Genomic DNA, 72,089 nt, shown 5'->3' with positions numbered 1-72,089 from the left:
GACTCTTAAATCCATAACTCTGGTCTTGATCTATGATTATGATCTATAATCAATTCTAAATTAGAAATATAAAGATGTTATTCATGTTGATGTCCAAATACAATTTTGTAATGATTAGATGGTAAAATAGTTTTGGAGTATAAAAAAGAATAATCTGTTCTTGATATCTACACATTGTCCTACAGTATAAACAGGTGGGGAAGCACAGAGGTAAGTGATAGACACCAAATAGCAGGAGAGAGAGTCCAAGGAGAACTGAATAGAGCTTGAGAGGCACAGTCTAGGTGTTTCTCTATATTCTGTGGAGCAGATGGGAGGATATCTGTCACTATGGCTCATTCTTGGCCCTCAGCCCATGTATTAGATAGAAAAACATATTACCCTCTCGTCCCTCACACTTCCACAAATGAAATCAATCATTTACTAATTGCTTCAGCTGCTAATAACATGAATCTGACTGCAGTGACTTAAACTCATGAGGATTTATTTTTCTTTAATATAAAAGGCATCTAGAAGTAGGCAGTCCAAGGCTGATAACGGCAGTGTGAGTCAGCAAAGACTCAGATCCTCTCTCTTTCCTCTCTCCTGTCTCAGTAGTGACTTCACTCTTGCAGATGCTTCATGGGTTCCATATGGATGCTAGTGCTCCATGTCCACATTCTAAGCATCAAGAAGACACAAGGACAAAGAAAGGCAGATGATGGTTTACCTATTGAATGAGTGACCTCCTCTGACATCTTTTTAGCCAGCCCTACCTACAAGGGAGACTAGGCAACTTAGCATTTAACTTCAGGACATTGCCATCCTGGGAAGAAAGAATTAGGATTTTGTTACTCATTAAGAAAGAAGAAATGGCTATTGGGTAGGCAATTAGCAATCTCTATCAAAGAATAGGTTTGGTTCCACTTGCCAGGAGGAAACAGTTAAGAACTGAGCACTTTCCACTCCTATTTTTGCTTTCTTACTTACTGTATTATACTAGAGGAAGATAGATTAATCTGACAGATAAGATGGGAAAAGAGACAAGTTGGTCATGATGGAACTGTACCCATGTCTCTCCCTTACTGACCTGTTGGTACTGAATTAAGGCAAAGTCTTGACAGGGACAAGCAAGATTTGTTCTATTTCATTTCCAAGTCCTCCTCCTATCCCTTATTGGGTGAAGTTAGAGTCCAGGTTCTGGGAGGGGGCTCTGAGTCCTGGCATATTTTCCTAATCAGCTTTGCTATTAATAAAGCCTGTAATGATATTTTGATCCTCTACTGGCTCCTTGTACTTTCTCACTAGTTAGATTTCACTGGGGAGGAAGAATGAATGATCACTACTGCTAAATCTCCCACATGATGGTTATCTTTGCACTTTTAGCATAAGGGACTTCTGGGAACCAAAGCTCTCATTTTTTTTTTTATACATTTAGATCCTCTCCCCTTGATCTGTGGATTACTGGAAACTTTAGAGGAGGAACAAAATTCCCTCTTTCTATCTTAGATTCCTTCACTGAGGCCCTAAAAATAAGAAGGACAAAAGACAGACTAAAAAGAGAAAACATAAGTGTGCATGTTAACATGTGTATCTTGCATACAGGAGTACTCAGTGATGAGTAACTCCAAGGGCCAGTTAGAACTTGGGCTTAAGTAGTATCTTAACAAAAGAATAAGAAATTTGTAGGAAAATGGAAAGACAGAAGAAAAGGACTTTGAGCCTCGGGGGGTGATGTGTGTGGCAAATTGTGGAAAGGTAAAAATATGGGGGGAAACTAATGGATGGTAAGGGCTAATTAGTAGGGTTTATTATGTAATTCTGCTAGTGAGGTCTCTGGGCTGAGAAGTATCTAGAATTGTTTCCAGTGATTAACTTCTGTCTTCCTCACAGGGAGAGAAGGGGACACACCTTTACAAATTTATATCTTGCTTTTGGGTAAATAGGGGGAAGGAAGAAAGTTTTTCTTGTATCTACTTTTTCTTAAATTGCCTTCAGCTCAAAATAATCCTTATGCCAAGAGTGGCACGTTTTGGAATGGCATATTCTGCTACCCTTCAAAATATACCAAGAACAAAGTTCCTAAGAATATACAAAATATAACCCAAATAGAGCCATGGACTGAGGTGTTCACTGAAAGCTAATAGGGTCTTTTGACAAGAAAAATTAGGCAAAAGAATCCATAATATCACAGAGAAGAAAGAAGACTTGCTTATCTTATAAAATTTGCCCAACCATTTACAGGTTCAACAGATATTCACTAAATTCTCACTAAGCTACAGGTAAAAAGTTCAAGATTTCACTTTATGGGATCATTAGGACCTGAAGCTCTCTTATGTTTCCATTAACATGTACAACCGGGTGCCTTAATTGGTAAACTGAAGTGATATTAACTGATACAGCTTTCTGAAATTGAGAATACTAAATTAGAACATTTGCCTAATTAGAACAATTTGACATCTCCTTGGAGGTAAGACAAGAGTATCTACAAGCTGACAAACAAAATGAAAAAGTATATTTAACAGTGCAAACACTATGAAATGATTTATTATTGACTAAAACTGGATGGTAGAGAAGAATGAGAGGGAAATTAATAGAGTAAGAGTTTTATATAAAGTTTTAATTATAAAAGCATGCATCAGTATCAGAATTTCACACAATAGGGGATCCCTGGGTGGTGCAGTGGTTTAGCGCCTGCCTTTGGCCCAGGGTGTGATCCTGGAGACCCGGGATCGAATCCCACGTCGGGCTCCCGGTGCATGGAGCCTGCTTCTCCCTCTGCCTGTGTCTCTGCCTCTCTCTCTCTCTCTCTCTCTCTCTGTGACTATCATAAATAAATAAAAATTAAAAAAAAAGAATTTCACACAATAAAGAAGAAGGAAAGAAAACCATATAGTAAATGCCTCAAATAATATAAATATAAAATATGAAGCCATGACATATTATGTTAGAATTAAAGCAAATACATACTATAGAGATAAATGTAAATGTCCTAACATCTCTATTAATAGAAAAATACTTGGGCTGAATCAATAAGCAAAATACAAGAAATACAACTCCATGCTGCATGCAAGAAACACATACAAACCAAGTGACTCAAAAAAGGTTGAAAATAAAATGGTGGTCAAGTGAACAAAATGATGTCCTAAGTGAATGCTAGCAAATAAACAAATAAACAATATGGATATCAGCTAGAATGGTCAAAACTGCTAAATAGGAATTCTTTCTAATGTTGTAGAGTACAATTAACAATGTATTTGTAATAGTTGTGACTTTCCATGCACCAAATAGTAAAACATCAGGAGCTGTAAAAGGAAAAATTATACTGGTGGAAGAAAACTTTAAATTACCTTTCTCAGTCTATGACAAAACAAGTTTACAGAAATACAGGAGAAAAGATAGAAAATTCTATGTCTAAATAAAATAATCAGTTACATAAATCTCATTTACATGCCATTTCCATGATATAGACAAATTTAATATATGTATATATGTTTGTGTGTTGTACGTGCAGTTATGTGTCCTAGAAATTAGAAATACAACTTATTGTGAGGAGGAAAAGACAGCCACATAAACTAAATGGATATTAGGTCACAAAAGCAAACCTCAATACATTTCCTATATTGGTACAGATAATGTTTTCTGATCATTGTGCAATAAAACTAAAACTTAATTACCTGACTATTACAAAGTCTCTTGTAGGTGAACAGAAATACACAAAATTGCAAACTGTTTAAGGGTGCCTGCATGGCTCAGATGGTTAAACCTATGATCCTGGTTTCAGCTCAGGTCATGACCTCTCAGTTGTGGGATCAAGCCCCATGTCTGGCTCTGTGCTCAGTGCGGAGTCTGCTTCAGATTCTATCTCCCTGTCCCTCTCCCTCTCATTCTCTTTCTCTCTCAAATAAAGAAATAAAATCTTTCAAAAAATTGCAAACTATCTAGAAGAGGAATATGAAAATGCAACATTTTATAATTTATGGGATATATGTATAGCTAAAGCAGAAAAATAACTCACAGCCTTAAATACTGTATCAATAAACAAAACAATGAAAATATATGTATTAAGCACTTAATATGTCAGGAAAATAAGCATAATAAATTAAATAAGAATAGAGGGTAGAGATTAATAAAGTTAAAATTAAAAATTATTGAACTATTGAACACAATAGCAGAATGAATACTGAAACTCCATAATGCATTCTTTGCAAAACTGATACAATAATCAACTCCTATCTATTCTGATTAAGAAAAAAAGGGAGGGCAAACAAACACAAAAATTAAGAAAGAAAGGGGAAATAGAAATAGAGGAAATAAAAAACCTGCAAAATAAACTACTTTGTTTCAGCTCTATTGAAATGAATTAAGAAGCCTGAATGAAATAGACCATTTTTGAGGAAAATACAATTTAATAAAACAAATGCTGAAACATCTACAAAATACAGTCCAATTCCATAGGACAAATAGAGAAAGTTGTCAGAGTTACAAAAATTCCCAGACCCAAATGGTTTCACAGAAGAATTTGTCCTAAGAACAAATAGTTCTTATACTATTTAAACTGATCCAAAGCCTAGAAAAAGAAGAAAGACTCCAAAATTATTTTTATGAGATGAGCATAACATTGATGCCAAAATCTGGCAGGATTGCATACAAAATAGGAAACTACAGACCAACCTTATTATGAAAGTCAATAAAAAAAAAATCCTAAATTAAATTTTAGATATTTCAGTAGCAGAAAAAAACAGTGACTCATCATTAACTCATTTATCTAAGGAGGATTTAGTTCATGGCTGCATGGATGGTTCAACATTAGGAAATCTAACATAATTTATTTATTAACAGAGTGAGGAGAAAAATCATTTGATCATCTCCACAATGGATATTTGTTAAAATTTATAATATAATCTTGATTAAACTCACCTTATAAAATAGGACTTGATAGAGCCAATACTAAGTTTGGATTTCTTTCTCTCTCTCTCAAGCTAGAACTAAAGCCTTGTTGGTTCTATTTCATTTACTTCTATTTCTAGCAATGTATGATGCTCATCAAACTGCCTGCCCTCTTTGGACAAAATTCAGAGACATTACATTTGTCAAATTTCTTTCCTGGCCCTTAGTAACTCATGCTTTATTAGGGAAATGTAACATTTTTGCCATCTTGTTCATTTTTATTTATTTATTTAAATATTTTTATTTATTTATTTGATGGAGAGAGAGCACAAGCAGGGGGAGGGGCAGAGAGAGAGGGAAAAGCAAGCCCCCACCCCCCAGCAGGGAGCCCAATCAATGTAGGGCAGTATCCCAGGGCCTGAGCTGAAGGCCAATGCTTGACAGACTCAGCCATCGAGGCACCTCTTGTTCATTTTTATTTATATTCTTTTTATTTTCTAACTATCTAAGTTTTGAACAAAAATTCTGGTCCTCCTAATTGTAAGAGCAAAAAATAAAGCATATTTTCCCTAGCTGAGGACCAAAGGGCTGTCTGTAACATTAAATTTCCTTGTTTTCTTAACTGTGCAAATATAGTTCCCTAGCACATATAAAGATCTTTTATTCCTCTTTGAAAAAGGAAAGAGATATGGCAGAGAAACTTCCTAGGAGTGAACTGCACACCTTTCCATGAGACTCCCATTTGTCTTCAGCCTCTTAGAAGGTAGAAATAGGGAGTATTCTCTTGACTATCATCTTTTACAGAGGAATAAAGTATTTCAGAGTTAAAGAATCTGCCGAAAGTTACCAGAATGTGGCAGATCCTATTTTTTTAAATTGAGGTTTAACAGACGTATAACATTATATTATTTTCAGATATACAACATGATTCAATATTTGTATATATTGTGAAATGACCACCACAGTGTCTCATTAACATCTGTCACCAAATGTAGTTAGAAATTTTATTCTCATAATGAGAACTTTTTATTTAAAGATTTCACTTATTTATTTGAGAGATAGATATATACAGAGAGAGCACACACAGAGGGAGAGGGGAAAGTAGACTCCCTGCTGAGCAGAGAGCCTGACTTGGGGGCTCAGTTCCAGGATCCTGGGATCATGACCTGAACCAAAGGCGGATGTCTTAACTGACTGAGCCACCCAGGCACCCTTCTTATAATGAAAACTTTTAGGATGAACTCTTTCAGTAACTTTCAAATATGCAATACAATATTATTATTATTTTTTAAGATTTTATTTATTTATTTATGAGAGAGAGAGAGAGAGAGAGAGAGGTTGAGAGAGAGAGGGAGAGGCAGAGAGAGACACAGTCAGAGGGAGAAACAGCCTCCATTCCATGCAGGGACCCGACGTGGGACTCCAGGATCATGCCCTGGGCTGAAGGCAGTGCTAAACTGCTGAGCCACCCGGGCTGCCCTGCAATACAATATTATTAATTACAATCATGATGTTGTACATTACATCTTCATGGCTTATTTATTTTGTAAATGGAAGTTTGTACCTTTTGGCTCCCTTTACCCATTTCACCCACCTCCCACCCTTGCCTCTGGCAACCACTAATATGTTCTATCTATGAGCTTGTTTTCATTTTTGCTACATACAGACATATAAGTATGGTCATACACTATTTGTCTCTGTCTCACTTATTTAACATAATGCCCTCAGGATCTATCCATGTTGTCAGAAATGGCAAGATATCATTCTTCCTTTTGGCTGAATAATATTCCATTTTATAAATATTTTACATCTTATATATACATATATATATATACATATAATTTGTTTTTGTGTGTATATACATATACTACATCATCTGTTGATGGACACTTTAGATTGCTTCCATATCTTGGCTATTGTAAATAATGCTGCAATGAACATTGGGGTGCATATATATTTTTAAATAAGTGTTTTTTTTTCTTTTCTTTTTTTTTTTTTGTGTGTGTGTGTGTGTTTTGTTTTCTTTGGATGAATAACCATAAGTGAAATTGCTGGATCATATGATAGTTCTATTTTTAATTTTTTGAGGAACCTCAATACTGTTTTCTACAGTGGCTGCATCAATTTACATTCCCACCAACAGCGCACAAGTGTTCTGTCTTCTCCATATCCTTGCCAGCATTTGTTAGCTCATCTTTTTGATAGTAGCTGTTCTAACAGGCGTGAGGTGATGTTTCACCATGGTTTTGATTTGTATTTCCCTCATGATTAGTGATGTTGAGTATTTTTCATGTATCTGTTGGCTTTCTATATGTCTTCTTTGGAAAATGTCTATCAGAACCTCTGCCCTCTTGTCAGTCTGATAGTTTTTTGTTGTTGTTGTTGTTACTGAGTTGTAGGAGTTCTTTATATATTTTAGATATCGACCCTTTATCAGATATATAATTTGCTAATATTTTCTGCCATTCAGCAGGCCTTCCTTTCGTTTTGTTGACCATTTACTTTGCCGTGCAGAAGCTTTTAAGTTTGATGTAACCCCACTTGTTCATTTTTGCTTTTGTTGCCCTTGCTTTTAAAGTTGCCTTCCAAAAATCATCACCAAGACTGATGTCAAGGAGCGTACTGCCTATGTTTTCTTCTAGGAGTTTATGGTTTCAAGCCAATCATATATTTTTGAGTTAATTTTTATATATGAGGTAAGACATGGTCTAGTTGAATTCTTTTGCATGTTGCTGTCCAGTTTCCCCCAACATCATTTGTTGAAGATAGTGTCCTTTCTCCATTGCATATTATTGGCTTCTTTGTTGTGAATTAGTTGAACATATATGCGTGGGCTTATCTGGGTTCTCTATTCTCTTCCACTGATCTCTGTGTCTGCTTTTATTTTATTTTTTAATTTATGTTTATTTTTTTAAAGATTTTATTTATTTATTCATGAGAGACATGCAGAGAGAGGCAGAGACACAGGCAGAGGGAGAAGCAGGCTCCATGCAGGGAGCCCAGTGGGGGACTCCATCCCAGGACTACAGGATCACGCCCTGAGCCAAAGGCTGATGCTCAACCTGCCTGCTGAGCCACCCAGGCATCCCATGTGTCTGCTTTTAATCTAATACCATACTGTTTTGATTAATATAGGTTTGTAATATCATTTAAATTCACAGAGCATGAGGCCTCTGGCTTATTTATCTTTCTCAAGATTGCTTTGGCTATTTGGGATCTTTTGTGGTGACATACAACTTTTATAATTGTTTGTCCTCGTTCTGTGAAAAATACCATTTGAATTTCAGCAGGGAATGAATTAAACCTTTAGATAGATTTGGGAGTGAAGTGAATATTTTAACTATATTAATTCTTCTAATCCATAAGCATGGAATATCTATTTACTTGTGTCTTCTTCAATTTCTTTCGTCATTGCCTCATAGTTTTCAGTGTACAGGTCTTTAACCTCCTCGATGAGTTTATTTCTAGGTCTTTTATTCTTTAATTCCATTGTAAATGGCATTGATTTCTTAATTTCTCTTTCTGATAGTTTGTTATTAGTGAATACAAAGGTGCTCGCTTCGGCAGCATATATACGAAAAAAAGGGAATAGAAAGGCAATGAATTCTGTATATTATGTATCCTACACATTTAAAGAATTCATTTATTGATTTTTATAGTTTTTTTGTGGAGGGTTTTCCATATATAGTATTTTAAAAAATGTTTTATTTATTCTTTTTAGAGGGACTGAGAGAGAAAGAAAGAGCCTGTGTGAGTGGGGGGTGAGGGGCCGAGGGAGAGGAAGAGAGAGAATCATAAGCAGGCTCCATGCAGTGCAAAGCTAAAGTCAGGGCTTGATCTCATGACCCTGAGGTCATGATCTGAGCTAAAATCAAGAGTTGATCTGAGCTAAAATCAAGAGTTGAACGTTGAACTGCCTGAGCGACCAAGGCACCCCCATATAGTATTATGTCACCTGCAAATAGTGACAGTTTCACTTCTTCCTTTCCAATCTGAATGCCTTTCATTTCTTTTTCTTGCCTGATTGATCTGGCTAGGACTTCCAATTCTATGTTGAATAAAACTGGTGAGTGCGGGCATCCTTTTCCTCTTCCGGATCTTAGAGGAAGAGCTTCCAGCTTTTCACCATTGAGTATGGTGTTAGTTGCGGGTTTGTCATATATGTTCCTTATTATGTTGAGATACATTCCCTCTATACCTACTGAAAGTTTTAATCATAAATGCATGTTGTATTTTGTCAAATGCTTTTCTGCATCCAAGGAGATAATCATGGTTTTTGGCAGATCCTATTTTTAAACCCCACTTTATTTGGCTCTAACTCCACTGTTTTTTTGGTACTAATATGCATTGCTTTCTAGGAAGGAATGGAAAGAAATAGGAATATGAAATATAGAAATAAGAGAGGAGAAGAGAAAGTGACAATCTGGAGAAACGACTGCAAATTAACATGGAAGACAGGGTAGACACAGCAGTGGTATCCTATCCTATAAGTGAGATATAGTCTGCATTGGTTTAGATTCCAAAATGGTCACTTGCATATACCCTTTGAAAGTTTGTGTCCAGAACCAGATGAAGAAAGCAGCTACAATGGAATATTTAACTTTGGTTTGTTTTCAACAACTCTCACAAGATTGGGGGTACAGACTAACCTCATTCTAGGAATAGGTCAGAATCTTCAGGGACATTATGTTTGGTTAAAAAAAGATTTATTGTCATATAATTGTATATTGAGAGTAAAACAAGTACAAATGATTTTGTAATGCAATGTAGTGATATAAAATATTCTGGTGTGACTACACAAAAGATAGAATTTATCTTGACACCATTTATTTCAGAGAAGAGCAAATATGGGTATTCCTTCAAGGTGCATCCTTACGATTTGTAAAATTTAAACTTTCATCAAATGGTTTTAAGATAATTTAAATGCTGTTTTAGAGGAATGAATTTAGATCATATATTGGTAAGCATTTAAAACTAGAGAATAACACTAATTTTTATATCTATAGCACTTTCTAAAAACATCAGTTATATAACTGTTAATTCATCAAATCTTTCATTTACTCAACGACTATTTTTTGTACTTCTATTTATAGTCTATGTATTGGGGATGAGCAATAAACAAAATAACAACAAAAAGTACTTGGAGGTAACACTCTACTAGAATATTTTGTTTATATTTGTGTGTATTATTTATAGTGTGACTGCTGTCTTATCCATTCTTTCCTCATCACACAATATAGTAAGTGCCCAGTTAAGTTTTGCAAATTAAATATACTCAACCTGTTTGAATTTTTCCCTAAAGAACATCTTTTTAAGAAGTTTATGTGTTTTAATAATGAGTTGATATTTTTACATAGGGAGTTATGTAAAATCCATGACTATATGTTTAGGGGCCTAAAAATATGTAAAATATAAATTTTAGGCAAAATTCTTTTTTATCTTGTTTAAACAACATCACTGAGTCACCAGCACAACCTGGTGGCTGTTTGGCTGAACTGCCTGGTTTAATGTTTACAATTTCTCTTGTGAGTTATGTCTCCATTCTTGTATTGATGTGGGCTTTTCTTTCTTTTTTTTTATTTACTTATTTTTATACTTAAAAATGACATAAGAATTTTATAACTACCGTTATTCAAATTACACAACTTTTTGTTAAACAAATGTAGGTATTTCAAAATACCACATGTACTGGTCCTCTCGTAACAATGTGGCTGGAAGATTTGTCCCTCCTCAAAGTTAATTAATTTTTAGAGGTTAAGAAGAATGTCATGCACTGTTTAATTATAATCCTATTCCCCACAGGAACTTAACATTTTGTGAATTAAAAGCAATATTTGTTTTACTTACTGGTAACATTTAAAAAAGTTTGTGGGCTTTCTAGGTGATTGAGGCCCATTTAACAGTTTGGGGAAAATATTTTTGTCAGATCCATGATGCCTATAATCTGACATGCTGGAGGTGGTCATTCCCTCAAGTGACCACAGCTAGAACTTTCTGGGGAGAAGCTGAATGATTACCAGAAGTGTCTTCAAAGCTATTTCATAGATAGGGGTGGTTGCACTAGAATACCTCTAATTCTAAGATTTAAAAACCATTAATGGTACATTAGAATACATAATTTTCAACTGCTTGCACTTACCCTAACTAATGTAGGAATTCAACTCTTACGAAATTTGCTCAAGAATTTCTGGGAGTCTCCTGAAGGATCTTGCTGTGCTCAGGAACCACATCTCGCTGGCAGCACACTACTCTCTCCTGCCACCACCTTCTCCACTAATCAGAGGATATATTGCTCTTTTTGTTCCTCTCTGAGGAAAAGAACAGCTCCTTGGGCTCCTGAGTTTCTGTCACATTTGTCTGTTGCCCCTCACGCCAGAGCTCAGAGAACAGTCCATGGGAGTAAGACACATTCCCTGAGGCTCTGTTACCAGCTCCTGACACAGAATTCTACTTCCTTCGTCCCTCATTTCCCACTTCCCACACACATCTGCTGCTCTGGATGGTGGCCATTTCCATTGCCTTTTTTCTTTTTCACATATCAATGTAAAAAACATTTAAATGAGCATCTATGATGTACTGGGGATACAGCATTGAACTCTACAGATATGGTCCTAGTTCTCTTTGAGCACCCATCCCAACAAATAAATATGGATACAAAACAGGCCAACTCACCATTAATTAGTGAAGGCTACCACTTCATCAAACATTATGAATCTCCATTAGGCTTATCTGGAATCCTGTTTTTTTTTTTTTTTTTTTTAAGATTTTATTTATTTATCCATGAGGGACACAGAGAGAGAGGCAGAGAGAGGCAGAGACACAGGCAGAGGGAGAAGCAGGCTCCATGCAGAGAGCCCCATGTGGGACTCGATCCCCGGTCTCCAGGATCAGGCCCTGGGCTGAAGGTGGCGCTAAACCGCCGAGCCACCCGGGCTGCCCTGGAATCCTGTTTAACAAGTATTGACTTTTGGGACCCCAGGGTGGCTCAGTGGTTGAGCGTCTGCCTTTGCCTCAGGTCATGATCCCAGGGTCCTGGGATCAAGTCCTGCATCGGGCTCCTTGCAGGGAGCCTGCTTCTCCCTCTGCCTGTGTCTGGGCCTCTCTCTGTGTGTCTCTCATGAATAAATACATAAAATCCTAAAAAAGTATTGATTTCACTACCTAGAATAAATAACACAATCTTTACTGAGTTCCTAAATGTTTAGTGAATTCAGAAACTGAACATTTTGCAGCCTTGGCCTTCCTTTTTTCCTTTATGCCCAAGATTGTACGAAGCTTTGGTTGCTATAAAGCTGGTATAAGTTTCAATCAAATGAATGCTTCCTGGAATGGAACAATGTGGATGCTTTTGGGAATGGAGAGAATTGGAGAAATGCTCAGATGCAGAATAAGTAAAAATGGTATCTGAATACAGAAATTGTATTAAGGGGGTTGGGAAGAAGGGTGGATTTTGGCTGTGTTGGGCATGGATGGCCCATACATCCAAAGAGAATGGACACATAGAGATTAGGGATATTTGATCAATTTTTTAGTTCTAAATATTGAACCTAAGTTGCTTGAGTGTAACTTTATTTTTATCCATCTAAATTGATGTGGGACAAAATAAGCTTTTAACACATTTCTACTGGACTCATTTGAATCTTGGGAATCTCTGTTACATTGGGTGGCTCTATTGGTGGGGGGAATTCATTCAGATAGGAACATAACAGACAGGATGCTCCATAAAAAAAGGTATTAAGGATACATCAACACTTAAGAGAGCTGTTCTAGTATGTAGAACATTAATAGCACTGAAAATGCTCATCTCAAATTAAATTCAAGATAATAATAGAATCAACCTAAACAGGTGATATCTTAAGATTTCAGTTTTAAGAAGAATATAATTTTGGGACGCCTGGGTGGCTCGGCAGTTGAGCGTCTCTGCTTTTGGCTCAGAGCATGATCCTGGGATCCTGGATGAGTTCCGCCCCAGGGTCCCTATGGGGAGCCTGCTTCTCCCTCTACCTATGTCTCTGCCTCTCTCTCTCTTTCTCTCTCTCTGTCTTTCATGAATAAATAAATAAATCTTTAAAAAAGTATATAATTTAAAAAATTCCTTTAAATGTTTTTATGTTTCAGAGATAAAAGCCTATATTCTTCAACTTTTTTAAAAAATTAAGCTTTCAATTTCTATTGTAGAAATTAGTTATAAAATTTTTAAAAACAATGCAGAGAAATCCCTTGTATCTTTTATTCAGTGTCCCCCAAAGGTAACATTTTAAGACTAGTATAGTATCAGAACCAGGATATTGATAGTGACATAATCCATTGGTTTTGTTCAGATTTTCCCAGTTTCACTTTTACTCGTGTGTGTGTGTGTGTGTGTGTGTGTGTTTAGTTCTATACAGTTTCATCACATGTGTAGGCTAGTGCATTCACTTACCACACTCAAGATACAGAACCACTAATCTGCTATCACTAAAATTCTTTCATTTTATATAAATGGAATAATACAGTCCATAAAATTTTGAGATTGGCTTTTCACTCAGTAAAATATCCTTGAAGTTAATCTAGGTTGCTGCATGTATCTATAGTTTATTCCTTTTTGCTGATGCATAGTATCCCATGATATGTACAGATAAACACAGTTTAATTGTTCACCTATTGGAAGACACCTGGGTTGTTTCCAATTTTGGGCTATTACAAATAGGGCTGCTATGAACATTTGTGTACAGTTTTTGTCTGAGAATAAATCTTCCTTGCTCTAAGATACATGCTCAAGAATTTAACTGCGGAGTAACTGCAAACGGTAACAAACTTTTTCTAGAGTGATTGTAACATTTCATATTCCCACCAGCAACTTATGAGTGATTCAGTTTTTCTTATTTTTTAAAAAATATTTTATTTGTTTATTCATGAGAGACAGAGAGAGAGAGAGAGAGAGAGAGGCAGAGACACAGGCAGAGGGAGAAGCAGACTCCATGCAGGGAGCCTGATGTGGGACTTGATCAGAGTCTGGGCTCCAGGACCCCGGGTCTCTAGGATCAGGGCCTGGGCTGAAGGCGGCATTAAACTGCTGAGCCACCCGGGCTGCTCAGTTTTTCTATATCATTGCCAGCATGTGGTGGTGTCGGTATTTTTTATTTTAGCCGTTCTGAGAGATTTGTAGTGTTGTTTCATTGTGGGTTTAATTGTGTTTCCCTAATGACATCGAATACCTTTTCATGTGATTATTTGTCACCTGCAGGCCCTTTTTAGTAAAATGTTTAAGTCTTTTTCTAACTTTCTTTTTTTATTTTAGCTGTTGAGTCCTGAGAGTTCTTTATATGTTCTTGATACTACTTCTCTGTCAGATAAATGCTTGCAAATATTTTCCCCTCTGTGGCTTCTCTTTTTATCCTCTTAATATGGTCTTTGACAAAAATAAAACATTTAATTTTGGTGAGGTTAAATTTACAAGTTTTTCCTTTTATGGATCATCTCTTTGGTGTTAAGTCTCAAACATCTATGTCTAGCCCTAGATTCTGAAAATTTTCTCAAAAATCTGTGTTCTTTCAACCAACTATACAAGCTTAACATTAAAAAAAAAGATTTTATTTATTCATGAGAGACACAGAGAGAGGCAGAGACACAGGCAGAGGGAGAAGCAGGCTCCCCGCAGGGAACCCAATGGGAGACTTCATCCCCGAACTCTGCGATCACACCCTGAGCTGAAGGCAGACGCTCAACTGGCGAGCCACTCAGGCATCCCACAAGCTTAACATTATTAGATTTTTGTCTTGACCTCCAACTTTGTCTATCCTACTTAGGAGAGAAAGTTTTAGAAACTGGGGCTAGAAGATCAAAATTTTCTTCCAGGAAGATATTCTTGGTGACCTTAGCTAAGAGTTTTACTCTACTTCTTCAATGGTTGTGAGGAGACTCTAGGAGGCAGGGTAAATCCCAACACAAATTCCATAATGCAAGCATTCATTATCACTGCTTTCATAGTGAAATCATTCATCTGGTGGTTTTCTTTGCTGGAAGAAGAAGAATAATCTTTGCAGGATTAATTGTAATCCTGATGATACTTAGCAAAGATCTGGTAAACAAATTTTCTCTCCATTAAAAAGGAACAGTATTAAATCAAAACTACAATGAGGTATCACCTCACACCAGTCAGAATGACTAAAATTAACAACACAGGAAACAACAGATGCTGGCAAGGATGCAGAGAAAAGGGAACTCTCCTTGGGTATTTATCCAAAGGATACAAAAATAGTGATCTGAAGAGGCACATGCATCCCAACATTTATAGCAGCATTATCAACAATAACCAAATTATGTAAACAGCCCAAATGTCTACCAACTGATCAATGGATAAAGAAGAGGTAGTATATATAGTCAAGGGAATATTACTCAGCCACAGAAAAGAATAAAATCTTGCCATTTGCAACAATGTGGATGGAGCTAGAGAGTATTATGCTAAATGAAAAAAGTCAGAGAAAGACAAATACCATATGATTTTACTCATATGTGGAATTTAAGAAACAAAACAGATAAACAGAGGGGGAAAAGAGAGGCAAACCAGGAAATAGATTCTTAACTATAGGAAACAAACAGTGTTGCTGGAGGGGAGGTGGGTGTGGGTTGGGCTAAATGGGCAATAGGGATTAAGGAAAGCACTTGTGATGAGCACTGTGCCTTCAAAAGGTGTTGTGCAGAAGTGATGAGTCACTAAATTCTATACCCGAAAATGATATTACAGTGTATGTTAATTAATTGGAATTTATTTTTTTTTTAAATTTTTTTTATTTTTTTATTTATGATAGTCACACACACACACACAGAGAGAGAGAGAGAGAGAGAGAGAGAGAGAGAGAGAGAGAGAGAGAGGCAGAGACACAGGCAGAGGGAGAAGCAGGCTCCATGCACCAGGAGCCCGACGTGGGATTCGATCCCGGGTCTCCAGGATCGCGCCCTGGGCCAAAGGCAGGCGCCAAACCGCTGCGCCACCCAGGGATCCCAATTAATTGGAATTTAAATAAAAAATTGGAGAAAGAAAGAAAAGGAACAGTATCAGTCACAAATGAAAAAGGGTCATTTTCCTCTGAGTGAATCCAAATGCAGAGCTGCACACATTACTTCCTTCATGGGTTGGTTTTTCTTATCCACCTTTTTTTTTTCTTTACATATTGTTCTGTTTGATGTTTTATCACAAAGCTCAGGGAAATAGGACATATTCTTACCAGGTCACAGCCACCATTCTATATCACAGTATGAGTGAGTTCCATGAATGTAGGGAACTCAGTTTTGTTCTCTGTTTTATCCCAAGTGCAGCAAATACTATGATAGGCGTTCAAAAAGAATCTGTGGAATGACTGAATGAATGAATCAAAAGGATAACCATGAACTATTTCTTTAGGCAACTTAGGAAAGTCTTCACTTACAATAAAGATCAGAGCAGTGAATTCACTTAACTCTATTTCTGAATAATAGAGTGAGGGAGAGCACAAGAGTTTCTCAGGCTGGTTACCTTAGAGGGGAAGGAGTCTGTCTATGTTTTCCCAGTTATATACAGTCTCAAGTCCTGAGGTTTGTGTTCTACTGGTTTATCCATATTTGTTTCTGAGCTGAAAATAACTGAGATGGACAATATGGATACCTATGCCCATCCCTTGGGGGCATTAGCCTGAAGTCTTAAGCTCAGTATTTTGTGGGCATATGCATCCTATTCGACCTGCTACAATGTCCCCCAAACTCCTCTACTGGTGTCCAGCCTTAGTCATGGATATCTGATTGCATTCCAGCCTCTGCCAGGACTGACTAAATCCTCACTCTGAATCCTAGGCCACACCGTAGACATCTCCCAGAATTCATTGCTATTAATGTTTTGCTGTATTTCTTTACAATCGTAATTTGTAATTGCCATATTCTCTTCACTGCATGCTTGTGCTTCTCCTGGAATGCATCATGCTCTGTCCCCTTTGGCCCTTTCCTCAAATTGTTCTTCTAAAATACACTCCCCCTGCCATGCTTCCACCTGACTTCTCATCAGACAATGCAAACTTCTCCCTTTGTTTAATTAACTCATTTCCTTCCTGTGTTTTCTTTTTAACATTACTTTCTCTGTTAAGCCTCACAATCTCTTAAACCAATCTTATATTCCTGGGCACCATTGTACCTATTATCCTCACTGACTTGTCAGACTCTACTCTAGACTTTTAGCTCTTACAAGACAATAGACAAATTATTCATCACTGTATCAAGATTTCAAGAGTGTTCCGGATATGTAGGCAGCAGTTTCTAGCCTTGGATATACATAGGAGAGGAGTACAGGCCTGAGAGGCAATGAACATTATCTGACACATGCTATCTTATGGATTAATTCCTTTTTGTTCTACTTTTAATCTTAAAGAAATGTTGTAGGTTCCAGAGTTCATAGTGAGTGAAATTAATATTATGTTGAATTTAGCCAGGCACCTAAGTGCTATTATATGATCACCAAATATCCTGAAAATTTGTTTTGAATATAGCTTAAACTAGACAATCTGGGTACACTAAGTTCTTTTGATCCCGTCTTCCCCATAGTTTTTAATAGAAGCAGAATTTGTAACTTACCTCTAATAGCTTTTGGTGGTAAAAAGTCAAATTTGTAGCAAATGATGTTCATGTTATATGAAAGAGGACTCATTATTGGCAAAGCCGATAATGACAGTGCTTTCCTGTTGTGGTATCTGATACCCAGCATTCTAGTAGCCTAAGATTTAGGGCAAGGCAACTGCCAATCCTAATGAGGAAACTGAAATGTAATCAGTTTTTACCAGGGTTCAAGCCAAGCCTGAGGATTATGCAAAATAGCAGAGATGTCTGTGCCGTTTCTGCAGCTACCCTGAGACAAAATTTTATTTACCATGATGAATTTTCATGTTATAAAAATTCCACAGCCACTTTGCATACACAGCTAATTTATTTACTTGATTTTATTATCTTCTACTGACAAAGGCATAGGTTGCATTTTGGAGATAGGTTTTTAATTGCACATATATAATACATAGTACAATACAACTCTATTTCATTTTAGTTTCTGAAGTAAAATTTTATGTTTTTCCTCATTTATATTGTAACCTAACCAAACAGTTCCTTTTTTTGTTTCAAAGGAAATCCAAGTTCTTCAGGAGAAACAAGGTATTTTGTAAATGGAGAGCGCTGGTTACCTAGAACATTAGCCAATTTGAAAGACATGTATTATAACAGAAAGAATCACATTTCTGTCTGTTGTATCCAACTAGACTCTTTTTTCAGTCTTGAAGAGTTATAGTCATGTGTTTAAAGACAGCTAATTTTCATGGGGGAAAATTACTGTTTTTATTAACATAGTTTTTAATTTGGCTAAGAGAAAAATTCATATCTAATAAGTTCACAAATTTAATTTCATAAATATTTATTTTTCCAGATTCTATGCTAACTATGCATAGGAGAAAAAAGAAAGACTAGGTGGTCAAATTCTATTTGATTAGACAGAGATGTCAACAAAAAAATGACAGTCTGATATATATACGTACATCTGTATATAATACAGATTTTTTTTTATCTCCAATGCTTTTATAACAGAAGTCAGATTAAATTGATTTTTTCTAAATATTTTATTTATTTACTCATGAGAGACACATAGAGAGAAGCAGAGATATAGACAGAGGGAGAGGCAGGCTCCTCACAGGGAGCCCAATGTAAGACTCTATCCTTGGGCCTGGGATCATGTGCTGAGCTGAAGCCAGATGCTCAACCACTGAGTCACCCAGGAGTCCCCAGATTAATTTGATTTAAATTAATTATGTTCATTTCTCTCAGTTCCTAACTCGTATTAACATATGCCATACTTTTAAGCTAATGCTTGTGATCCCTTTGACTAAGCATAAATATCTCACAGATACTACTGAGGCTTTGTTGAGCTTACCACAGTCCCTGATACAGCATGTAAGGGAGTGTCTTTCTTTGGCCCCACTGAGAATCACTGAGGAAAGTAAATTAGTGTTGTATCTCTGTAATCACACAAAACAAGAAATTTGGTAGAGCACAATTTTCGATATTTTGTATTATGAAAAGACTACATTTTTTCTTTTTCCAAATGTAAAATAAAATTAGTTGTCTCCTTTTGAAAATATTCATAGAGATTCAGTCATGCCTCATCAGTATTATACTACATAATTATAAAAATTCATATCAAACATTTCTAGAAGCATAAGTTAAAGCCTTTATGGACCATTCTTCCACTTACAGGGACTTCAGGCTAAAGGTGTCATTTGTACCCTCACTTCCAGGTGAATTCTAAAATAATTCTCCAGATTTTTTTATTTCCCTTCTATTTCCTATTTTTTTCCCTTTCCACCCTGAGAAGCAACATGATAACATGGAAAGAATACAGGGTTTGTTGTTAGATGAATCAGGTACATATCTGGGCTTTTTGCTCTGAGCTAATTGTGTGATCTTGAGCTGAATTTCTGAATCCTGGATTCTCTGTCTCTAAAACGGGGTATTCAGAAGTGCATTATGATAACATTTGAAAAGACACAACTCCCATTAAGAACCCCACAAATGTTAATTCTGTCTCCTCCAAAGTGAACATTACAAATGGAAAGCATGAAGCCCTCCATGACAAGGGTCTTCTCATTCTTGTTTGTATGTCTTGAACAGAACAAGAAAGGCTATCAACCTTTGCAAAGGGGGAATGCTTTCTGTGCATGTGGACAGAGAAGCCTCATGTTGAACCTGACGCTTTATTTTATGGCCAACAACACTCACTAAAGCTGTGAAATTTGTTTGGTTCCTAATATGTCTCAAATATTTTTTGAGAATTCTGAAAATATTGGGAGAAAAAAGGTGATCAGAAGACAGGACAGTAGCAATCTTCTTTCTAGTATATCAGACAATTTGCTCAATACTACGAAACCTAGCCATGATTCTCAAGAAAGGCCTGTGATTTTCACCGTGGGTGGTTTTGAAGGCGGGCAGGTTGGTGAACCCCACTCATTCTTTGCCATCCGCAGAAATAAAAATTTTTAGAAAGCAAAGGCTCAATCTTCCTCATTTGTGGGTTAGGAAATCTCGGTATAGAAACAAAGACTAAAAGGACTCTGAAATTCTGGAAAATTTATAACTTATACAGTAAAAATTCCCCAAAAGCTGAAAACCAGAAGGGCCATATGTGATTGTTTTTAGGGAAAACAAAGAGGGATGACCTCATCAGACAGCTTTCTAGTGTAATGTTTGTTTATGTATGAAAAGTCCATGGAAAGAGGCAAAATGGGAGGTGGTCTAAAAAGAAGTAGGAATTAGGCTGCGTATCTGGAGCACACTGTTAAGAATAAAGCTCAGTTCAGTATGGGACTGAGAATAACTACGAGGTTCAATAATGATTGCAGGTTTAATTGACATGTTTACAGAGAAGTAAGTACTTAAAGCAAAAATCTCATTCTAAAGAAAATTATGGGGACACGCGCACACACACACACACATCATACACACATTCCCTAACAACCCAGCAACACTCATTTTGCTTAATTTGCAATTCTCTTCAGAATTTTTTTCAGAGGACATTTGACATCCTTGTTCCTTAGACTATAGATAAAGGGGTTCAACATGGGTACTATATTTGTGTAAAATACTGAGAAGAATTTCCCCTGGCCCATAGAACCAGAAGGAGAGGTCTTGAGATGTGTGAACAGCCCAGATCCATAGAATAGACCAACAGTTACTATGTGGGAGCCACAGGTGCTGAAGGTTTTGGACCAACCCAGAGCTGATGAGATGTGGAGGATACTGGACAGGATCAAAACATAAGAAATGAAAATAATGGAGCTGGATATTATGACAACTGTGATCACAATAATGGAATCCACCAGCTCACTGGCATAGGTGCTGCTGCAGGAGAGCTGGTAGAGGGGGAAGATGTCACACATGTAATGGTTGATGATGTTGGAATCACAGAAGGACAATCTGACCATGTCCCCTGTGTGGACCGTGGCACCAGCAAACCCCATCACATAAGAACCAAACATCAGCAAAGAACAGACCTGAGGGGAAATGGTGACCGTGTACACCAGGGGCTGACAGATGGCCACATAGTGATCATAGGCCATGGCTGTCAACACATAGCACTCAGAATGGACAAAGAAACAGAAAAAAAACAGCTGAGTCATGCATTCTGTAAAGGAGATGATATTCTTCTCTGACACAAAGTTCATCAGCATTTTAGGTGTAATGACCAAAGACTGGCAGAGATCGATGAAGGATAAGTTGAAGGTGAAAAAGTACAAGGGAGTGTGCAAGTGAGAATTCAGGCAAATTAGATTAATGAAGCTCAAATTCCCTACCACAGTGACCACATAGTTTAGTAAAAAGAGGAAGAAAAGGGGTAACTGGAGCTGAGATTGATCTGTAAATCCTACCAGGATGAATTCAGTCACTGAAGAGTCATTTTCCATAGCCATATTCTGCAGGGGTGTGATCTGTGAGGAAATGAGAGAAGTGTCACATCAGGAAGGGACTCAGATGCTTTGCTTCTCGAATAAGGCCTTGTTCTGTGGGGGCTGTGGGGATAGCATCCTGAAAGAAGAGCCAGGGCAAAGACTCTCCATCTTTAACTTTCTTTTCTTGTTTATCCTTTTCTTCTGTTTTCAGATCTCAACTGTAACTCCTCACCTCCCCTGGACTAACACAATCCGGGATGAAGTCTTTTAGAATGGATACCAAAAGTGATGATCACATGTGAGAGATAAGGAAGCAGTATTTTGAAGAGATGAATAGGCTGGTCAAGGTCATGCAGGTAGCAAATAGAGGAGCCAACAGTTGTACTTGGGACCACTTCCTATGAAAATACCTGAAGTTCCAAGACAGCAAAGTCACTGTGATAACCACAACACCCACTACTCAACCCACTCTCTCCCTCTTATCTTTTAGAAAATTAGTACCTGGTTTAGTGAAAGTGCTAAGAGGTAAAAAGGCTCAAAGAGATTATGTAACTTGTCCAAGATCACACATATAATAACTGGAGGAATTTGAATTCCACTATTGTTGTGAACTTCTCCTATTCAATCCCTTTATCCAATCTTTTTTATTTTTTTTATCCAATCTTTTTTAAAAATATTTTTTATTTATTCATGAGAGACACAGAATGAGAGAGAGAGAGAGAGAGAGAGAGGCAGAGGGAGAAGCAGACCCCACACAGGGAGCCTGACGTGGGACTCGATCCCAGGACTCCAGAATCATGCCCCGGGGCTGAAGGCAGGCGCTCAACCCCTGAGCCACCCAGGGATCCCCCCTTTATCCAATCTTACCTCAAAATCACAATGAACTGTTTAAGGATGACAAATGACTTCCCCACACTTCTCCACTGCTGTAGCCGTGGGAATGAAAACATCAGAACAGGACTCAGCTGCCCAACTTCCGTCCGCCTGGAGACCTCACTACTGCCAGACTTCTAAGCGTTCTTTTCCTTTCACTTCCCTTCAGACAAAGGCTCTGAAAATGGAGAAGCCAATATTCCTTCTGTTTGTGGATTTGCATAAAATGTCTTCAGGGCAAAGCAAATGTATCAACTCGTATCTCCAAACCATCAGCAGGCTAATATTGTGGATTTATCTTATTCTCTCTGGATCACAGCAACTTAATCAGAAGCTTGGAAAACAAGGCTCATTTAGCATCAAAGTTTGATCAGGGTCCTGAGGGAAGAAATTACTGAGCCTGTGTTTACAATCCTTTGCCAGTAAGTTAATATACGTTCCTTTGGGATTCAATGTTCTCCAAGCATCAGTTTATATTAAAAACTTTGGATCCTCTGTGCAGGGGGGAAGTAACCTCCTTTATGTTCCCAGTTATCCTAGAGCTCATGCTCAATTATAAAAGAGGAGTGAGTGTTCAGGGGCAGAGCCATTGCCATTCCCAACACTTTTTTTCCATTGTTCTGTGATTGGTATAGAATTATGTCATAACTTTATATTATCCATCTTTTGGTGTCTTTTGTACCTATATAGAAATATTAAAAGAATGAGCTGTGTGTGTGGGTGTCTGGGTGGCTCAGTTGGTTGAGCATGTAACTCTTGGTTTCAGCATGTAACTCTTGGTTTCAGATCTCAGGGTTGTGAAGTTGAGCCCCATGTCGGGCTCCATGCTCAGTACAGAGTCTGCTTGAGAGATTCTCTCTCCTTCTTCCCACCCCCACTCTTCCCTCAGCTTGTTCTCTCTCTCTCTCTCTCAAATAAATAAATAACATATATTTTTAAAAGAATGAGCTCTGGAGTCAATCAAGCTTGAATTCAAATTCCTCCACTTACTATGTGTGTGATCTTGGACTAATTAATCACTCTGAGCTTATTTTACCTCATCTACATTGTAAGTTTAGTAAAAGTTTCTACTTATATTGCTTTGAGGATTAAATGCCTCATAATCTCTAGCACATTTAGCACACTGCTTGGCATATGGTTAAGTGCTAAGTATTAGTTTTCCTTCTTCTTTATCCTCATCTATATCTATACATGGACCTCTTGCCCGATTCCCAATTCTGTACCCATGTGTTTACTAGACATCTCCACTAAATTGAATTCAGCAAATTCAGCATCTCCTTGTGGTCCCATAACCGTTTCTCTTCTTGCTATCCTTTTCTAAGTTAATGGCACTATCCTTAACCTAGTTAGGTAATCTAGAAATGGGTTGTCATTCTGGACTCCTCCTTCCCGCTACATTGGCATCTGATCTTCAAAGGTTACATATTTCCATTTCCTTAAAATCCCTGGTTTCTAACTTCCTCTTCACTGGACTGCCTTTGAGCCTCAAAGTCTGGAACACTCTAAGTTTCCTTAACCTGGGGTCCTACCATCACCCATTATATTAGCTTTTTCTTGTGTCGTAAATTACCATAAACTTAGTGACTTAAAAGAACACCCATTTATTAGTCATAGTTCTGTAGGTTAGAAGTTTGGTACAGAATGTGATGCTGGTTTCTCTGCCCAGGTTGAAATCAGGTGTAGGCAGGACTACAGGACTACATTCCCTTCTGGAGGCTCTGGGGAAGAATGTTTCCAAGTTCATTCAGGCTATTGGCAGAATTCAGCTCCCTGAGGTCTCTATCTCCTTGCTGGCTCTATGCTAGGGGTCACTCTCAGCTTCTAGACACTGCCTGCATTCCTTCTGTAGCCCCCTTGTCTTCAGTCGAGCAATAAACAATATGTGAATCCTTTTTGTGCTTTAACTCTTTGACTTCCCTTTCTGCCACTAGCTTGAGAAAAAACTCTCTGCCTTTAAAATGCGTTATTAGGTTAGGCCTACCCTAATAATCTCCCTATTTTAAGGTCAGCTGTACATATAGCATAGCACTAGAGTGCTATCTCATTATATTTACAGGTTCCCCTCACACTCAAAGGAGAGAGGATCATACAAGGGAAAAATCATTGGGGAGTCATGTTTTAGAATTCTACCGACCACAACCATCTTCTTTGGAAATCTATTCACACATTTTAATATAGAATTACGTGTAGAGAATGCAATGTTCCCTTGCTTAAAACCCTTCCACTTCTTTCCCAACACAAGTGAAACCTCTCATCCTGTCATTGAAAGCTCTTTAGAGTTTCCTTCCTAATTGCATCCATAGCTTTATCTCCCATGTCTCCACTTCTTGAATTGTACTCTCCAGTAATACTGAGGAGTTTGATGTTCCTTTCTTACATTTTGATGATTTTTTGGCTTCTGTTGTTTCATCTGCCTGAAGTGCCTCCTCCCTTCTTCCTCACTTGTATACAACTTATTCATTCTCTAAGACTCGGTCCTGTCCTCATTTCTGATAGAATATCTCTTCTGATCTCTTCCCCTGTCACTACTCTCAGCAGCTGAAGTGCTTTCTCTGTATGTTGCTGAGGCATCTCGTGCATGCTCCCACTTATACACAACAAGCTTACCCATGTATCTTCATTACACTTAGACTGTACCCTCCTAGAGGGTGAGGATTCAATCCCACTCATTTTCATCCAAGCTACTATGAAAAGACTTTTTCCTTCCTTCTCCCTCTCTTCCTCCCATCTTTAATTCCATATTTCTTTTATTTTATTTTTTATTTTTATTTTTATTTTTTTAATTCCATATTTCTAAATAACACGCAGTTGCTTCTCAACTTGTTAGTATTAGGCTTTTGTCAACTGACTTTAAGTTTGGGAAATGAGATTTAGTCAGTTTTCACTTTCCATCATCACAAATACACTTCTCAGTGTTTTCATTTTCCCAAGAGTAATTTTTTTTAGTTAGATCAATATTCAGTATTTACATGACTTATAAGGATGTACATGCTCCGCATATCTTTTTTAAAAAATATTTTATTTATTTATTTGATAGAGAAAGGGAGCATGAACACAAATGGGGGGAGGGGCAAAGAGAGAAGGAGGAGCAGGTTCCCTGCTCAGTTCAGTTCCAGGACCTCAAGATCATTACCAGCAGATGCTCAATGGACTGAGCCACCCAGAAGCCCCTATGCTCTGCATGTCTAAGTAAAATATGCTGATTACCTTTCCATCACAAACCTCTTTTATTGGTTCAATTTTCTATGTACTTATAATTAACCTCAACACTTTCCCTCAGTTGTTTAAATCATCTTCCAATACTTTAAAAAACTTTAAGCATTCGAAATCAAATATACATAATTAAAATACAGTAAGTTTCCATCTCACTCATGGAAAACCCAAGATATGGTTTCTAAATCATAGCCAGCTTCCTAAAAACAATAAACTTGGACCTAAGATCCTTCCTTTTTATAGCTTCCTTCAACACATACTCTTTTACACTGAGTTGGCCAAAGAGGAAACATTATGAGAGATTCTCAAAGTGAAGTTTTGTGGGTTCGGAACTGGCACACGTAACTTGCTCATATTCCATTCCTTAGAACTCAGTCACCAGGTTGTACTTAACTGAAATTCCCTTTCAGACTACATTTCCCAGGGAAATGTCTGGTGACCAAGAAGAAGATAAAAAATGTTTTTGGATAGCGGGCCTATCCATATCTTGCTTGTCTTAACCCCATCCTGATGTCTGAAAGTATCTTTGTTTCATACTCATATTTAAAGGATCACACTCAATATGTGAACTTCCAACTATTCCTCTTGTTTTTAGTGTAGTATGACCATATTCACTTGCCCTTCTTCCACAGAACCTCCATTCTATACTTTCTACAGAACAACCCCCAGTCTTCTGTTTCAGGAGAAACATTCACCAGGGGATTTTTTTTTTTAAAGACTTACATGGAGCTCTCCTCTTTTTATCTTTTCCTTCACCTCTACGTTCAGAGGTGATTTGTGCCACCAAATTACTGAGCATACAGGAAATGATGAAATGTGTCATATCTACTTCTACCACATAGCTTAGAATTGAGCTTCCTGGGGACTACTGAGTCAATTACTGACCATTTTTCTGCTTTCTAGTGTTCCAAATTTCTTCCCACTCTTCTTCCCCCTATTGTTTCCTTTGTCCCAGTGGGTTAACATAACATACTTGTGCTCCTGACTTCTAATGCCTTTATTTTTTTCTAAAACAAAAATACGTTTATTTATTTATTTTTTTAATTTAAATTAAATTTGTCAACATACAGGATAACACCCAGTGCTCATCAAATCACGTGTGCTCCTTAATGCCCATCACCCAATTACCCCATCCCCCCCACTGACCTCCCCTCCAACAACCCTCAGTTTGTTTCCCAGACTTAAAAGTCTCTCATGGTTTGTCTTCCTCTCTATTTTTTCCCCAGTTTCCTCTCCTTCCCTTATGGTCCCTTTCACTATTTCTTATTTTCCACATATGAGTGAAACAATATGATGATTGTCCTTCCAATGCCTTTATAATCATTCTAATGAGCTTTCAGAAAGTAAGAGTAGTTAAATATATGGACTCAATCTGCTATGTCTAATCAGAAGTCCTATTGCTGAATTTTTAGGGTGATGTCTGGGAGCATAAAAAATCATAATTTCACTGGCAAAAAGCACCTTGTCCCTGCTTAGAGAAGGATACTGTCCCTAAGGTTTAAAATCCTTCACAAACAAATTATCTGATTATTTTAGAAGTTTTACTGATTCATTTTATTCAAGAAACATCTCTTAGAGGACTTCAGTTGCAAGGCACTCTGAACACAAAAAAGAAAAAGACACAGATGATGCCCCTTGGTTTTCTCAGTTTGATTAGAGAAACAACAAAAGAAACCAACTATTGTACAATTTATAGATAACTGGTGCTAGTCACAATACTCAATTCTTATTATTAACTTGTCCTTTACAATCTTCACAACTATCTGAGGCAGGCATCTCTGTTTCACATATAAAGAAACCAAAGGTAGGGTTAAATGCCAAAGGTAGGGTTTGCCAAAGTCACAGCAACTAATGGCGGAGCCACAGTCCAAACACAGATCTTTCTTTTTTTTCTTCTTTCAAGGTACCCAGAGGTGCCACTTCAAACTGCATATCCTTCTCATTCCCTTCCTGTATATCTTGCTCTGATCTATCAAGGCAAAACATTTTTTTTCTCACAGTTATTGTGCACCTACTTTTTCTGACTGTGTTGTAGATCCAATTAGATCCATCACAACTGTGTTCCTCTTTCTGTTTTTTTTTCCCCACTTGCCCTTGCTTGCTGCAAAAGCTTGAAGCAGAGCAGGACTCAGAGATTGCTCCTTAGGACTTGGAGTTTCTTCTTTTCATATTAAAGTTATTTTGAAGCTTGAGTATTTTCTGTCTTTGGATTATGCTGTGATTATATTGTTTTTATTGAGTTTTATTTGTTCTTCTTATTGTTTTGTGTTACTTTTACCAGAGGTATGGCAGGTGCACATCTAAGCAGGTGACATTTTCTTTGGCTTCTAAACCCACACAAAAATTATTCTAATCCTACAGATGTGGATATCAAGGCTGAAAGAGGTTATGTAAATTGTTTAAAATCTCACAGGAAGTGCAGAGGCCCTCTGGAGTCACTCCCTTCACCCCTTTGCTACAACAAACCACAACCTCAGACTAGTGGAGGCACTGGCTTTCTCTGCTTTCTTCACACTAATGTCATGCCCACAACTATGCTACATGATGTGGGTACTGATGTTACCTACTGTTCATTGAGTTAGCATCCTTTGTCAGTGGCAGTGGAGCTTCTAGCCCTCGTGGCGTGGTCCACCCTTGCAGAACCCCTGCATCTACAAAGCTGGGAGTAGGGGATGTTGATGGAAGGAGCTCTAAGCAAAACATCACAGAATCCCATTGTCTTACATAAAGTTCAACATTTCTTGAAGCATCACCAGTTCTCAGGTTTGGTTGGTTTTCAGAGTGTCGGAATTGTCATTTTGCCAATTCTGTCCAACTTTATATTTGCTGATCTTCTCACTCAGCTGTAGCTGGACGTTCCACTGAGGTTCTTTTCGGTTTGAACTACCCATCTTTTTCAAAAAATGTAAATTGTGTGACTTATTTCTAATAATTTTTGGTGGAAAAATAAAAAATTGTAGCAAATGAGTTGATATGATATGAAACTTGTTTCTTTTTTTTTAAATTTATTTATTTATGATAGTCACAGAGAGAGAGAGAGAGAGAGAGGCAGAGACATAGGCAGAGGGAGAAGCAGGATCCATGCACCGGGAACCGGACGTGGGATTCGATCCCGAGTCTCCAGGATCACACCCTGGGCCAAAGGCAGGCGCTAAACCGCTGCACCACCCAGGGATCCCTGAAACTTGTTTCTTAAGTCCTGACTTATTACTGAGAAAGTCAATAGTGATATTGCTTGCCAAGGAGGAAGCTAGATTCTTGTCTTTTGGGAAGTACAAAGATTACACAAGTTTCAGTAATTGTTAATTTAAACACCCTACTATCTTACATTTTAAAGTTTAGTCATATTTATAATTTATCATTTTACCCATTTAACAGATACATGTTTTGTCAGGTAGCTGTATTTTGGCTTACACATGTGGGGAAATATATCGTATAAGGGTTTATGTAGAGAAACAATAGAAATGGACTCTGATACAGTGCTGTCAATAACATTTCAATTAAACTGGGAAAAAAGTGATTCTAGCTTCTTTAAACAGAAAAACGTTAACGAAAGGACATTAGGAATTAAGAGATTTGGTTTGAGGTTGTAAAACCAAATTTGGAGAAGAGGTAAAACCAAGCCAACTGCAGGGGTCAAGGGCAGGAAGTATTTCAGAGGAATAGTCTGGCCACATTATTGGCCTTGATGCTGCAGAAGTTCCACTCTATTCACGCCACTGACTCACCCTTGGATACAGCTGCAGCCACATGAATGGTTACCAATTGTCTCATTGTGTTTGTGTAATTTGTTCCAGGTCAAAATCTTAGATAAGAGTTATGGGATTGACTGAGGGTAGGTCAGTGTGCCTGTCCTCTGTTTGCCACCCAGGCTTTTCCTCCCTCTTGGATTCTATAGTGGAAGTTTGGGCACTACTACATCCCACCAAGATGATGCAAGATGAGGATTCTGTCTAAGGCATGAAGTGGGACTCTCTTCCATCTTCCCAGGAGACAAGTATGTGTGCAAACATGCTTTCCTATTTATAGAAAAGAAGAAATTATGTTTTCAAATCTATAGAGAGGTTTACATAAAATTAAATACTACATTTTTTTGTGGTAATGAGCAATTTGTGCTTTTGTAGATAAGTTTTTATTTAAAAATAATTGTAGGGGCACTTGGGGTGGCTCAGTGGTTGAGTATCTGCCTTTGGCTCAGGTCGTGATCCTGGGTCCTGGGATTGAGTCCACATCAGGTTCCCTGCAGGGAGCCTACTTCTTTCTCTGTCTATGACTCTGCCTCTCCCTGTGTGTCTCTCATGAATAGATAAACTCTTAAAAAAATAATTGTAGATTTACAGAAAAGTTATAAACACAGTGCAGAGAATACCTGTGTATATTCTTCATGCAAATTCTTCCTAGTATAAATTTTATACATATCTGTGGTACATTTCATAAGACTGAGAAATTAACTTCAGTACAACACTGCTAATGAAAATACTGATTTTGTTTTGGACTTTACCAGTTTCTCCACTAATGCCATATTTCTGTCTTGGATCCAACTTAGGAAGCCATGTTGCATTTAGATGATACATCTCCTTAGTCTTCTCTGATCTGTGACAATTTCTTAGTCTTTGTCTTTTTTAAATGACTATAGCAATTTTAAAGACTGTAGGTCAAATATGTTGTAGAATGTCCCCATTTGGTTTTGTATAATATTTCCTCATGCTCAGACTGGAGAATAATGTCGAGTGAAGAGTCCTTACTACTGCATCATAACAAAGTCTATATGATATCAACATGACTTACCACTAACAATGCTAACTCTGATTAACTGGTGAAGGTAGTGTCTGTCAGTTTTCTCCATTGTAAATTTACTGTTTTTCCCTTCCACTGTAAATTTACTATTTTCCCCAATTACTATATTTTGTACTCAATTCTTTGGAAGCAAGTCACTATGTTTAGGAGAGAGGAATTAAGCTCTACTTCCTGGAGGGGAGTTATCTAGATATGTATTTTTGAAAGTCATACAGACTCATGAATATTTACTTTATCCTTTGGTTTATAATCCAATACTATCATTACTTATTTTGTTTTCCAAATAATTCCAGCTTTGGTCCTTAAGAGCTCCCAGGTTGAATCCTATAAATTTTTGACTATGACTCCATCTTCTTTTTAAAAAATTTTTTTTTTTTTTTACTCTCTGACATTATGAGATGCTTCGGAATCATTTTGTAATTTCCTTGTTCCAGCTCTAAAGTGAATCACTTCTCCAAAGAGCCCTAGTTCTTATTATCAGAGAATGTTATTTAGAAATAAGACCTGGGTGCTTGGATGTGTTCATTGCTACTAGGGTATCACAGCTTCCAGGCCCTCTTGAAACTACCTCAGCCATCCAGCCAGCCTAGTAGTCTTTAAGCTCTAGCAAGCACCCTCAGCCCCTGTGTTTAACTAACCTTTCTTTGTTTATCTATACATCATGCATTCTTTTTTTTAAAAAAATTATTTATTCATGAGAGACACACACACAGAGGCAGAGACACAGGCAGAAAGAGAAGCAGGTTCCCCACAGATAGCTTGATGCGGGACTCGATCCCAGGCCCCCCTGGGGATCACAACTTGAGCCAAAGGCAGTTGCTCAACCACTGAGCCACCCAGGTGCCCTAGATCATGCATTCTTTCCTAGAAAGAACAGAGTGCCTCTGTAGGTCAGGAACCAGAAACCCGACCCCCTTGCACAATCCCCATAACCAAGGGCATGTAATGGAGAAATGTTAGGGACCACTGGCACTCCTTTTATTAATTTTCCTAGACTCTTTGGAAAACCCCTGGGCCAGGCAGAAACCTTGGAGTTGGCCTTTGAACAAGAGTCTGTCTTCTTTCCAAGTGGCTGGCCTCCTGAATAAGGCTCATATTCCTTTAGAATCAAAACTCTTTTTAAAGAAAATTTTTATTTATTTATTTGAGAGAGAAAGCACAAGCGGGGGGGAGGGGCAAAGGGAGAGGGAGAAGCAGGCTCTCCACTGAGCAGAAAGCCCCGTGGCACTGGATCCTAGGACCAGGAGGTGAGGACCTGAGCTGAAGGCCCATGCTTAACCCACTTAACCACCCAGGCGGCCCTTCAATCAAAACTCTTGAGTATTGTTTTTTTGAGTGACAGGCAGCACACTTGGGTTTAGGTAACACTTTCAGCGAAAAGAGGTGGGAAATATGTATACATATTCAAAGTTTTCTATGTATCTTCATATCTAGTTATTCCTGTATCTGTCTGTCTTACTATATAATAGAAACCCGAATTAATGACGCTAGTCTAGTGACACAGGGTTCATTACAGCCTTCCTCTTTTGCGTATGTGTAACTTATTTCTCTGGCAATGAGAAACATGGCTCCATCATGTACCATTTTTAACCTCTTTGATTAGATATCGTAAGTTTACGGTAAAAAGCAATGTATATAACATTGTACGTTTGCTGCTCAATTTGTTTTTCACAGGAGTATGTTTGCAGCTCTGAAACTCGGTTACATGCATACTGGTATTGATTGAATAAAAATAAATCGTAAATAATAGAAATTTTGTCATACTGAAACGTCTCTCCCGGGCCAATCTGCTTACGATGAAGACGACGGTGGTCACTTGATGGGATGAGCATTGGGTGTTATGGTATATGTTGGCATATCGAACTCCAATAAAAAATATATATATAAAAGAAGAAGAAGAAGAAGAAGAAGAAGAAGAAGAAGAAGAAGAAGAAAAAGAAGAAGAAAGAAGAAAGAAGAAGAAAAAAAGAAGGAAGAAGAAAGTGAAGAAGAAAGAAAAAGAAGAAAGAAGAAGAAGGAATAAGAAAGGAGAAGAAAGAAGAAAGAAGAAGAAGAAGAAGAAGAAGAAGAAGAAGAAGAAGAAGAAAAAGAAAAAGAAAAAGAAAAAGAAAAAGAAGAAGACGATGACGACGGTGCAGAAGTCGTTGGCGGCCTGGGCCCCCGCTGCTCCGGGAGGTGGAGCTACAGGCCGGGGCCACCCCGCACCCCAGGCCCAGCGTTCTCTCTGCGCCTGCGCCCGCGCCTCCTCCGCTTGGCGCCAAAGGGCCCTTCCCCCAAGCGCCCCTGCATTGGAGGGGCGGGTGCTCCAGGGCCCCGCGCCCGAGCCCAGCGGCAACCTGTCCCTTACCTTCTCCGGGGAGTCTCCCAGTGGGGGAGGCGGCTGCTGGCGCCTGCGGGTCCTCGGCCCGTGCTGCAACCCCAAGGATGCGCGGCGCGCAGAGGACGTGGCCGCGACCCGCAGGACCGCAGCTGGGAGCCCCGGCCGCAGCCCAGGGCACGGCGGCCGCAGGAGACAGGCGTCCCGTGGGACCTGCGGCCTCCGCCAAGGCCAAGACCGCGCACTGCGGCGCCCTGAGGCCACGCAGCGCTGCGCCAGGCCGCCCACCCGGGGCGTGCAGTCCCCGACGGGGACAGGCGCGGGGCCATCTCGGGTGCCGGGAGCGGCCGCAGCCCCTTGGGGTCGCCGGGGTAAAGGAGCGGTTCCGGGGCCCGGCAGGGAAGGCGCCCCGGGCGGCGAGGCGGGGAAGGTCACGCCGAGATCCGGGCTACGTCGGGGGCGGGGGCGGCGAGCAAGCAGTTCAGGCTCCTGGCCCAGCAGTTCCGGGGCGCGGGGGGTGCCCGCATCCCTGCTCCCTACCGTCAGCCAGAGCCCCGGGGCCTGGGGCCGCAATCTGGGGCCCAGCTGACCGCTCCGGGGATGCCTTTGCGGCCTTGGGCTCCGGCTCCTCAGGGCCCCACGCCTTGCTCCCGCCAACTCCCGTCCTCTCTCAGCGCCTCTCTGGGCCTTCAGCCACCTCTTTGTGCATCTGCCTCCACCCCCTTAGGTCCCCATTCACTTCAAAGGAACCCTCTCTTGGTGCCTTAGTCCTCCATCTTTCAGGGGGGCCCATCTTTTTGTGCCTCCGCCCCCCATTCTCTCAGGACCTCGTGTTTTGGGGCTTCTGCATTCTCAGGGTTCCCCTCTGTTCACAGCCTCCTACTTAGCTTCTTCACTCTGCTGCCTCTGTACTATTCTCTTGGCAGCACCATTCTCTATCTCAGGACCTCACACCTTCTCACGGCCTTTTCTCTCCCATCCTCACTCCATTGGTGAGGTCTCGCTTTTTGCCCTGCTTGGGTTCTCATTTTTCTTTGGCTGCCCCGCCCCCCCCCCCCCCCCCCCCCCCGCCCCGAGCTTTTATTGGTGGCCTGTCCTTTTGCGGTGCGGAAGCAAGAGCTGGTTGCAGGTAGTTTTTGAGGGAGAGATGGAGCCAGACCCAAAGGATGCCTCTCTTAGGAAGTGCAGTAGGGTTAGTGCAGGCGAGGGGGCGGGGCACAGAGGATCCCTGAGAGCCTGCCCTGCCGATGCCAGCTGAGACAGATCTGGTTCTCTCCTCTAGCCAAGGTTCCAGCTAGCACCTGGTGGGCAGTAGGAGCGTCAGGCTTTGCAGCACAGTAAAACTCAATCTGGATGGATGATGTTACCCCAGCTTCATGAAGGATCCCTGGCATCCTCTGACAGGCACATGTTCACAGGCCCATCCCTAGCTATGCCCAGAAAGGGGTTGGAGGAGAACTGCTTGTTTGTTCTTTTTTCTTTCTTTCTTTCTTTCTTTCTTTCTTTCTTTCTTTCTTTCTTTCTTTCTTTCTTTCTGTTTCTTTTTTTTCTCTTTCTTTCTTTCTTTCTTTCTTTCTTTCTTTCTTTCTTCTTTCTTTCTTTTTTAAGATTTTATTTATTTATTCATGAGAGACACAGAGAAAAGGCAGAGAGACATAGGCAGAGGGAGAAGCAGGCTCCATGCAGAGAGCCCGATGTGGGACTCGATCCCAAAACTCCAAGATCATGCCCTGAGCCAAAGGCACTCAACTGCTCAGCCACCCAGGTGTCCTAAGAACTGCTTGTTCTTGAATAGGCAAGGGCAGGGGACAGAGTATGGTGGTGCCTGAGCCCCAGCCCATTGCTCCACGGGGTCCTGGCACATCGTGAGGTAGTAGCAGTCCTTGCCCTGCAGGTACCCAGCAGACCTCAACATCACACTATTGTTGGATCCTTTCCTCTTTGTCACAAACCTGCGAAATCTGTCCAAGTTTGTTTTCTTACTTTTCTTGTGTCTTTTTCACCTCCAAAGAGTAACTTTGATTTCGAATGACACATTTTGGCATTAAATGCTTAGAAAGTCTCCCCTATAGGTTCTAGCACTGTGAAATTAGTGTTTCTGCTATTTCTTTTCAGATAGTTTTTTTTTTTTTTAAGTGTAAGAAATCACAAGAACAAAAGGTTTAAGGGACGAGGCCACTGAGCAAAGGCAGCAATTCTGAGAAGCTGAAGAAGGGAGAATTGTGGTATTTTGGGGACACTTTCACTCCCTGACAGCTTACTGTCTGTTACCAAAGCCACTTCTCAGGTAGGGGTGGAAGCTGGGACATTTTATGGGTGGAAACGTCAGGTTTGCTTTTGTGCAGCCTGATGTATTGCTGTTCTGAGAGACTGTTCTAGGCTTGCTATTAAGGCAGAACTATTGCAGGAAGTGAAGCATTCTGCTCATGCAGAGGCCAGAATTTGGGAGCCCAGCCAGGGCCCTTGGAGCCTCCTGTGTGTATCCTCCCACATCTTGCTAAATAAGACATCTCCCAAAATGTGATTCTTTACATTTTGGTGTTAACAACAAAACACAACACACACACGCACACGCACACACACACAAGTAACGATGTGCATTTTCAGAAAGAGTAATGTTAGGACATACTCTGTGTTCCCTTTGTTATTGATTATAAGACCAATGAAATTCTGGGTGTCCCAGTCTTTATTCTTGAAGAATGAGAGTCTTGACTTAGGTCAGCTTAAAGAAAATTCCAAGATGCATTATGTAATAAGATCATAAGATGAGCAATATATATGACATAGTGGTGTAATAACAAGTTTTTACTGTTTTCTCCACAAAGAGTACCAATTTCAACAATCACCCACAGATGAGAGAGCCTTTGTGGAAGTCCAGAAGTTTAGCAGAGAAATTTCAGCACGTTTTTGGAGTAAAAAAATTCTAAGATTGGATGCATTTGAAGAAGGTAAGAGGAATAGTTTCACTTTACCTGTGTCCTGCCTTTCCTAAGGCGTAGCTCAGTGCCAAAAGAGGTGTTCTTATAACCTGTGACTGTGTTTCCTCTCACTGCACAAAGTGAGAGCATGAGAGTGAATGCCTGGTTTCTTCAGCTCTGAGACACTACCAAAGAGATCCACTTTTCATCCCATTCAGCTTGCTGAGGTATATTGTGTGGCTGAGGATGGGAGTGTCTGGGAAGGTAGCAGGTAGGGCTGTTGGAGGGCATCAAAGGGATGTGAATCCTACTAATTGTGCCATAGACCCCATCAGGAAGCTTGCTAATGAGCCACTGGAGATGCCCTCAAGTAGTCATGGGTACCTGCCCACTCTGTGCACCTTACCCACACATACCCCCATCCTGTGGATGGTTTTCCACATGTGCTTCCAGTGAGAGAAAGCCTTTGTAGATGGCTAGTGAGCACATGCAGAAAGATGGCCTGATTCTACAGGCTGGGGAAAGATTACACACTCGAGCATTCAGTCCCACCCTAGGGAGAACAAAAAGGAGGCTCTCAGCAACTAACCTAGCTTTGTAGGATTGAGGGAAGGCATACAAGTCTAAGAATTCTGCCATAAGATGAAATAAGACGTTTGGAGCAGTGATAACCATAGAAAAGGTCTGAGAAAGCCTCAGAATCACTACCAGGGTAACAGAAGGTAATTCTCTCATAAAGCAAGTCAGAAAGACTGGAGGAGGTGGCTTTTTTTTCAAATATGAAGATAGCAGCAGTCTTCAAGGAATATGAAAAATCATGTAAACCGGCACACCAAAGGAACACAATAATTTTCTAGAAAGAGATCCCAAAGAAATGGAGATCTGTGATTTGTCTTATAAAGAATTCAGAATAGCTGTTCTAAGGAAGCATGGCAAGCTACAAGAAAACATGTAAAGGCAATTTAATGAAATCATGAAAACAATACACAGACAAAATGAGAAGTTTAACGTTAAAACAAAGAAAGCAGGAATTCTGGAGCTGAAGAATACAATGAATGAAATGACAAATGCTGGAAAGAGTATCAATATCAGACTAGCTGGAGCAAAAGAATGAGTCTGTGAAGTAATAGACAGGACATTTAAAATTATGCAGTGAGAACACAGGAAAATAATGAAGAGGGATAAAGAAAGTCCACAGGATCTTTGGGATACCATTAAAAGAAACACTGTAGACATTTTTGGAATTCCAGAAAAAGAAGGATGGAGAAAGGGGCAAGAGAGCTTGGTTAAAGGGATAATGGCTGAGAAGTTCCTAAATCTGGGGAGAGATTTGGACTTCTAACTTCATAAAGTTAATAGGTCACTCCAATATTTCCAAAGTGATTTTCTTTAAGACATATCATAATTAAGCTGTTTAAAATAAAAGATAATTGAGAGAATTTTCAAAACAGCCAGATAAAAATAACCCTTACATACCAGGCAACTGCCATAAGGCTATTAGCAAATTTCTTTGGAGAAACTTTGCATCCTAGGATGATATATTTAAAATACTGAATGAAAAAACTGTCAACCAAGAATACTTTACCTAGTAAATTTGTTTCTCAGAAGTAAAGGTGAGATAAAGAATTTCCCAACAAACAAAAGCTGAGGTGATTCATTGCCACTACACCTGCTTTATAAGAGATGCTGAAAGGAGTTCTCTGAGCTGAAGCAAAAAGACACTAACTAGTAACATGAAAAAATTAGAAAATATACAGCACACTGGTAAATATAAATATATTTAGTCAAATTCAAAATACTCTAGTACTGCAATATGATGAACTACTTAACTCAAGTGAAGGTTAAAGGACACAAGGATTAAAAATAACTATAGCTAAAGAATTTGGTAAAGGATATATGACATAAAAAGGTAAACTGTGACATCAAAAACAATATGAGAAGGGAGTAAAAGAATTTTTATATGTGATTGAAGTTATTACCTTAAAATAGACCATAATGTCTACAAGATATTTTACGTAAGTCTCGTAGTAACCACAAAACAGAAGCCTACAGTAGATGCAAAAGGATAAAGAAAAGAGAATTGAAAGCATACCATTATATAAAGTCATCAAGTCACAAAGAAGGAAAGCAAATGAGGAAGAGAGGAACCAGGGAACTACAAAACAGCCAGAAAATAATTAAGAAGACATTAACAAGTCCCTGCCTATCAATTATACTTAAAATGTAAATGGTTTAAATTTTCCAATCCAAAGGCATAGAGTGGCTGAATGGGTAAACAAACAAAAAACAAGACCCAACTTGCCTACAAGAGACTTACTTCAGCTTTTAGGACACATAGACAAAGAAGATGATGATATCATGATGATGATATGCAGAGAAGACATTATTACTGATACTGCAGTAACACAAAGGATCATAAGAGACTATGATGAACAATTATATGCAAATTGGTTAACCTAGAAGAAATGGATATGGTTTTAGAAACACACAGCTGGGCAGCCCGGGTGGCTCAGCAGTTTAGTGCTGCCTTCAGCCCAGGGCATGATCCTGGGGACCCGGAATCGAGTCCCATATCAAGCTCCCTGTGTGGAGCCTGCTTCTCCCTCTGCTTGTGTCTCTGCACCTCTCTCTCTCTCTCTCTCTCTCATGAATAAATAAATAAAATCTTAAAAAAAACCCACACAGCCTACAGGACTGATTCATGAAGAAATAGGAAATCTGAACAGACCAATAACAAATAAAGACATTGAATCAATAATTAAAAACCTTCTAAGAAGGAAAAGCCCAGGACCTGATGTTTCACTGGTGACTTTTACCAAACATTTAAAGAAGAATTAATGCCAAATCTTAAACTCTTCCAAAAATTGTAGGGAGAGAACACTCTCAAATTCATTGTACAAGGCCAGAATTACCCTCACACCAATACCAGTCAAAGACACAATAAGAAAAGAAAACTACAGGCTGCTATCTTTGATGAATATTGATGTAAAAACTCCAAACAAAATTCTAGTAAACTATATTCAGTAGCACGTTAAGAGGATTGTACACCATTATCAAGTGGGATTTATCCATGGGTTGCAAGAATGGTTCAACTTATACCAGTCAATATATGGGACACCCCAGATTAATAGAATAAAAGATTAAAATCATATGGTCATTCTCAATAGATGCAGAAAAAGCATTTGACAACTTTAAACATCCCTTCGTGATTAAAACAGGACAAGAGATGGATTGCAAAGAATAGAAAGAACTTTTGAGGATGATGGAAATGCTTTAGGTCTTGATTATGGTGGCAGTTACATGATTGCATTATTTTTTGAAAGTCATTGAACTGTACTTGTGAAGTGGATGCATTTTGTTGCATTCAGATCATAATTCAATAAAATTGATTTAAAAAAAGAACATTGCAAGAACCAGTCTCAACTGTGATCTTCTTGTCTCTGCCCCTGAAACATTTTCCATCAATAAAACAGATTTAGTTTTGTATTCAACAACAGCCTCATTATTTTTAAATTACCATAGAAGGTTGAATGAATATGGGTTGTAAAAAATTCAGTGTGACTCAATAATAAAAGAAATGGAGCACTGATGCATGCAACAATTGGGATGGACTTAACGACATCATGCTTAATGAACAAAACCAGTTTCAGAGGTTATACATGGTGCAATCTTATTTGTTGAAGCTTTCAAATAACTCCACTCTAGAGGTAGATAAAAGGTTAGTGGTTGCCAGAAGACACAGAAAAAGGGGGGAGGGGATGAGTGTGACTGTAAAGAGGTAGAATAAGGGAGTTCCTGTATGGTGGTGGTACAGTCCTCTTTCATGATTGTGGTCATGATCACATAATCATGATCTTGATCACATACTACAGACAACATGGTCAGATCACATAGATCTACACACATAACACAAACACACAGTATATGTAGAATTGCTAAATACTAGAAAAATTTTAGTCCTGTATCCTGTGGATGTTATTTTACTAATGTCAATTTCCTGTTTTGCTATGATGCTACAGTTATTAAAGATGTTACTGTGGTAGGAAGCTGGGTTGATTTCAAGGAACTGTATATATTATTTTGCAGTTTTCTGTGAATCTGTCATAATTTCAAAATAAAGAAAAATTAGGTGCCTTCTCACCAGAATGATCATAAATTAATATGTAACTGGGAATTCTAAAGCCATATTTTCTTGAAATAGAAGCTTCTTAACAGTATTTTTCTGATAGATTTGATATAATATATTAAGAGCAAAGACATATTGAGTCAGAACAACCCTAAGGTAATTAAATTTCCATGAAATAATGGATCATTTTATATTAAATGATTTTTATTAAATAATAATCTCTGAAATGAGTTAAAAAGTTCCTTTTGGGGATCCCTGGGTGGCGCAGAGGTTTGGCGCCTGCCTTTGGCCCAGGGCGCGATCCTGGAGACCCGGGATCGAATCCCACGTCGGGCTCCCGGTGCATGGAGCCTGCTTCTCCCTCTGCCTGTGTCTCTGCCTCTCTCTCTCTGTGTGACTATCATAAATAAATAAAAATTAAAAAAAGAAGCTAACCCTCTATAGAAAAAAAAAGTTCCTTTTTGTTTGTGTCTATATAGTTTGCTCACACACATTGAATATTTAAAAAGACTCAAATATTTTTAAAAGGCAAAATAAATATACTTTATTGAAATGTTCATAAATCTTTTTTAATTTAAATCCTTAAAACTAATATGTTACCTAGAAATATAATTAGAGAAATTTTCAATAACATTGAAAATAAGAAGGGACAGCATAGGATCCCTTCTTATATTCCCTAGGGAATGTAGAATCCCTGATGGGAAATTAACATTTACTGTCACAATTAGGATATAAACAGAGACCCTAGTTTCTTCCCTGCAGAGCTTATCATGATGGGAAGTTCCTAAGGGAAACCTACGGGTACCTGGATTTCTAATCAGATTAAAAAATATATAAGCCTTAAGCAAATGCCTTGAAGTCTATGACACAGACTCAGGTGTCAAGTGTGTAGTTGCTCCTAATATTTTCTTAGTAAATTTATAATGACAAGAATGACTCCTGGAACACTCAGACTGTGAGATCTTTGATATGACTCTCTTGCCTATTAAGGAAGAAGACTGTGACTAAATTTGCTCAGCTTTGATATCTCAAAAGCCAGTTCTTCCAGTGGAGGTGAAACACACATAAAGGGTCAGCACAGTTCTTTCAATGGAAGGAGAGTGAGTTAATCAAGTTTCTATTTATCTCTCATACTCTCTGTTCCTGAAAATGAGGAAAAAATTTATATTGGATTACAGGAAACTCAAAAGTATGGAGCTCTGACTATACCACTTGCATTATTCTGAGCATACCTTCTCTGTGTGGCTTCATCTTTGGTCTGGTAGTGAGATAGTTATAGCAGTACTAAGTGACACATGCAGAGTAGAACAGCATCAAAGGAAGAGATTTATCTCTTTTTAAGATAAGGTTTTTAATTGAAATAGGCTTGTAAAAGAGTTTATGTGTTATAAGCATGAAGCATGATACATTTTTCACAAACTTAACAACTAATTTAATCAGTACCCAAATTATGTTTCTTTTCCAAGCCCTTCTACAAAACCAAGGAAAGCACATCCACCTTCCTTTATTCATTCTGTCCAGCGAGGGTGGAACAGAGAAGGAGAATGTATAGAAACAGCAGAGTATATGATGAATTATAAATCTTAGGCTATAAAGGTTCTTCTCAATACTTGTTATCAATTATTGACTTCATGGATTTTTGCAGTATGTTATCTGAAAACACTATAGACTGGTAGGGACTCTCTTCTAGGAAGCACAGTTGTGATATAGTCTCTGCCTAAGAGGAATCTTCTCTTTCATGATAGTCATCACAGGGGAACTGAGGTATCTGGTAGGATAATTAGCAGGAACTAGAAAGGGAAGGATCAGATGAGTGGGAGGGCACGATGGGGATACTCCCCACTGCTGAAGCTCACCAGCAGGTATCCTTCATCCTAGCGACTGCATCCCTGTATCTTCTAGTAAAGACAGGAGCATTTGTTTGTCGCATGCAGCTCATGCAACAAAAGACAGAGCGATTTTAATATTGAGGGGCATGTGGTAGTTCATTCTGACCCTGTGAAGCAAAGGAGAATTTATTTGAATTCTGAGTCTTCTCATAAATGACAGCGTGTAAGGAGGGAGCTGGGTTTTCTATTAATGGGATTTTCTTCTGTTCTCACAGATTTCCAAAGAGGAGAATATTGGTTAGAAATGACTCCTTAGTGACTGAATTCCTTCTTGCTGGATTAACAGACCGCCCTGAGCTCCAGCAACCCCTCTTCTTCCTGTTTCTGATGATCTATATTATCACCATGGTGGGCAACCTTGGCTTGATCATCCTCATCGGTCTCAATTCTCACCTCCACACCCCCATGTACTATTTCCTCTTCAATCTATCCTTCATTGATCTCTGTTACTCTTCTGTTTTCACCCCCAAGATGCTGATGAACTTTGTATCAAAGGACAATATCATCTCCTATGTTGGGTGCATGACTCAACTGTTCTTCTTTCTCTTTTTTGTCATCTCAGAATGCTACATGTTGACCTCAATGGCCTATGACCGCTATGTGGCCATCTGTAATCCATTGTTGTATAAGGTCACCATGTCCCATCGGGTCTGCTCCTTGCTAACTGTTGCTGCATATATGATGGGATTTGCCGGAGCCTCTGCCCACACAGGGTGCATGCTTAGACTAACGTTCTGCAATGTCAATATCATCAACCATTACCTGTGTGACATCCTTCCTCTCCTTCAACTCTCTTGCACCAGCACCTATGTCAATGAGGTAGTAGTTCTGATAGTCGTGGGAATTAATATCACAGTACCCAGTTTTACCATTCTGATTTCTTACGTCTTCATCCTCACTAGCATTCTTCATATCAAATCTGCTCAAGGAAGATCAAAAGCCTTCAGTACTTGTAGCTCTCACGTCATTGCTCTTTGTCTTTTTTTTGGATCAGCAGCATTCATGTATCTTAAATATTCTTCTCCTGGATCTATGGAGCAGGGAAAAATTTCTTCAGTGTTCTATACTAATGTGGGACCCATGGTCAATCCCCTGATCTACAGTTTGAGGAATAAGGATGTCAAAATTGCACTGCGGAAAGCTCTGATTAAAATATGGAAGAGAAACATTAGGTTCTAGAAGCAGCAACAATATAAAGAAGTTCAGTTTTTGTTTAATAATTATTGGTGTTTTTCAAGATGTGACTGTGTCCATAACTATGTTGCTTCTATAGGTTGTGTGTGGTTTAATAGATTTATCATTTTCCTGATAGCTGATCATGTCTTATTTTTCCTTTTGTATCTCCATCGCCTTGTGGAAGTTTACATAAATAACTAATATATTTTATAAATAGGAACTATGCACTGATGTTTAAAATAATTTTTATACTACTTTTGTTTCTGGGCTACTCTTAACTTGGACAAATATGGTTAATTTTATCAGTTATATAAAATTAAAATTAGTGTCACTGATCTAGACACAGAAGTGACAACAGTACATGAACTCTCATTTTATAATATTGTTGCTATTATAGGCAGCAGCTTTCAAAGAAACCCATTTCAAACTGTGTATACTTTAAAGTAAGATCAGGTCTCCCCAAGGTAATGCCAAGTGGTGCAACTACTCTGAAAAACAGTTTGACAATTTCTTATAAAAGCAAAAATAGCCTTCACATACAATCCAGGAATCATGCCCCTAGATATTTCTTAATTGATTTGAAAATTCATATGCACACAAAAACCTTCATGTGAATGTTTACAGCAGCTTTATTTATGATTGCCAAAAAACAAGAGGCAAACAAGATGTTATAAAGGTGAATAGACAGGGGTACCTGGGTGCTCAGTCGGTTAAGCAACTGACTTTTGGTTTCTGCTCGGGCAACAATCTCAGGGTCTTGGGAGCATGCCTGCGTCAGGCCCCATGCCCAGTACAGACTTTGCTTGGAATTCTCTCCCTCTCTGTAAGCCCCTCCCCTCCCCTTTCTCTCTCAAATAAAATAAATAGGATATTTAAAAAATACTTTATAAAAGGTGAAGAGATAAACCTGGTATACCGGTATAGGGGATTATTTTTCAATGATAAAAAGAAATGAGCTATCATGCCATGAAAAAATACGTAGGAGTGTTGAAGATATTTTTCCAAGTGAAAAAGTCAGTCTGAAAAGGCTACATACTACATGTTTACAGCTGTATGATATTATGGGAAAGGCAAAACTATAGAGATAGTAAAAAGATCAGTAGTTGTCAGGTTTTTGGAGGGAGCAGGGAGGGATGAATAAAAGAAATATCAGGGATTTTTAGGACAGTGAAACTATTCTGTATGATACCATAATGATAGATAAGTGAGATCGTATATTTCTCAAAACCCATAGAATATTATAAAGAATAAAGTTTAATGTATGAAAGTCTGGAAAATCATTTGTGGAGTCAGCACAATCCCAGGAAGGAACACAGATAATGAAAAGAGAATCTTAGTGTATTACTAACTTATAAAACAACCTCACCAAAGGAGATAAGGGAGACAGGTGCTAGAAATGAGTGAAGTTTGTAAGGAGAAAAGCAAAGGAACTGCACATAAGCACTATCCTCTAGTTGATGCATTTGGTTTCTGTGGGGGTATGGATTAATAATTCTGACGTTGCTGTACATGTTTACTGCAATTGAACAATCAAATGCATGGTGAAGGGTGGGAGCCACATTTCTTGCTGTTGGAATGGGAATTTACAAGTCAGTAGAATTAACAGGAGGCTAGAATGATGGGTGTGGTCATAGATTGAGTTGAAGACATTAGTAAGAACTCGCATTTAGCTTGATATAGGTAAAGATGGTTACATATAGACATAGTCACAGATTTGTGTATATACATTTGTTAGTATACAAACATATTTCTTTGTCTTGTCAACTGAAAGGGCCTTAAAAAATGGCACCCTTTTAAGAATAAGCACAACTAGCATTGAAATCTTGGTTTCTAATACCATTCCTTAATAAAAAGAATTTAATGCCATACCCTGGAGAAATGGTTGATTCTATGACCAAGGCAAGAGATAACCAAGATGAGCCTGGAGCATCTCATAATTCCACAGATTAAGGAAATGCTCACATGCTTGATGAGGATATTCCAAAGGGGCAAAGGAGCCAACTGAAAGAGCTCCACTGGAAAATTTGAGCTGGAAAATCTGAGTAAACAAAGTAACATTGGATTATAACTCAGTGTATGAAGTGAATATCCATATGGTTAAATTGATGTAAATAAATTATTCAGTAAATTAATAACTTCCTCTTCCTTAAGTGTGGGCTGCTCATAGTAACTCCTTCCTAAAAGAAACGGTATGGTAGTTGGGGTGTGGAGAGCATGACTTTATGGTGGAGAAACCTGACAATACTTCAGGCAAGTGATCAAAGTCACAATGAACATTTGTAAATCATAAAGATAGTACAGATTCTTGATATAATGTGGTGAAAATGGCATTACCTCTGTGACCTGCTTCTCCCAAGCCCATAACCTCACTGTAGTCATTACAAAGTCATCAAATTCCAATAGAGGGACACCTTATAATATACCTGAGAACTACTCTTCAAAACTGTAAGGTCATCAAAAACAAGGGAAGTGTGAGAAATGGTCACAGCCAACAGGAGCCTAAAGAGACATGACAAATGAGTGTAATATGAGATCCTGGAAAGAAAAGAAAAATGTTAGGCAAAAGCCAAATCTAATTAAATAAATAAAAAAATAATAAAAATGGTTCATTTATTATAATGAATGTGCTGTATGATTGTAAAATGTTAATATTAGGGCTGTGTGCAGAAGGATATATGAGAACTTAGTACTATTGTGTCGATTTTTCTGTAAATAGAAAACTTTTTAAAAATAAGGTCTAAAAAATATTAAAAACATGACATGTTGGAGGGTGCAGCAATGCCTCTCCTCAGAAAAAAATTATACTACAAACTTTATCCAAAAGATGTTCTCCCTCTATCACGAGGCAAAAATTATCACCAGTGATGGGAGAGTCAAGACTGAGAAATCTGGGGATCCCTGGGTGGCGCAGCGGTTTGGCGCTTGCCTTTGGCCCAGGGCGCGATCCTGGAGACCCGGGATCGAATCCCACGTCAGGCTCCCAGTGCATGGAACCTGCTTCTCCCTCTGCCTATGTCTCTGCCTCTCTCTCTCTCACTGGGTGACTATCATAAATAAATAAAAATTTTAAAAAAATTAAAAAAAAAGACTGAGAAATCTGTACAAATAAACCTCATTAAACCTTATTTTTCTAGTTGCTTCTCCACAATTTGCTATCCTTGCTAAAGTCTTTTTGCCTTGTCATGTTTCCATAATCTGCTATTCTTTGTCCAACTTAGCATCATAAGCATTTGGCTCTAAGCAGTTTCTTTTGCTCTTCACTTTTCTCATGAAGGCTCCCCATGCACATGTAAAAAATAATTAAAAGGTGTATGTTTTTCCCTATTAATCTGTCTTAAGACAGTTTAATTCTTAGACCCAGCTGGAGGACCTTACGAGGTAGAAGAGAAAACTTTCCACTTCAGAATACAGTTTTTATAATTTTACTACCTATATATGTACCAATAATTTACAATTAGAGTAGTTTTATATATTTAAAAATTTATGTTTTCATACTGTGCCTGGCCTTTTGAATTTTTTTCCTTTTGAATTTTTAATTCAGAATCATGTTTGGTATTTATTCTTGTTCATAGATATAGTAGTTATTCATTTGCTTTCATTCCAGGCTGTCAGGGTCTGTGTAGGGGGTATCTGCTCAGATTACCTGGCATTTAGCTGACCCTTTCCCCCAAATCTCTCGCTGTTTCCACTGCCCTTTTGTTTTTTAAAGTTGGCTTGGATTTTTGCTTTACTCCCTTTTTTGAAGCCCATGCCCCTTTATTGAGACTCAGAACCATGTTGCTCTGTCTGTACTGAAACAGGCATTCACCTGTGAAAAAAACTGTGATAAGCTGCAGACACCTGCCACAATCTAAACACTGGGTGACCTAAGGTTTTTCTCCTCAAGATATGGTCATCTGAATAGCAGCTTCTGCATTAGCTGGGAAGTTATTAGAAGTACAAAGTCTAGTACCCCACTTCAGATTTATTGAATTAGATTCTGGTTTCCCTTTTCCCTCCTAGAACTTGAAGATTTAATTTTCTTTTTACTACCTCAGGTATATATTTACATTTAAAGAGATATTAGCTAATGCTTCTGGGTGTTTATAGCATGTTAGCTCAGTGTGACATAATCCTACAAATTAAAAATCTATTTAGTTAAAAATAAGTTTTCCTTTTCTGTATCTTCATGATAATGTACTCCATGGCTTAAATTATCATCACTAACTTTGACCTATTAGAACATGCTGGGCTTGAGTTGCTTACAAAGGAGTTAAGAGATGGTTTGGTCTGTGGAAGGAGCCTTGGTGTCCATTGAAAGATGAATGGATAAAGAAGATGTGGTCTCTGTACACAATGGAATATTACTCAGCCATTAGAAATGACAAATACCCACCATTTGCTTCAATGTGGATGGAACTGGAGGGTATTATGCTGAGTGAAGTAAGTCAATTGGAGAAGGACAAACAGTGTATGGTCTCATTCATTTGGGGAATATAAATAATAGTGAAAGGGAATAGAAGGGAAGGGAGAAGAAATGTGTGGGAAATATCAGAAAGGGAGACAGAACATAAAGATTCCTAACTCTGGGAAACGAACTAGGGGTGGTGGAAGGGGAGGAGGGTGGGGGGTGGGGGTGAATGGGTGATCGGAACTGAGGGGGGCACTTGACGGGATGAGCACTGGGTGTTATTCTGTATGTTGGTAAATTGAACACCAATAAAAAATAAATTTATTATTTAAAAAAAAGAGAAGGTTTGGTATATCATGAAAAGGATGACCATTTCATATACTTTGATATAATTAAATTAGGCTAAGGTGACTGTTACGTAGATGGAACAAAGGAAATGAATGGGATAGTTTTGCTATGTAAGAATAAGCTCAGTGTCTCTCTACACTCATTCTGTATTTGCAGACATTAATATTGGTTGTATTAAAGGTGAAAGAATGACTTTTAAATCTTGCTTAAAATCTTGGCATAAACTCTTTCTGCAATATGATTTGATATAATATGAACTCAGAGGGAGTGTTTCTGGTTCTTACATCACCTAAATAAGAGTTCTTAACATTTCCATAGGAAACACATGTTTTAATGAATCTCCAAGGTCCTCATCACTGCTGCAGCCCAAGGAATGTCTATCTTGTGGGATATACTTCAAATTTGCTCTGAGGAATGTTTAGTAACCTTGTAATTTTGAGGAGTCTGAGAATGATAATGAGAACCCATTTTAGTAATGGTTGGGTTTTAAATTATCCTAAGTGTAACACCCATACGAGGGATTTCCCAAATATTTTTCTTGACCTCTGCTCTTTTTCTCTTTACTCTCTCTCTCATTGTGTTCACATAAAGTCATGGCTTTAACCTTTATAGAAATAATCTCCAAATATTTTTTTTCTTATTCTGGTCTTCGATTTAAACTTTATTTAGCCTTAAGTAGGCTGTATAATTCTACTTGGAGGTCCAGTTGGCAACTCAAGTCCACCATGTTTAAAACTGAATGTATATGTTTTATGAATATTTCTACTCTTCCTGAATTCTCTACTTATACTAACACCATAGTTTATCCAAATACCTAATGCTAGTATCTTTGGGGATTTCTTGTCTGTTTTCATCCCCTTTGTGAGAAGTCCTGATGAATCTTTCCTTACAACATCTTTTGCATTATATTTATTATTCATTTATTTATTATATATTTGTTTATAATAACATTGCATTATAATTGCCTCTTACAGCTCATCCTGCCTCCAGTCTCTTTTATACCAGTGCATCCTGCTGGTTTCCGCCATATTCATCCTTCCAAGTCTGCACTTTGATTATTTCTATCCTGAGCCAAAGTAGGAATAAAAATCTTAAGTGGCTTAATGACCTCTTATAATAAGCTGACCTTGATTTTGGCATTTGAAAGCTTCCTATACTCATCCAAATCTGACTTTTGATCTGACTTCATGCTGCAATCCAGAGAGGGGTGGTGGTGGTGGTGGGGACACTGGGACCTTTTGGAGAGCCTGTGAAGCTATGTCCTCTATGTGACATTCAGGGAGAAGGAAAATTACATTCTTTCTTTGAGCTCAGTAGCTCTCGTCTGGATGGTATCTAAGAATTCAGCAGTGTCCTTTACATTTGTTACTGAGGTTTTTTTTCCAGCCCACATTCAGGTCTACACAGAAAAAACATTGGCACTACATAAGCCTTTGCCTGTGTGGCAAAGGAATTCTGTTGTAGTATCCAGTATAAGTTCCAGGCAAGATGGGAAAAGGATCCTCATCTATTCTTCTTTATACAAATAGTTTTTTTTAAATTTTTATTTATTTATTTATTTATTTATTTATTTATTTATTTATTTATTTATTATAGTCACAGAGAGAGAGAGAGAGAGAGAGAGAGAGAGAGAGGCAGAGACATAGGCAGAGGGAGAAGCAGGCTCCATGCACCAGGAGCCCGACATGGGATTTGATCCCGGATCTCCAGGATCGCGCCCTGGGCCAAAGGCAGGCACCAAACTACTGCGCCACCCGGGGTTCCCCCTTTATACAAATATTTATTGAATATTACTGTCTATGCCAAGTATTGCTCTAAGATGCTATGGGGATAGCACTGAAGAAAATAGGCACATTTAGAGCTTAGATTTAAATGTAAGCAGGTACATGAGTGTATGTTTATATGTGGTGGGAACATACAATAAATGAATAAATGTGTAGTATTTCATATAGTGATAGGGGCTAGAAAGAAACCATTGTGGATGCCGTAAAGATCATCATATTTTTCTATTTGAGAATGTACCTCATTTGATAGGAAATTAAAATGTGTATAAAATGATACATTTCCAACGGTCAATGTTATTATCACGAACTGAGTTGTAAATGCAGACTAGGTAAAAATTGTTTTCCACTGCAAACCCTGATCTCTGGGGAAAACATAGGCCTTCCAACTTTTAATCAGGTCCCTAGGATTTCCCCACTCATGAAAACCTCTTGGGTCATATTAGCAGATGGATCTTCTGGCACCAGCAGATGATATTGCACCAGCAGTTGCACCAGCAACTACCCTCTAGTTGGAGAGGACACTGGGCAAACCATCACCATCAGTAATTATGATCCATAACTCATGGCTCCTCAGAGTCTGTGGTACTGAGGTCTGTGCTCTGGCATCTTTAGTCCAAAACACTCTGAAAACAAAAAATCTCTCTTTTGGGTTGTCACTCCCTGAAATTCGTCAGAGCCAAAGTCCAGTATTGAAGTTCAGATGCAGAAGGGTGAGTGTTGGATTTTTTTCTGTCCTGCTATTCTTTTACCAAATATTTTCTATGAGAGCCATAGACTCCTTGAAATGGTACATCTTCCGTTGAGATGGCAGTTGTCTCTGAGGTAGGACTAGTGGACTGTCAAAGCATAAGTGCAGGGATGCTGCAGAGTCACGCTACAACAGAGTTCCTGAATTTTATCCCTCTGGAAATTGCCTTTTATGGCTTTTTGATATACATCTTTTTTTTTTTTATAAATTAATTTTTATTGGTGTTCAATTTACCAACATACAGAATAACACCCAGTGCTCATCCCGTCAAGTGTCCCCCTCCGTGCCCGTCACCCATTCACCCCCACCCCCCGCCCTCCTCCCCTTCCACCACCCCTAGTTCATTTCCCAGAGTTAGAAGTCTTTATGTTCTGTGTCCCTTTCTGATATCTCCCACACATTTCTTCTCCCTTCCCTTATATTCCCCTTCACTATTATTCATATTCCCCAAATGAGTGAGAACATACACTATTTGTCCTTCTCCGATTGATATACATCTTTAAACAGATGCGCAGCCTTTATACAGTGGAGGTGACAAAGGCACACAGCAGGGTGGGTTTGAGTTCATTCTTTCATTCTGGGTCTCAGTCTCATTATGGAGGAATTAGGGAGAGACAGCTGGGTACTCATTTTAATGTCACCGTTTGTCCTGTTCTCACAGATACGCCCTAGGGAAGAATGGCCATAGGAAATGACTCTTCAGTGACCGAGTTTATCCTGCTGGGTTTAACACAACAACCAGAACTCCAGCTGCCTCTCTTCTTCATTTTCTTAGGATTCTATGTGGTCACCATGGTGGGGAACATGGGCTTGATTCTTCTGATTGGTCTGAACTCTCACCTGCACACTCCCATGTACTACTTTCTCTTCAACCTTTCCTTCATTGATTTCTGCTACTCGTCTGTCATAATCCCTAGAATGCTGATGGGTTTTGTAAAGGAGAACATCATCTCTTATCCAGAGTGCATGACACAGCTCTGTTTCTTCGCTTTCTTTGTTATCAGTGAGTGCTGTATTTTGACATCAATGGCCTATGACCGGTATGTGGCCATCTGTAAGCCCCTGCTCTACAAGGCCATCATGTCCCATCAGGTCTGCCTCATGTTCATGGCAGGAACATATGTGATGGGGTTTGTGGGTGCCATTGCCCACACCGGATGTATGCTGAGACTCAGCTTCTGTGATGGCAACATCATCAATCATTACATGTGTGACATACCTCCTCTTCTCCAGCTCTCTTGCACGAGCACCTACATCAATGAGGTGGTGGTTTTCATTGTGGTGGGCATCAATGTAATAGTGCCCAGTCTCACTATCTCCATTTCTTACACCTTGATCCTCTCCAACATATTCCATATCCGTTCTACAGAGGGCAGGTCCAAAGCCTTCAGTACCTGCAGCTCTCATGTAGTTACTGTTTCTCTCTTCTTTGGAGCATCGGCATTCATGTACCTTAAGCCTTCTCCTGCTGGGTCCCTGGATCGAGATAAAGTATCCACAGTTTTTTATACCATCGTGGGGCCAATGATGAATCCTTTTATCTACAGTTTAAGGAACAAAGATGTTAAAATTGCACTGAGTAAGACTTTGAAGAAAAGGGTGTTCTCATAAATGGATTCCAAATCCTAGCAAGGGCACATTTGTAAGGAGACAAAATAGAAATGCAAATGATTCAAATAATAGTGTAAATTAATTATTTATAAGTCACTTTACACAAACAATATAAGGAAGAAGAGGATCAAGGATCCGTGCTTTATCTTTTCATAGAAGGTAAAAAGGAGTTCATTTGTCATTCTCCAGCTTATTTTCAGAAATTATAAAGTTTTAAGTATAAAAGGTTGAATGGAGATAAATCCAGAAATGGCAAATTGTGAGATTTTTTTGACTGAGGCATGTCTGGAATTCCTACGAAACTTTGTTATGGTTACATGGACTTTGGTGGACTTTAGATTTGGCCATTTATTTATTCATTCAATAAACCTCCCCTGAAAGACCATTGAGTTTGAGGAACTGAAGGAGGTTTTTTTGAGTGTTGTAGGGGCTTTTGTTTCAGGAGATTCTTTTATCTCCTCAAAGGAGGTAAGAATAGGTATATGCTCCTGTCACTCTGGTCTCTGGCCTCTTTTCACTTTAGTCTCAAGGGAATGTGGTAAAGCAAGATTTCTATCTGGTTCCTGCTCCTAAGGACAGGAAACTGAGATAACCTTTTAGAGCCATCAAGAATGAAGGGACTCTACACTGGATTTTAGCTCTTGGGACTTTAAGACAGGAAATAGGACTTGCTATGTCTTCAATGGGAAGAATTTTACTAGGAATATTTACCAATTATTAACAGAGGAATATTTGTTCTTTACTGAAATGGGCTTTCACAGCTCTAATTCATTAGCACTCAGCATCTTCCCTTTATTATTTTCATTATCCCTTTTGTCTCAAGTTCTTATGCTACAAAAGATACAGTTTACTTAATTAACAAATAGAAACACCTATCCTGTACCAGATGCTGTTTTTAAACATTAAAAGATAAAGTGGTGAATAAGAGAGACAATGTATGCACTCTCATAGGGTTCATAGTCTACGGGAAGGTGGAGCTGGGGTGCACATGGGCAGGAAGAGGAGACAGATGAGCACGTGTGAAAAGATCAGAAAAATGCTTTGCAGAGTCTTTTTTTTTTTTTTTTTAAAGAGCGAGAGAGTGTGAGTGTAGAGAGGCAGAGGGAGAAGAGAGAATATCAAGCAAGCTCCACACTGTTGGGCTTGATCTCATGACCCTGAGATCATAACCTGAGCCAAAATTATGAGTTGGATGCCTAACCAACTGAGCCAGGCGCCCCTGCTTTGCAGACTTAAGTTAAGGTAATGGTACAGAGAGTAACTGTGTGATTACCTTAGATTGGGTGGAAGGGCTTTTCTGAAGAGGTGACACTTCAGCTGAGATCTCACTGACAAGAAGAATAGCCATATGTAGAGCATTCCAGGCCAAGGGAATTTTGGCAAGTAATCATACAGGTGAGCTTGAGGGACAGAAAAACAGGCCAGTGTGACTGGAACATAGGGGTATAAGTGTAAGTATTAGGAAGTATATGTAGTATGTAGTAAAAGAATTAGGAAATGAGGATAGAGAATCAGGGTTGTGCAAGCCTTGAAAAAAGTGGATATTATCTTAGTGCTGTAAAAATCCATGTGATGTTAATCACACAAAAGACCTTACATCTGCTTTCCCCTCTTCTTGGGGGGCCCTGTCCATTATTTCTAAATAACCCTGGAGAAAAGTTCAGGTTTCCCTGACTGATTTCTAGTGAAACCCATGAAGCAGTATACCTTCAATAACACCAGATTGCCATTTCCTGCATGAGGGATTTTTCTTCTGCTAATTTTGCTTGCTTAAAGAAGATGAACCAAAGCCTGCAGGATGTCAGCTAAAACAGGAGTATGAATTAGATGGAAGTACCCTTGATCTTGTCTTTTCACCGACTAGATACAAACGTCCTTAAATAGAAAGACTGTTGAATTTAGAACCATGTAATCAAGTTTGGCTCCGGTTATTTGTGATTTTTGTATTCTAGCTCTCTCAGCCTTAGTTTCTTCATGGCTAATATTTCAAAGTGCTCTGTTGCAAATTAAATGAAATGTTTAAAAGATGCTACATAGTTTTCGTGTTTTAAAAATCATAATCCAATAAATCTAAGATGTACACATCTTTTTATGTAACTTCCTTGAAATTAGTATGCATACACCCAATCAGTACTGTCTTACCTTTGTTGTTGGCTTGTGGCAGTTGTGATGTAGTAGTCATTGCTCATGCATGTGCAAATTTGATCACAGCTATTCATGCTGTTGTCATTGCAACTGTGTTAGAATTGGTAACACATGTATGGGGTTAATTGTCATTTAAAATTCAATTTTAAATATATATTTTATATAAAAATTTAATTCTATAATGTTTATAACTATAATTTAAGTTACATTATCATTATTATATAGTACTGAGTATAAAGTTATCATGTGTGCAGAAGGATCAGAAATATATGGAAACAGGAGCAGTGGGTGTAAATTAGAAAATAGTGAAGTAATTAGACTTCATTGGTGGAATGGCCACAATTTCATTTATTCATTCATCCATCTGTCTTTTTTATTTATTTATTTATTTATTTATTTATTTATTTATTTATTTATTATAAAACAATAGCAAAAGAGTTTTATAGGCCCTAAGAAAGTAAGATACCCACAAGTCAATGAAGCTGGATCATATTTCATTACTGAGACACACGCAAAAGAACATCATAACATGAAAAGCAATGTAAGTGAAGACAGGGTGGATTGCTGAATTCTTTGTAACGTCTAGAAACTGCTAGAAGAATACTTTTATTAAGTATAAAAAGGAAATTCTAAGTGGCATGTGATTATCATGCCACTATATAGTTGGCAGTCTTTTTTTCTTAGCATGCAAGCCCCCCCTCCCAATGTCATGTCTTACAAACGGCAACTTTAAAATTTCAGTAAAACCTCAAATTATCTTTACCTTGTTTAGTTAATAATGGTTGTTGTGGGCTGAACTGTGGTCACTCAAATTCATGTGCTGATACCTTACCCTCCAGTACCTCAGAATGTGACTGTATTTGGAAATAAAATCTTTAAAGAGGGGATTACAATGAGGCCAGAAGGATGGGTCCTAATCCAACTTGACTAATGTCTTAGAAGAGATAATTTGGACACAGGGAGACATTAAAGGCATGAATGTGTGCAAATGTAGAAAAAACCATGTGAGGATATAGGCAAAGGATAGCCATCTGTAAGCCAAGAGATGTTGCCTCAGAAGAACTCAAACTTGCTAACACCTTGATCTTGGATTTCAAGCTTCCAGAACTGTGAGAAAATACATTTCTGCTCTGTAAGCCACCTAGTCTGTGATATTTTGTTATAGTAGCCCCAGCAAAACAATATATAAGATTTTTACTAAACATATGAAATTTATTAAACAGGAATGTATTTACTAAATACTATAAGTAATAAAAATACACTATACAGTATAAATAGCAAAAATGTAGCTAAGTGAATTTTATTTATTTATTTATTTATTTATTTATTTATTTATTTATTTATTATTTATAGACAGGGAGAGAGAGAGTGAGTGAGCGTGGGGGGTAGGCAGAGAGAGAGAGAGAGAGAGAATCCGAAGTTGGCTCCACACCCAGTGGGGAGCCTGTTGCTGGGCTCTGTCTCACAACTCTGAGATCATGACTTGAGCTGAAATCAAGAGTTGGACACTTAGCTGACTGAGCTACCCAGGCACCCCTCAACTGAGTAAATTTTAGAGATCTAATTGGCTTTATTAAATGACTAATTAATGGACAGTATCCATCAATTGAATCTTCTCTTTAATTCACTTTGCATTTCAAGACTATCAAAAATAATGTTCATCGAGTTGTCAGAAAGCATTTTTATGTTTGTCCAGAGTTAAAGCTTTTTGAGCAAATTTTACTAGAACCCAGGTTATAGGCAAGGACACCGGAGGCATGCTCCGCTCCTCTCCCTTCTGGGGTAGAAGCCAGTCTCAGTTCTGCGCTGAAGCAAGCTGTTGGCTTTCTCCTTTTGTTATTAGTTGATCCCAGGCATCCAAACTATGCTGGTTTTATTAGCGCTTTGGTGGAAGAAAGAGAGAAACCCATTCCTTGTTCTATATGAGTTTGAGAAAAATGTGTTTACTGCTGTGGTAGATGCCATTTCATCTCCTAATTTTGTAAATTTAAATGAGATCAAGTTGATTTGCTGTTCAGGTGATATTATCCTTACTGACTTTTCTGCCTGGGTGATCTTTATGAATTCATAACTCTCTTCAATAAAGATTAAGTGTCCCTGATAAGCTGCCTTGTTCTTATATCTCCTACTGAAATTAAGATAGCTACTCCAGCTTTCTTTTGAGTGTTAGCATGGTATATATTTCTTCATCCTTCTTTTAACCTAAGTCGTTTAAAATGACTTTCTTAGAGGCAGCATGTAGTTGGGGTTTTTTGACTTTGAAAATCTTTGTCTTTGTATTGGTATATCTAGAGCATTCACATTTAAAGTGATTATTAATGTAGTTGGATTATTATCTGTTCCTAACCTGCTTTCTACTAGTGCACATGTTTCTTTTTTCTCTTCCTTTCTGCTTTTTTATTCTTCAGATTTAACGGAACATTTTATATTATTCCATCTTATTTCCTCTCAGCATTATCAAATACTTCTTTTAAAATATTTACACTGGTTTCCCTATAGTTTACAATACACATTTTAAATTACTCTAAGTTCACCTTCACACACTCTACCACTTCATGTATAGTACAATTAGTTACCTCAGATTATTTCTACTTCTTCCTCCCTGCCATTGCTGTTAGTCATTTCACTGATCCTCACTGTAATCACCAATGTGTTGTTAACTATTATTATTTAAAATACAGTTATCTTTTAGATAAGTTAAGAAGAAGAAAATTAAATATTTTATTTTACTTCCATTTATTCCTTTGCTAGTGCTCTTTCTTTCTGTTAATTCAAACTTTTGACCTATACATTATTTTCCTTTTGCTTGTAGAACTTTAATAGTTCTTGCAAGACAGATTTGCTGGCAATACATTCTCATACTTTGTTTGAGAAAGTCATTATTTCACTTTGGAAGTATAACTTTTTGGATATAGAACTCTAGAGTGGGTTTTTTTTTTTAATTTCAACATTTTTAAACATTTTATTCCACTCTTTTCTTGATTGAATAGTTTCTGATGAGAGTTCCACTGTGTAATTCCTATCCCTCTTCACTATAAGGAAAATGTTTTTTTTCTGTTTGCTTCTTGCAAGATTTTTCTCTTTGTATTTGATTTTTCTGCAGTTGGAATATGATAAGCCTGTGTGTGTTTTGGGGTGTGTGTTTGTGTGTGTGTGTGTGTGTGTGTGTGTGTGTTTAATTTATTTTGCTTGGCATTCTCTGAGCTTCCTAGATTTGTGGTTTCATATCTGTTATTTATTTTGGAAAATTTATATTTATTTTGGAAAATTCTTGGCCATTGTTATTTCAAAAATTTCTTCTGCTCCACCCTTTCTTATTCTTCTGATATTCCAATTATGCGTATTTCTCCCTTTTGAAATTAGTTTTCCGAATTACTTTTCCAAAGTTATTGGATATTCTGTCTCCCTCCATCAAGTTACTGGATATTTTGGGGGTTTTCTTATTTCTTTTGTTTTATATTTTACTCTTTTTCTATTGACCTGTCATCAGCTCACTTTCTTTCTTTTTTTATTCTATTTATTTATTCATGAGAGACACAGAGAGAAAGAGGCAGAGACACAGACAGAGGGAGAAAAAGCAGGCTCCATGCAGGGAGCCCAATGCAGGACTTGATCCCGGGTCTCCAGGATCATACCCTAGGCTGAAGGCGGCGCTAAACCACTGAGCCATCCAGGCTGCCCATCAGCTCACTTTCTAAACTGTGTTGAGTTCTGATGAGCAACAGAAGAGCTTTATTTATGTTACTGTTCCTTTTATTTCTAGCATTTTCTTTTGATATTTTTTCTTAGAGTTTCCATCTTTCTGCTCATATTATCCATCTACTCTTGCATTTTATTTATTTTTCCTTAAGGCCCTAACATTCTCAATATAGATATTTTAAATTCCTATTTAATAATTTCTACATCTGCTTCTTAATCTGAGTCTGGTTCTGGGGACTGCATTATCTCTTCAGACTGTTGCATTTTTATCTTGTGTTTTGTCAAGTCTTACAATTTTTTGTTGCATGACAGACATACTGTATCAGGTACTAACAACAGGTCAATGACCATTAGTGTGAGAACATTCTGGCTAGGATTTTGGCTATGTTTAATTTTGTAGTAAGTATAGGGTCCAGAGTCTTCAAATTTCTCTAGTGTCTTTGTTTTTTGTGTGTTTTAGATAAGTAGGCCTCTTTGGAGAGTGTCTGCATCTTGCAAATCTCTTAGCTATAATTAGCCATCATTATACTAGATTCCTTGTGGTGTGGTAGTAGGGTATATGGGAACATTTCATAATCATTTGAATAAATCTCAGTGTATAAGTGGGCCTAGTACTTATACATAATGTTCTTTTCTCATGGAGCATTAAGGCAAAGGTGCAGGGAATATTTCATAATTATTACTCTTTTCCTCTCCTTCAAGAGCCATGATGGTTCTTTCTCAGATCTTCATTATGAAAACCAGGTGGTGTTGCTGGAGGTGAATCCAAAAAGTGTGGAGGTGCCCCTAAAATTGTGGTTCTCAGAAAATCCTCATTGTCACCATAGTCCACACTCAACCCATAGAAACTCACCAAAAACACCACTTACATGTGTCTACAAGTTTATTGTATCAGTGGTTGCTCCAGGTAAACTGACCTTGGCTGTGTCTCTCCAGATGAGCCTATCTCTCTGTACTTCACAGTGACAATATTCTCTCAACCTCAGTTCTCTGATGGATCCAAGAAAAGTAATTGATCTCAGCTTATCTAACTTTTTCTTGTTGTAATGACAGGAATGTCATCTTCTAAGCTCTTTACATATCTAATCTGAAACCAGTTTACAATATATTTATCAAATTCACTTGGGACTTCCTTTTTGACCCATGGATCATTTAAAAGTATGTTATTTAGTTTCCAGGTCTTTGGAGATTTTCCTGTTATCTATCATTGATTTTTTAAAAAATATTATTTATTTATTTATTTGATAGAGGGAGAGAGAACGTGAGTGGGGGTGGAGGGGTGGGGTGAAGGGCAGAAGGAGAGGGAGAAGCAGACTCCCCTCTGAGCAGGGAGCCTGACTTAGGGCTCCATCCCAGGATCCCGGGATCATGACCTGAGCCAAAGACAGATGCAGATGCTTGACTGAATGAGCCACCCAGGCACCCTTCTGTCATTGATTTCTTGTTTGATTCCATTGTAGTTCTAGAACAACCTATATGATGTCATGTTTTGAGAATGTGTTGATGTTAATTTTATGACCTAGGAAATGAGAAATCTTAGTATATGCTCCACAGACACTTGAAAAGAATATATATTCTTTTGTTGTTGAGTAGATATTCTATAAATGTCATTTAGATCCTGTAGGTTGATGGCCTTGTTGAGTTTTTCTATATCCTACTGGTTTTCTGGTCTAGTTTGTCCATCAGTTGTTGAGAGAAGAATGGACATCTCTGATTGTAATTGTGTATTTGTCTATTTCTCCTTTCAGTTGTGTCAAGTTTATTTCACATATATTTTAAGCTCTGTTCCTTGTTTAAGCACATTTATGATTGCTTTGTGTTCTTGGTAGATTAACATTTTTATCCTTTTATAATATGCGTATCTTTATCTCTGGTAATTTTCTTTTTTTGAAGTATATTTTATCTGATAAGTATAGCCACTCCTACTTTCATCTGATTGATATTTACAGATATACTTATTTTCATTCTTTTATTTTTAACTTCCTTATGTAATTATTTTAGTCAATATGTTAATATGTTGTAGACAGCACTTAATTGGGATACACATATATATAAATATATATATTTAAAAGATTTTATTTATGTACCTTAGGGAAAGAGAGAGAGAGACAGAGACAGGGAGCATAAGCAGGGGGAAGAGCAGAGACAGAGGGAGAGGGAAAGGGAAACAATCTCCAGCCAACTCTACACTGAGCACAGAGCCCATTGCAGGGCTCCATCCCATGACTGAGATCATGACCTGAGCCAAAACTAAGTCTCACACTCAACCGGCTGAGCCACCCAGGTGCCTCTTAATTGGGTTAAATTTTAAATTCATGATTCTAATCTCTGAATTTTAATTGATGTGTTTAGGTCATTTTATATTTACTATAATTATTGTTATATTTGGGATTACACTTGCCATTTTATCTTTTGGTTTTTGTTTGTTTTTTCTTCTTTTTGTTTTGTTCTTTTTTCCCCCTGCCTTTCTGTTGGTTACTGAAACTAGTTTTAGAATTCCATTTTGACTTGTCTATAGTGTTTTTATGTTTCTCTCTTTGGATAGCATTTAAAAATAAATTTTCTAGATATTGAGTTAAGTATGCATATCATAGTTTAGCAGTTTAAGTGAAGTATACACTTGTTTATGTTCTTTTGCCCTCTCTTGGTTGTAATTATCTTTAACATTTCTCCTGTGTATTACTTGGAATCACATGAGATGATGATATAATTTTTGCTTTAACTGTTAAATGTAATTTAGAAAATTCAAGAGGAGAATGAAACCAACTGCAATAAGGAAAACCTTTATTTTTTCTTTGCATATACTTTCTTATTTCTTGGTGTTCCAATTTTTAAAAAATCATTTGCCTCTAGTTTAGGGAACCTCTTCTAGCCATTCTTTAAGGGAAGGATGCTAACAACAGATTCCGTCACTTGTCTTTATCTGAAAATGTTGTGATTTCCCCTTCATTTGTAAAGAATATTTTCACTGATTATCAGATTCTGGGTGACAGTTCTTTTCTTTTAGCACTTGAGAAATGCTACTCCATTTCCTTCTAACTTTCATGGTTTCTGATGAGAGATTCATGATTTAAAAACAAAATTTAATATGTACGTTAGATATAATTTCTCTCTCTCTTTCAGGGTTGGCTCTACCTAATAAATTTATTAAAGCTAAAGACTATTTGTCTATACAGCTTTATAATTAAATATTTTCAAATCCTCATAATCTAAACATAAGTCAAACCTATAAAGTTCCTTCCTAAATCTATATTGTTACTAAAATTCCAAAAGTTAAATAATAAATTACAGGTTAAACAGTCAATTTAAGCAAATGTAATGACAATTGGAGGGTATGGTTGGCGCCTTTTATAATGTATGCAACTAAGATTTTATAGCAGGAGTGGCATTTCTTTGTCTTAAAACTATCTTCTAAAGTATGGTATAATACAGAAAAAATATAGTTTAATATAGTTTAATAAGAGAAATATGGAATAAATCTTGATAATAAAGGAAGAAAATCAGAATGGTTAAAGAGAGACAATTACATCCAGCTCAACTGTGCAGAGAAAGTCACCTGGCACACTACACACTTCTAGTCATTTGTTCCAAACTTAATGATAAAAGATGTTGACCCTACAATTAAATAGGTACAATTCAATATTTCTTTGAGTTTTCGGAAGTTCTGGTGGTATGACTGCGCACTATATTAGAAAGAATGAGCAATCTTAATTACTGCATCCACACTTCAGGGACTTCCTTGCAATAAGTTTTTTTTTTTTTTGGTGTTTTTAACTTATCATAAACAAACTTATCATCAGGAGGAAAAAAGAACACTATTTTCCAATCCTATATTATGATTGGGAGTTTTAGGTAAAGAACCAAAGTCTGCCAAAGAGGATAGGAATCTCTATAAGAATTAAAGCTTCAATGATATAGAAGCCCAGTGTTTTCAACCAATATACTTAGTTTTAGATGACCTATACTATAGTCCAGAATTGTTCACTTTTAACAGGACTCGTGATCTAACTCACTAATTATTCTATCTTCTTAGTCACCTGCTTTAGTCATCAATGTTGTCATCGTGGTTTCAACCAAGTATTATTATTTTGTTGTTTTATTTTTACAGAAATATTAAATGCTGTCCAATAGAAGTACCTCTCCCAGTTCTATTTGGAAATCTTTATTAGAGACGAACAAACAATAAGAGACTTGTTGACTACCTACCCCAGGTTTCTCCAGTAATACTTAAACCTCTTAGTGAAGAATGGCTTTTTATGGTATATATGGCCTATAGAGATGGAGATAGACTGTCCTCTGACCATCCTGGTTATCAAATCAAGGGCCTAAGGGACAGTGGATATAAGGGAAGTTAATTATGCTTACATCTGTCCATACCAAGTTGAGCCATCAACTCTCATCCTTTATAGGCAACCTCAATAATGTAGGGTATCAAAGGGAGTTCCCATGAGAATTAACCCAACAATTAATCTGCCTTACTTGCCTGTCATTGGTCAGGCCCTACAGGCAACTATAAATGTAATAGAATTACTAAGATGTGGGAACTTCCTCATTGACTCGGAATAATAAGAAAATATGTACATTAGTGTAAAGCAATAAATTCTTTTTTTATTTTTTATTTTTTATTTTTTTATTTTTTTTTTGCAACAAGAAATACTGTTTTTTTAAATTTCTATTTATTTATGATAGTCACACACACACACACACAGAGAGAGAGAGAGAGAGAGAGAGAGTGAGAGAGAGGGAGAGGGAGAGAGGCAGAGGGAGAAGCAGGCTCCATGCACTGGGAGCCCGATGTGGGATTCGATCCTGAGTCTCCAGGATTGTGCCCTGGGCCAAAGGCAGGCACCAAACTGCTGCGCCACCCAGGGATCCCTTTATTTTTATTTTTTAATTGGAGTTCAATTTGCCAACATATAGCATAACACCCAGTGCTCATCCCATCAAGTGCCTCCCTCAGTGCCCATCACCCAGTCACACCCACCCCCTGCCCACCTCCCTTTCCACCACCCCTTGTTCTTTTCCCAGAGTTAGGAATATCTCATGTTCTGTCTCCCTTTCTGATATTTCCCACTCATTTTTTCTCCTTTCCCCTTTATTCCCTTTCACTATTTTTTATATTCCCCAAATGAATGAGACCATATAATGTTTGTCCTTCTCCGATTGACTTATTTCACTCAGCATAATACCCTCCAGTTCCATCCACGTCAAAGCAAATGGTGGGTATTCATCGTTTCTAATGGCTGAGTAATATTCCATTGTATACATAGACCACATCTTCTTTATCCATTCATCTTTCGATGGACACCGAGGCTTCTTCCACAGTTTGGCTATTGTGGACATTGCTGCTAGAAACATTGGGGTGCAGGTATTCTGGCATTTCACTGCATCAGTATCTTTGGGGTAAATCCCCAGCAGTGCAATTGTTGGGTCATAGGGAAGATCTATTTTTAACTCTTTGAGGAACCTCCACACAGTTTTCCAGAGTGGCTGCAACAGTTCACATTCCCACCAACAATGCAGGAGGGTTCCCCCTTCTCCACATTTTCTCCAGCATTTGTTGTTTCCTGCCTTGTTAATTTTCCTCATTCTCACTGGTGTGAGGTGGTATCTCATTGTGGTTTTGATTCGTATTTCCCTGATGGCAAGGGATGTGGAGAATTTTCTCATGTGCTTGTTGGCCATGTTTATGTCTTCCTCTGTGAGATTTCTGTTCATGTCTTTTGCCCATTTCATGATTGGATTGTTTGTTTCTTTTAAAGCAATACATTCTAATCAGTGTTGCAAAATTGTTTTTGTGACAACAATAAGCTTAAACTAAATTTCTAAACCACTTTCTGCTCTTTTTAGGGTAGGCTAGCTAACACTCAAAAATTACCCATGTAAGTTTTTAGGTTACATTCTACTTAAGCATTACTAGAGCACATAGTATAATATACAAAAACCAGACAATGTCTACCTGGATCTAAACCTAAATGTGAAAGGGGGTCCACAGGGACACTCTTCATCACTTTTCCACCGAAATATGTTAAACAGTTTTACCACTTAGTGCCAGGGCTTTCAGAAGGGTCATAAATCAGTCTGTACTGATGAGCTAGTTTTTGTTGAAGTAGCTAAGTTGGGGGACACTAGTCAGTCTTGGGGTATCTCTAGAGTTTCTTGGTGGGGAGCTCTTCCACACAGGAAGTTGATGAAATCTCTATCAACAGTTCTGAGCTTTATAACCTAGGCCAATGAATGCATCCTTATTGCTATGCTGGCCACCAATCTGAATTCCAATGTCAAAATTTCACTGATGGGTATCCATGCTTTGTAGAGGCTGGTGATGGCGGCGCGACCCAGAGAGAAAGTTCAGGCTGTTGATACACTTGGTCTTTGTAGAGCTGGGCCATGGCAGTGGCTGAGTTTCAGAAGAGGTGCTACGTAGTCTGCTGCTGCTTGTGTTCTGGGTACATGGTGACCACCACCTCCTCCTGCATCATTTTGGATTCTGCTTGGAGAACCAGTGCTTGGGCCTCTTTTTCTAGATAAGGGCCTCACCCTCCTGTGTTCTTCCATCCCCTGTGACTTCTGGCAGCCTAGACACTGCCACTGGGGCCATGTGCTCTCATGTGGGGCCCCCCACAGGAATGTTGTCATTGAGCAGCCTAGTGGTGGCTCCTCCCAACAACCCAGGCCTCCAGCCCCCCGCAGCGACACGCTGCCTGGGACAACCTGGCCCCAGGGGCTTCCCCACCTCAGATGTCCTGCTGAAAGTCACCTTGGATTTGAGGACTGTTGCCACCCTTGCCTCCCCAGAGGAGCCATCTGCTGCACCTGCCATGACCACCTGGCCCCCCTACTCAAGGTATCATTTCTTTTTTTGCTACATGTTTTTTTGATTTTTAGAAATTTGATTATGATGTGTTTTGGCATGGATTTTTGTGGATTTGAATCTGTATATTCAAATATCATACCGTATCAAATATCAGAATCTGTATATTTGTGTCTTTTCCCAAATTTGGGAAATTTTGAAACTTCCCCCAAATTAAACACTTTTTCAGCCCTGCTTCTCTTATCTTTCCAGGACTCTGATTACATGAATATTGGATTTTTTTGGTTATAGTGCTACAGGCCTTTGAGACTCTGCTCAATTTTTTTTTCTAGTTGCTTTTTTGTATGCTCTTCACATTGTGTAATGTCTCTTGTTTCCCCTTTTCTACCTTCTAGTTCATTGATTCTGGTCCATTCTACTGGTGAGTTCATTCTCTAATTTACTAATTGTAGTTAAAAATTCCCTTTTGTTCTTTATTCTATTTCTTTGCTGAGATTTTCTATTTCTTAGCTGAGATTTTGCATTTTTAAAATCTGTTTCAAATGTGTTCATAATGTTTACTGGTGTATCTTTATCATGATTTTCAGGTAATTATAACATCTCTGATATCTCAATGTCTGTTTTGTAAGTGTATAATCTTCTGGATTCTTGGTATGACAAATATTTTTTGATCAAAACCTAGCCATCTTAATATTATAGTATGATACTCTGGATCTTATTTAAATCTTCCTAAATCTTCCATGTAATCTGTGTTTTTGTTTTGTTTTCCCCTAAGACTGCCCTGGTAGGAGAAGGGAAGGATTATCTCATTATTGCAGGTTGAATTATAAGTTTATGTTCCCTTCTTAGGCTTTGTTGACATTCAAGGGAAGAAATGCTTCATGACTGCTGGGAGGGAATGGGAATTCTGGCTTCCCACATGTTCTCCACTGACACTGTAGTGAGGGTGGTCTCACTAATGCTGGGTAATTAAAAGTCCTGACTTTCTACTAGGCCTCCTCTGACACTTCCCGTGTGTGTGTATGTGTGTGTGTGTGTGTGTGTGTGTGTGTGTTGTTGTTGTTGATACAACTTAAGATAGCCTCATGAGGGGAGACAGGTTCCCAATCAGTCTTTGTCACCATGGTTGTAAGTGGAGCCGTTCTTTTTCTTTTTTTAACTTCTTTTTAAATTTTTTAAATTTAACTCCCACTTCAGTTCTTTGACTCCTCTTCAGTCAAAATGGAGTAGTTACTAATGGCACTTCATTGCTGCTAAGTGAGAGGTAGATGTTTAACTCCCTGATGGATCCGATGGACAGCAGTAGGGAGTGGAGCTAAGTATGACAACTAGCACTGTCTTATACAATCTTGTTTTACTTCATTGCTACTGGGTGGGTTGGAAGCTAGTTCCTCACTTGGTCCCACTGACCAAGGGGGTACTAGCAGGGGATAAAGAGTGCCAATTACCATCATTTTGTTCAATTTTATTGTTGCTGAGTAGGAGGGGAGTCCAGATTGTTGCTCAACCCCTGTAACACCATGCTGGTTGAGGCATCAGATTACCACTTCCTATTTCCAGACAAGAGGTAGAAATTTAGTCTCCTTGTGGCCCTTCTGACTTATCCCTATAAGGGAATCAGGGTGCCTTCTGTTACCACCAAGAGACTGGAGACTGGAGACTGGAGATGTAGCTCTCTGCTTGGCCCTGCTGACATGGGTTGTGGGGCAGGTTTTCATTTAATTTTTGGCTGTTGTAGGGTGAATATTATAAAAAATGTGTTGTATTCTGCTTGGCTACCTTTTTTCTATTCCTTTGGTTAGAGGAAAGTTTTTTAGATCTGTGTCTCGGGTGGCTTGGGGTTATATGTGAAAAGCCAGGGAATTCACCACTTATATTCCCCAAGTCCCCATATTCCATGGCGATATGCCTTCTTTTTACCTTTCAGAGTCTTGCTGTTTGTTATGTCCAGGATTTTTTTAGTTTAAGAGAGTAGAGAGCAATGACATACTCCCATCTTGGCTGGAATCAGATGTCAGTCGACTGAAATTAAAAAAAATATATTCAATTTCTTAAGCCTGAAATCTGAGGGATTACTCTAGCATCAACATATTTAAGAGCTCTGAGAATGATTGGACAGATGTTGAGCTCAAACATGTCAAGTTAGTAATGCTTCTGACTGCTATTGACTGCTATCTGTAGTAAGTAGGCAAGGGAGTTCAAAGCTCCAGCCATGTTCAAATATGTTCCTAGTTCTTACTTTATGCAGTACCCTTTTGAATCTCAGGATCCAACCCTTATCTGGGTTTGCGTGATGCTTTTTCCTTATTAGATAGAGTTGTACATTTCGGGAAGAATAATGTAAAGTGAGGCATCTGTCATATCAAGTCTACATGATATCACTATGATTTATCACTGGTGTTATTAACTTTGATCAATTGGATAAGGTGGTGTCTGTCAGAAAAATGTAATATTTCTCCCTTTTCATACTCAGTCCTTTGCAATCCAGTCATTAAGTCTAAGGGAGAGGAATTAAGCTCTGTTTCCCTGAGAGGAGTTATCAAGACATATATTCTTGAAATTCTTCTCAAGGAACATTTGTTCTTTTTCTCCTGTAACAATGTAGATTCATGGATATTGAATTTATTTTGGGGGGTTATAATCCAATAATATCCTTATGACTCATATTTGAGCAACATGGGGGTTAGAGGCAACTCCAAAACTTACCTGGAAGCCTTATCAATGAAATAAAGAGTTAACGCATATTTTGTATATTATATGTATTATATTGCATTCTTAGAATAAAATAAGCTAGAGAAAAATCTCTAAAAAATATTTCCAATATATTCAAACCTGTGTGATTAAAGGGTCAACAGTATTTATTTTGTTCCTCTAATAGATCCAGCTTTACTCTTTCACAGCTCTCAGGTTGGAGCCTGTGAACTTTTGACCATGTCTGTGTCTTCTTTTTTAAAAAATAATTCTTTACACTCTGATACTTACAATACTACAGGATCATTTTGTGATTTCCCTGGTTCAGCCCCCAAATGAATCACTTCTCCAAGGAGCCCTAGTTCTTATTATTAGAGAATGTTATTAAGAAACCAAGAGCAGGGTGCTGGTGTGTTCATTGCTACTAGGGTATCACTGTTTCTAGGTCATCTTGGTGGAGAGAGGTAGGAAATATTTGTGTGTATTCAAACTCTTGTCTATATATCTATCATCTATCTGTCTATCTATCTATCTATCTATCTATCTATCTATCTATCACCTATCTATCAGTCATCTATCTATATTTTTGTATCTGGGTATCTTAATATGTATATTAAATATAAATATTCTCTCTGATTCTAATCTAGCACCAAATCATTTATTCGAGACTTCCTCTAGAAGTCTTTCTGTGACAGAAACAGTTACTTGACTATACATTGCAGGGGTAAATGCAAAAAAACCTGTATATAAGCACTGTACTCTAGTTGATACATTTGTTTCCCACAGGGGTATGGGTATGTAACTCTGAAACTCTAATATATATATATACTGGGGTTGAATGAATAAGAAATTGTAGCTAATAGAAATTTCATTATATTGAAATGCTTCTTCTTGACTATTTGATTGTGACTACTAATGTGCACTTCAGAAAGAGTAGTGTTCCGGTATACCCTGTGTTCCCCATGTCTTTGACTAATTACAAGACTGACTTAAATTCTGAGTGTTCCAGCCTATGTTCTTACAGGAGGAAGAATGATAACCTTGACTCTGGTTGGCTTAAAGAGAATTCTTAGTTGAATTGGTCTCAACTGTGATCTTCTGGATCCTGTCTCTGAAACACTTTCCATAAATAAGACAGATTTATTTTTGTATTAATACACAAATTTTAAATGACTACAGAAGGTTGAATAAACTTGAATTATAAAAAACTGAATACTACTCATCAATAAAAGGAATGAACCATTGATACACATAACAACTGGGATGGACTTAAAGGCATCCTAAAAAAAGCTAAAGTCAGATGTCTATTATTGGCAGATGAATGGATAAAGAAGATGTAGTATATATACAATGGAATATTAGTCATCAAAAGAATGAAATCTTGACATTTGCAACGACATTAATGGAACTAGAGCATTTAATGCTAGGCAAAATAAGTCAGAGAAAGACAAATGCCATATGATTTCACTCATGTGGAATTTAAGAAACAAAACAGATAAACATAGGAGAAGAGAATGAAAAATAAAAGAAGATGAAGAGAGGGAGGTAAACCATAAGAAATGCTGAACTCTAGGAAACAAACTGAGTTGCTGGAACGTGAGTGGGGAATGGGATAACTGGGTGGTGGGCATTAAGGAGAGCACTTGATGGAATGAGCACTGAGTGTTGTATGCAACTGATGAATCACTAAATTCTATTCCTGAAACTGATAACATACTATATGTTAATTAAATTGATTTCAAACACAGAATTAAAAAAACACAAATAAATAATAGCTAAAAATAGCTAAACTCAGAGGTTACATATTATATGATTTCATTTATTGTTCTCTAAAGGCATCAACTGTGGAGAAGGAGAACAGGTTAGTGGTTGCTGGAAGACAGAGATGCAGGTGGAAGGGGATGTGAATGACTGCAAAGGGGCAGAATAAGGTGATGGAACAGTTCTGTATATTAATTGTAGCTTTTGTCCCATGAATCTATACAGGGAATCAAATTGCATTGACCTACACACACACACACACACACACACACACACACACACACACGACAGAAACATGTCTGAGTTTACACCCTAAAAGTGACTGTAAGTGTTAATTTCCCATCAGGAGTGATATGTTCACCAGATTTCCAAGAAAGTATGCTGGCATACACTCAATGCATGTAAAACTGCTGAAAACTATTAAGCGTCTGTAGTCCTAAAGAAGTTAACATTATTGTACCAAATTCAGTTTCCTGGTTTTGCTATTATACTGCAGTTGTTGAAGATGTCACTGTAGTAGGAATCTGGGGGAAATTGATGCATTATTTTTACAATTACCCGTGAATCTGTGCTCATTTAAAGCTAAATTTTAGATGCTTTCTCACAAGCACAAGTAGAAATTAATATATACTGTGAAGTTCTAAAGTCATATTTTTTTTTGAAATTATATGGTCTCATTCATTCATTTGGGGAATATAAAAATTAGTGAAAGGGAATAAAGGGAAAGGAGAGAAAATGAGTGAAAATATCAGTGAGGGTGACAAAACATGAGAGACACCTAACTGGGAAATGAACAAGGGGTAGTGGAAGGGGAAGTGGGCGGGGGGTTGGGGTGACTGGGTGATGATGGGCAGTGAGGGGGGCACTTGGCGGGATGAGCACTGGGTTTATGTTATATGTTGGCAAATTGAACTCCAATAAAAAAAATTAAAAAAAGAAATAGAAGCCTATTAACCCTGATTTTTCTTATAGATTTAACTTTAACACATTGAAAGCATGACACATGGAGTGAGAACAACCCAAAGTAAAGTTTTTATGGAATAATGGATTGTCATTCTATTAAATAACTTCTCATTAAGCAATAATCTCTGAAATCAAGAGTATCCTTTTGTTCTATGTTTATAAAATATGGATAAATGATGATTATTTGAAGGTTCTTGAAATATTAAAAAGAGCCTTAATAAACTTTACTGAAATGTCCACAAATTCTTGCTAAAACTACTGTATTACCTAGAATGGCAATTAGTGACATTTTCAATGATGTTATTTATTTGCATCTTTATACAAGCAGAGGATCCTTTCTTGTAAAACCTGGGGAATATATCATCCCTGATGGGAAATTAAAATTTACTGTCACAATTAGGGTATAAACTCAGACATCAATGTCTTCCCTGTAGAGTTTATCATGATGGGAAGATCATAAGGGAGACCTATGCCTAGATTTCTAATGAGGTCTAAAAGAATAATAAGGCTTATGAGCAAAAGCCTTGTGCTCTATGACATGGTGGGCCCGATGTCAGCTATGTGGTTTCCCTTCAAATTCTCTTAGTAAATTTATAAGTAGAAGTTTGATCTACTCCTCAGTCTGACTTCTGGAACATCCAGTCTGGGAGATCTATGCTATCACTATCACCAATAAAGAAAGAGGATCCTGTGCCTATATCTACTCAGTTTTGATATCGTAAAAGCGAGTTCTTACAGGACAATGGAGGTGAAACTCACAAAGCCTTGGCACTGAGTTTTCGCAATGGAAGGAGAGTGAGTTATGCAAGTTTCTATTTTTCTCTCACCCTGTTGCTGAAAAATGGTGAAAAGTATTTACTTTTAATAACAAGAAACTCAAAAGTATGCAACTCAGACCCTATTGCCTGCATTATTCTCAGCACATCCTTCTTGTGTTGGCTTCATCCTCAGTCTGGTAGCAGGAGAGCTATAGCAGTTCCAAGTGACATGTCCAGATAATAGGAACATCAGAGGAAGAAAAGATTTGGTTTTTTTCCCTAAACATTTTTTTCCTGAAATATACTATACATATGGAAAAGTTTACATGTAACTAACTTCATTGGCATCCAAATTATATTTCTCTTTCATGCTCTCCCACAAAGCAAAGGAAACACATCCACTTTCCTTTATTCATTTTCTGTACAGCTAAGATGGAACAAAGGAGAATGTGTAGAAACAAACCATTAAGTGCAAATCCTAGGCTACCAAAGGTCTCCCCAATAAGTGTTATCAGTAATTTACTTAGTGAATTCTGATAGTAAGGTATCTGGAAACCCTGTAGACCATGAGAGATTTCCTTTTAGGAAGCAAAATATCTGATTGGTTGATGCCTTAGGAGAATTTTTTCTTTTTCTATCTCTCCCTTTTAAAAACATCATCACAGGGGAACTGAGGTATCTGGTAAGATGATGGAAACATGAGCAGGAACTAGAAAGTGGAGGACCAGATGAGTGGGAGGGCATGATGGAGATACTCCCCACTGCTGAAGCTCAGCAGCAGGTATCCTTCATCCTAGCGACTGCATCCCTGTATCTTCTAGTAAAGACAGGAGCATTTGTTTGTTACATGCAGCTCATGCAACAAAAGACAGAATGATTTTAATATTGAGGGGCATGTGGTAGTTCATTCTGACCCTGTGAAGCAAAGGAGAATTTATTTGAATTCTGAGTCTTCTCATAAATGACAGCGTGTAAGGAGGGAGCTGGGTTTTCTATTAATGGGATTTTCTTCTGTTCTCACAGATTTCCAAAGAGGAGAATATTGGTTAGAAATGACTCCTTAGTGACTGAATTCCTTCTTGCTGGATTAACAGACCGCCCTGAGCTCCAGCAACCCCTCTTCTTCCTGTTTCTGATGATCTATATTATCACCATGGTGGGCAACCTTGGCTTGATCATCCTCATCGGTCTCAATTCTCACCTCCACACCCCCATGTACTATTTCCTCTTCAATCTATCCTTCATTGATCTCTGTTACTCTTCTGTTTTCACCCCCAAGATGCTGATGAACTTTGTATCAAAGGACAATATCATCTCCTATGTTGGGTGCATGACTCAACTGTTCTTCTTTCTCTTTTTTGTCATCTCAGAATGCTACATGTTGACCTCAATGGCCTATGACCGCTATGTGGCCATCTGTAATCCATTGTTGTATAAGGTCACCATGTCCCATCGGGTCTGCTCCTTGCTAACTGTTGCTGCATATATGATGGGATTTGCCGGAGCCTCTGCCCACACAGGGTGCATGCTTAGACTAACGTTCTGCAATGTCAATATCATCAACCATTACCTGTGTGACATCCTTCCTCTCCTCCAACTCTCTTGCACCAGCACCTATGTCAATGAGGTAGTAGTTCTGATAGTCGTGGGAATTAATATCACAGTACCCAGTTTTACCATTCTGATTTCTTATGTCTTCATCCTCACTAACATTTTTCACATCAAATCTGCTCAAGGAAGGTCAAAAGCCTTCAGTACCTGTAGCTCTCACA

At 38.1% G+C, this 72,089-nt stretch overlaps 4 protein-coding genes across 4 annotated transcripts in view; 3 read left to right on the top strand and 1 right to left on the bottom strand.

The window, feature by feature from the left end:
* Nucleotides 1-20,384: 20,384 nt before the first annotated feature.
* Nucleotides 20,385-22,208, bottom strand: LOC129497485 (olfactory receptor 143-like). The gene is made up of 2 exons (XM_055306393.1): nucleotides 22,164-22,208; nucleotides 20,385-21,335 (listed from the first exon to the last, which is right to left on the bottom strand). The coding sequence occupies exon 2, from the start codon at nucleotides 21,315-21,317 to the stop codon at nucleotides 20,385-20,387; it is 933 nt and encodes a 310-aa protein (XP_055162368.1). The 5' UTR covers nucleotides 21,318-21,335; nucleotides 22,164-22,208.
* Nucleotides 22,209-41,366: 19,158 nt separating this feature from the next.
* LOC129496956 (olfactory receptor 8B3) lies at nucleotides 41,367-42,608 on the top strand. Its single transcript, XM_055305302.1, has 2 exons — nucleotides 41,367-41,431; nucleotides 41,645-42,608. Exons 1-2 carry the CDS (start codon nucleotides 41,367-41,369, stop codon nucleotides 42,606-42,608), a joined length of 1,029 nt encoding a protein of 342 aa, XP_055161277.1.
* Nucleotides 42,609-50,553: 7,945 nt separating this feature from the next.
* On the top strand, nucleotides 50,554-51,486 carry LOC129497418 (olfactory receptor 8B3-like). The gene has a single exon (XM_055306294.1). The coding sequence runs from the start codon at nucleotides 50,554-50,556 to the stop codon at nucleotides 51,484-51,486; it is 933 nt and encodes a 310-aa protein (XP_055162269.1).
* Nucleotides 51,487-63,929: 12,443 nt separating this feature from the next.
* The window catches only part of LOC129496955 (olfactory receptor 8B3-like), an 8,372-nt gene continuing 212 nt past the window's right edge, over nucleotides 63,930-72,089 (top strand). The window contains exons 1-2 of the mRNA XM_055305301.1: nucleotides 63,930-64,177; nucleotides 71,341-72,089. The exon at nucleotides 71,341-72,089 is cut by the window's right edge and continues 212 nt beyond it. Of these exons, the coding sequence (XP_055161276.1) occupies nucleotides 63,930-64,177; nucleotides 71,341-72,089 (997 nt within the window). The remainder of the gene's footprint in view (nucleotides 64,178-71,340) is intronic.

This window comes from Nyctereutes procyonoides, unplaced genomic scaffold (assembly GCF_905146905.1).
Source record: "Nyctereutes procyonoides isolate TBG_1078 unplaced genomic scaffold, NYPRO_anot_genome, whole genome shotgun sequence".
NCBI classification, from domain to species: domain Eukaryota; kingdom Metazoa; phylum Chordata; class Mammalia; order Carnivora; family Canidae; genus Nyctereutes; species Nyctereutes procyonoides.
This window is presented reverse-complemented; position numbering and strand designations above follow the sequence as displayed.

What these genes read in the sequence shown, in the direction of transcription:
- LOC129497485 (XM_055306393.1), bottom strand. Translation starts at nt 21,317, where the DNA reads ATGGCTATGGAAAATGACTCTTCAGTGACTGAATTCATCCTGGTAGGA.
- LOC129496956 (XM_055305302.1), top strand. Translation starts at nt 41,367, where the DNA reads ATGGGGATACTCCCCACTGCTGAAGCTCACCAGCAGGTATCCTTCATC. An exon ending in ATCCTAGCGACTGCATCCCT is followed by an intron (nt 41,432 to 41,644) that starts GTATCTTCTAGT and finishes CTGTTCTCACAG; the next exon opens with ATTTCCAAAGAGGAGAATAT.
- LOC129497418 (XM_055306294.1), top strand. Translation starts at nt 50,554, where the DNA reads ATGGCCATAGGAAATGACTCTTCAGTGACCGAGTTTATCCTGCTGGGT.